Consider the following 72,089-nt stretch of genomic DNA (forward strand, 5'->3'; position numbering starts at 1 on the left):
TGGAGTTTATATTGTTATCATTTTTGTACTAAGTTAAGCCAACTAACTTCGCTATTGGGACAGTAAGTAAGTTATTATATTAAGTTAAGTACTTAGAACTGTAAGTTACTAACCTATTTCAACGTAGCAGTAGTAGCTTTGCTGTTCCGTGGTCTGTTCAAAGGCTGATACGCGGTGGGTAGAAATACGCATCCACAATCGCCCAAACAATTATTTTGTGCCTTCATTATCCTTTAGTAACAACCAACTACTCTATCTTAGCCTATGTACTAAGCTTAGCAACCTCTACAAAACCGAGTCCCACAATACAAAGCTCTATGTCGCTCAATATAACGAGTCAAAGCGCATCGATTCTTTGAACTGGCTGGGTGTCAAAGTCATTGGCAAACCGCTTTCCCATGATATTGCCCTGGAAATATCTTGATATTGCCCGGGCAATATGCGAGTTAAACACCAAGCGGCGCCTTTGAACGCTCACGCTAAAGTGGTATATATAGATATAAGTGTTGTAGTGAAGATATATTGAATTAATTGCATATAGCAGGGAAAACTTATAATGATTTCGCTGAATGTTCTATTAGAGTAGCTAGGTGACTGCTCTATTAGAGTATATCGATCTCGTGCACTCCCAGTACTGATTCATGCAGTGTTCCATGCTTGCATAACTTTTAGCACATCCCAGTAAATAAAGGCAAAGTAAGTTGGCTAATGACTAAAGTAGTTGCTTTACTTTGGCAACTGGGCATTGGAAAAAAGTGAGGTGGCACTGCCCCTCCACTTGTAAAAGTTGGCTGGCAGTTGCCCCTCCGCCCCTTCCCCCCCCCTCCCCCCCCCATTTCTCCGCCCTTGAGTGTGTCTGTAAAGCATTATATGAGCTAGTACATTATATACTTCACATTCAATACAATTACTGTAATTTCTTCTCTCGTTCGTCTAGAGCTCACAGCAGCTAGCGATTCTGCCACATTAGGGTTATCCACCGAAGGCTGCACAATTCATTGTGTAATAGATATTTAATACAAACCCAAGTTACCTTGTTTCTACATGGCTTCCGAGCGGTTCTACAACTGCAACTTTCGCAACAGTATAAGCCGCCCACTTTACAGAGGCAAGGGCAGGTGCTTTTGCAGTCACATCTCACCGCCATGTGCTCACTCGTCGAATTGCTAATCGCCTGTAAATACGCCCACTTATAAAGTCAAATTTTAAGTACCATCGATAATTATGATTGCAATGGCAGCAATGTATTGAAAGCATTTTAGGTCGTACCAGGAGCTTATGAGAGCCTGAAACTTACGTAGCCTGCTGGGTGCCATCAAAATCCAAATTCATTAGTGATTAGTTTCCATACAAGGAAAGTAAAATCTCATTAATCGACGCCGTATACTAATTGTGGCGACACTCGTAGCAATTTATTCAAAAAACGTGACGTAATTTGGATTGTGATGGAACTGAGTTTCAGGCTCCTTCGCCGCCTTCGGCGGCTCATAAGCTCCTGGTCGTACTCAATGCACTTTTGGGCTTGTTTAAATCTAACCACCAATACTGCCAAGGTGTCATGAAGGTATTGTGAGGCTGGTTTCTGGTCAATAGTTGTTTTTGTGGAAAAGTGCAAACCTAATATACAGTACTATACAAGGTTGGGAATGTTCCATCTGTGATCCTATAACCTACATCAGGAGTTTTATCATTTCAGCGTCATCTGTAACAGTATTCATTTCGTGAGCAATCTGGTAGAGTTCACCTGTCTTCTCCAGGTGCTCTTTGTGCACATGAAAATATTTGTGTGCAATTACATAACAGCTTTACGTAACAGATTGCATTATTGTAAAGATGCCTGAATGGCTTCATAAACATCGCATTGTCCCTTTTACTCATGCAATGTTGTGGTCTTCACTAAATCACTGGAATGCTGTGTTATTGTCTTATGCTTGAAAGGAAATGGATATTCTGAAAAATATATTCTATGGATAATGACTTCATCACTTTCTTCATTGGGAGCTTATAAGGACCAAAAGTGAAAATTTTTACACTTTGGACTAACACATAACTTGGAAATGTTCTAGCTGTGATCCTATAACCTACACCAGGAGCAGTGCCTTTGGCACTAACAAATTGGTTGTCCACTTGCTGCTAGCACTGACTGTCTCACATGCTGTCGCACACTAAATCTATCTATAACCAGTGAGAAGTTAGAGCAGTTGCATTGCAGATGCTTCTTACCAATTGCTTACAGCTACAAAATGCAGCCACCTCCTTAATAAGTTAGGAAAGAAAAATTGTCCCTACAGTAATGACCAGTTTTCACTGTACTATTAGTGAAGGATTAAATATCAAGATACTGACATATACATGCGCTACAAAGTCATCTCCAGACAACCTCCAAATATAGCAGTAAAATTTTCACCTTGGTCCAATGTCTACTAATAGTATGTGAAATTATGTTACGATAGAGATTCCACTATACAAAATACATGTTATCATGGTATGTACTAATTACGCCTTTTACAACTAAGTTTTACAACACAAATACATGTATTGCTAAAATCACCAATTGTGTCAATCTCATCAACACAAAGAGAACCTTCAGATGATGAGACAACAGCCTCAAGGTTCTCACAAAGATCACAGCCTATTCTGGTGTACTTAGTTATTAGTGATATAAATTTTAAAGGTGTTTATTAACAATAGGACATTACACCATAGATATTATATACTACTATGATTACATTCCCCTCTATTGTTTCTGGACATATTTGCCATTTCTCTACCATTCTCATTTCATTTCATAAGAGCTCTTACTGATATGGGTAGGGGTGTGGCTTCTCCACTTGAATTAGTAAGATTGAGACACTTTAATAGAGCAGTCTATCACTGTAATAGAACAGTCACCTTTCTACAAGTGCTATATTTTTATATTGTAAAGTCTGTAAGTAGCTAGTAATTTAACTACACAATGCAATGCTTTGCAGAAGTTGTACTATGCTGTAAGTTTAATTGCTGTATTAGAGCTGTCTTGTGACTGCTCTATTAGAGTGTCTTGATTGTTTTAATGCTGGGCAGACATGTGAGATGGAAGGGAAAGTGTTACTAAGGATTTACTAGTTAAAATGGATGTTATTTGACTTCAGTGCATGCCACTAAAATTACAGTTGTATTTTGATATTCTGTCACTAATCTAAATTAAAAGGAGTTTCTGTCAAAACCATGGAAACCCATCTACTGTTTTCAACAGTGAGAGTATGCTTATTCTAACAAAAAGGTTTGAAATTCCATCAAAAACAGCTTATAGCTGTAAAAAAGTGCACATCCAAATAAAGCAGAGTAAACTGTGACAAAAAGTGATGATATCATAGTTCGGCCATGTGTGAGGTATGCAAGTTGTAAATATTAATCAGATCATACAATGTTATTGTTAAACTATTAATAAGAATTATGTGATGCTGCCAGTCTTTAAGTGTATGAGCATCTTCATAAATGCCACTCAAATTTGATTCTCAAGAAAGCAAAGTGTATAGATTCTCTGATAGCAATAAATAGATTGAGTTTGGCTGCTATTTCCTGTATATGGCAATGAACAAGGGAAAAGCAGCCAAACTGAACAAGGGAAAGGCAGCCAAACTCAAATTATTTATTGCTATCAGAGTATCTACGCACTTTGCTTTCTTGAGAAGGCATTTATAGAGATGCTCACACACTTAAAGAATGGCAGCATCACATAATTCTTATTAATAGTTTAACAATAATATTGTATTATTTGATTAATATTTACAACTTGCATACCTCACACATGGCCATATTATGATATCATTACTTTTTGTAGCAGTTAACTCCGCTTTACTTGGACACACACTTTTTTTACAGCTATAAGCTGTTTTGTATGGGATATGAAATTGCAAATAGCAATACGAAATTACAAAAAGAAAAAAAAAGTATGTATATAGCCATCACTTATAACTAATGAAGTGATTTAATCAAATGAACTGATCCTACTCTCTGCACACAAGATCGAACTGTAGGCCTGCACCAATTATGCCAGTATAATTTGGGGTATAATAGGTAGCGAAAAGCATTGAGCCGAATGCTATCATAATAGGCACAATTTTTGTGCATTAGTTATCAGAGAAGCTGAAACTCTGCATATTTGCATAATGCAGAACGGGATAGTGTGAAAACTCGGTAAAAATAAGATTTACAGTTACACTGTGAAGAAAAGATTAGTTAAAGATTGATATACTCTCATAGAACAGTCACCTCATGTTGAAATTTTTAATACATCATTTACAGATGGATTAGACAGTCTAATATAGCAGTCAAGACACAATTTTATATAAGCATATATGGAGCATAATTGGACACAACTGAGCATAATTTGAGCATAATAGGGAAAATTTTGGAGCATTGCTCAAAAGCATAATAGGCTATTTCAAAAGCATAACAGACTCAGGCCTATCAAACTGAAATCTGAACTGATCCTACCCTGCTACCCTCTACACCCTTCCCCTCTTACCATCTGCTTACCCATTGCAATCAATGGCATATATGTACTTAAAATTTAGTTTTACACCATTATGCCAGGTTTTCACAGATCTGGTCACATAAGTTTACTCCATGAATCCATTACAATATACTCAATCTATCATGTGCCTATAATGAAACTATGCATCACAATGATAATTATTACAATCACTTCAAAAACGGCAATGTACAATCATTTGAACACCATCAAATGTGGAGACAAAAGCATAGGTAGCAGCTGGAGAAACAAACACAAAATCACATTTGTTATTACAGCTTTATAGTGGGAATATGGGAAACTTTAGTAGTATAATAAGGTCACAAAGCATCAAAATACCTTGTAATATTATGAAACTGCTGATGCAACACTTTATTATTTCTACAAAAGTACAGCAGCCCAATGTGCTGAAGCTATTAATCTTGTTTGTATATGGTCTAACAAAGCAACCATTACAATTCATACACTTGTTGTGTTTAATTTATTTACTACTGGAAAAGCTGCACTGCTGATGTTGCCCAGTGGACTAATTTGTCCCAGACAATTGCAAGGAAAATTTGAAAATCCAACTATTAGGGACGTACAATTTAATAAGTACAAATTAATTATATTAAGTACAAATTGATATTATAAAAATTGTTTTTTTTTGGTTATACAATCAAGTCATTGATGTTGATTCTATAACATGGGGGGTAGAGAATTCCATTCCCTATTCGCAGAAAAGCACTGTTCATGCAGACATCTGTTTAATATTGAAAATTCTGTGGCTTCTGGTGGTGAGTCCTCCTTGCTGTGTGAACACTTGCAATGTAGTTTGGAATTTCCATAGCTGTAAGTTTGTTAATAGATTTCTATAGAAAAAGGTTCATCATAATGAAACATGATGCACTACATCACAACTTGTAATGTTATAAATATTTTGAAGTTTACAATGAACAATACCTACTATCATACAAACAATGCCTACTAACAATACCTCTACCTTGATAGACTTTACAGGATTATTCACTTAATTAGCAGATAATGCATGTAATTTTGTAATGTAGTTTATGTTACAATGTATATGGTTGAAAAATACTAATAATCATTATTACACTGTTTTTAAATCTCTTTTAAAGCTTTGAAGACATTTATGCTTGCGTTGTTGATGATTGCTTTTAATTTTCAAACTACCAGTGGACAAGGATCATATGGTAAGTATTGTAATGGTATATAGTATGGATGAAAAAAGCCGAACTCTGAGAATAATAGTAATAAAAGAATATGGCTCCAAAAGTGTCGGGGTATAATATGTGAAGTCCTGCTGGCAGCCAAGAAATGGCTATGATAGTAGGTTAATTGCAAACATTTTAATAAAGACAAACCAGCTGAGTTTATGGTGCTTTCTCTATGATTTGGTACCAAATTCACTTAAATTATTCTTATTTGCCATTAACTAAGTAGCACAGCCATATCTTAGCTGCTACTTAGGATTGTGCATCTTTGGAGCTGCACTCTTTTTACAGCATGACTCTTGGTATAGGTATCATTTCTGTTTGTATTTGTACACACCCTGCACTTAAAAAATGGCCTATGGCCAGTTTTGGAGCTTTTAACTTATCATTTTTACTGTAGAAGGGAGGAAGAGATCAACAGCTGGATTCTTTGTGGATGTTTTCATTTTTGCATATTCTTTACATTAATACTGCATTAAAATATGAACTCTCTCATACAGGTTTGCTGGCTTACAGTGTTGAGCAAGTTACTTTGTAAAAGTAACTAGTTACATATTACTTGCAACTGAACTATTTAGTTACAGTTACATATTACCCATAAAATAAACTAACTATAATAATATTACATATTATATTACTTTGTGTCCACAACCTTAAGCTGTCATGTGTGAAACTACCACCTTATCACATGACATGATTGCATCATTGGACAATGTGCAAATCTTGGTTGTAAGTAAGAAGCTGGTGAATAAGCTTCATTCAGCAAGTTCCATTACTTCGTTGTGGGTAGACATTACTCAGAGGATAACTAACGAGATTAGTAACTTCGTTACTTGTAATAATAATCCACCCCAAAAACACCTTCGCTGTAAAAAAGGCACGCCCAAGAAACTACAAGGATCTGGAACCCAATGTAAAAAACAAAAAGAAAAATCAGCTTAGCTGAAGTGAAAAGTAACTGGTAACTTAAAGAGCTGATATCTGAAGCGGCCAAGAATACAATTACTAAAGTTTAATCCATGCAAGAACACCTTGGTTATAAAACAGGTGTATACATGAAAGTAACTGGCAACTGAAATGGCTGATATCTGAAGCGGCCAAGAATGAATGGTCATATACAACTATTTCAAAAATTTAACACTGAACCTTTATAATTCAGCTGTGTTCTATATTCACTCTTGCTGCATCGTAAAGTAATTTCTTTTAACTCTAATTGGTTGGTAATTTGGCCGCCTTTTTTTGCTCTATTATATTGACTATTAAAAAAGGCAGCCAAATTACCAGCCAATTAGAGTTAAAAGAAATTACTTTACGATGCAGCAAGAGTGAATATAGAACACAGCTGAATTATAAAGGTTCAGTGTTAAATTTTTGAAATAGTTGTAGATGACCATTCATTCTTGGCCGCTTCAGATATCAGCCATTTCAGTTGCCAGTTACTTTCATGTATACACCTGTTTTATAGCCAAGGTGTTCTTGCATGGATTAAACTTTAGTAATTGTATTCTTGGCTGCTTCAGATATCAGCTCTTTAAGTTACCAGTTACTTTTCACTTCAGCTAAGCTGATTTTTCTTTTTGTTTTTTACATTGGGTTCCAGGTACTTGTAGTTTCTTGGGCGTGCCTTTTTTACAGCGAAGGTGTTTTTGGGGTGGATATCACTCATTTTTGTCAGTGATAGACTCTACATTTGGTTTAAAAGGTAATTTTTTTGGAAATGAGCAATTAACATTAATGCAGAATATTATCTTGGAGAATCAGTAAAATCCATACATAATAATGACCGTAAATTCGGAAGTATGAATTTACAGTGTAGTATCACTGTTCTATTAGAGTAAATTTATCTTTACTGCCTGCACGTCATGAATATATCTCATATCTGTACATGTTAAATGTTTCAGACACCTAATTAAACTTGCAAGTGCCTAATTAGTTCACAGTTGCTACACAGCTATAAATACATTTGTAATTGTTATCATCATAATCATTTATCATGTTATAACCATTTTTTAATATTTTGGTCACAACTTCAGGATTAGAGCAGCAGAGAAAGGAATAGAGGACTCAACCATCAAGACTTGTATATGGGAGATGGAACAGTATTGCGATGGACAATGCTGGTACTAACCCCTCAAGGGTGTTGCAGTACAGTATAGATGCAAGACCAGAGCCTCGATCGTCACCTTTTGACTGTGGTCACAACTTCAGGATTGGAGCAGCAGAGAAAGGAATGGAGGACTCAATCATCAAGACTCGGGGAGATGGAATAGTATTGCCATGGACAATGCCAGCACTAACCCCTCAAGGATGTCACAGTGCAGTATCGATACAACCACTCCAACCAGTGCATAAGACCAGAGCTCGATCATCACCTATTGACTGAAATTTTTATACTTGATGAAGCAATTAAAAGAAAAAAAGTTGTAGTACTTGTACTTTCCTGAGGGAACATGTCCCCAGAGTCCCAGACTCCCTTACCTGTTCAGCAGAATAATAGATTGAGCCTTACTACCACTTTCACCTTTATTCTTGGCCTGAATGTACATATCAGCAACATAATACAGTAGTTGTAGATAATACTAGTTAATGCCCCTAGGCAGAGCTATAGGGGTGGGAATTTTCCCTACTATCATACTATCATAGTAGTACTTCTCGCAGTTCTTTGCCTGGCCATCATCAACTGCTGTCCATCAACTGCTACATTAGTCTCGTCCCCCAGACCCTTCCTCAAGCATGCATATCACACAAAAATAACTTAGTTTAGCAGTGCACAAACAATTATTCATTGACAGCTTATACTACACTTACCGCATTGTTGAACCATGTATACCACCAGAATCCCCCAGATTGACAACTAACACGTGATCTATTTAGGGGAATCTCGTGGAAAGTCCCTAATTACCTTAAGCGGACACTCATGATACGTAGTTTTAAATTGAATGGTTTAAGAAGGTAACTGGATGGTGAGGCGTACTTTAATCGGCTCGACTTTACTGAGAAACTCGAGCCCCTCGTGAGAAACTACATCGCTTGAGCAACGCTTGAAAAAGTAAGAGTCAAGAATACTGAGGGACTCTATGATATATGCCGGTCTTGAATGCTAACGAAACAAGGAGTGAAGTTTGTGCAACGTGTCACATCGCCACACACTGATTCACCGTGTTTGTGCGATAGGGTTTTTGGACCTGTCCACCAGATGTTGAAAGGAAATTCATTCCACCACATGTTGAAAGGAAATTCATTCCAACTTGTGAAGTTATTGGTATACTCATTGTTGGGGTCCATGGGGACATCGATGATCATTTACCAGTCAGCTGTAAGTAATGTCACAACAGAAGGAAAGGAACCATTTCCATACCCCTATGGCATACTGATTTTCCAGTTTATGTACACCCAACCACAGAAATGTAGAACTTTGGTTGCAGGTGGAAAATAAACACCTTTTTACTCAGTTACAAGAGATTCACCCAGCTGGGATAAAATGTTGAAGTGAATGTCATTAGTACCTACTTGCGGTTCATCAGGTATTGGACAATTCCAAGTGTCCAGATTATGCAGTTGTCCTCATGTTCAAGTTTATTCAAGTTTACACGTTTAGGCAAGTTCCACAACATCCTATAATCTATTACTATATCAGTGTGGAATAATGTTTATATAATATTTTTCATATTCCAGGCTTTAGGTATGTGTATTGTATTTAACATATGCTTGTTGGTTTCTGCAGGCCATCTGGTCATACTGGTTTATCGACTAGCAGTTAAATGTGATCATGGTACATATGTAAGTTGAGACCATGCAGGAACAAAGATACAGGTGTCATGAATTTCAGGTCAGTTGACATTCAGAGGAATTGTATTTTGTACTTTTTGTAGTTATCAATTATCAGTGACCAGTTTGTGATAGCGTACTTTTGTTTGACTAATGACCAATTGACAATTGTTCTGGTTTACATGCTTACCCAACAGTTATGTTACTCACTTAACCTGCATATGGGATATATATTTTTAGTTCATTTTGATTATTCATCCTTTATTGGTACAGCCTGGCATATTGATTTTTTGCACATTCTCTTTTTAATTCAGTGCCTGCTGGATTGTTTCGTCAGATATCGAAACAGATGTCTTTGGTGTTGTGACCGATGTTCCAGGTCAGTTTGCATGCGTGTTTAATTTAAGGTTGACTTCAGTGCCTGCTTATTCTTTTACAGGTCTCGGTATTGAGTGTCATGAATTTCAGGTAAGTTGACGTACAGAAGAATTGTATTATTGCAATTGTTGTTTTTGCAGTTATCAATTATCACTATACTAGTGATGTGAATTTGCAGGTCAGTCTACTCAGATGTATCAGGCATAGTGTTGATGGGTTCGAACAAGTATCCAGTGTAGACTCGCAAGAAAACTATGATGATGATAACGACTCCTAAAGATTTTTTAACACACAACGCAATACAAATCTACTGAGAGATGTTGCATAATTTAGGACTAATATTGTGAAACTGGCCTTACACGTAAATAACTCACAGTAGTGGCCGCACGTCTTTTAATTGGGCATGCACTTTGTAGTTTCTTGGCCACGCGACTCACTACCGTGAGTCTTGATATTACGTAATATTAGACTTCTTACAGTAACTATATTTCTTAGGTAACGCGTTACTTTTGTAAGTAAAGTAACTTGAGTTATATTACCCGTTTTTATAGTGTATTTCGTTATATTACTTATTTACCACAAAAGTAATAATATTACCTAATGCATTACTTATGTAACGTGTTACTCCCAACACTGCTGGCTTGCAGCAGAAATGTCTACAAGGAGACTTGTAAACTCTCCACATTTGATTTGTTTATAGCTGAACTCTCTACAGGGTGACATGTTTGTAGTTAGACTCTACTGAAAGGATAGATTGTGGCTGAACTCTACTGAGTGACTTGTCTGTAGCTGAACTCTCCACTAGAGAACTCACTACAGAGTGCCTTGTTTGTAGCTGAACTCTCACAGGGTATTTGTTTCAGCTGAACTCTCTACAGGGTGACTTGTTTGTAGTTAAACTGTATTGAAAGACTAGATTGTGGCTGAACTCTCTACTGAGTGACTTGTCTGTAGCTGAACTCTCCACTGAATTATTGTTTGTACAATAGTAGCTAAACTTGCTACAGAGTACCTTGTTTGTAACTGAACTGTCACAGGGTATCTTTTGCAGCTGAACTCTCTACATGATGACTGAGTAGTAAGTGATTTCTTACGAGGTGACATAACTTTACAGGATGAATTTTGCAACTGGACCCTCTACAGTGTGCTTATTGATAGGCTGAATTATCTGCAGGATCACTTGTTGTAAGCTGAGTTCTCTAGGCTGATTGTTGTTTAGCTGAACTCTCTACAGATGGCTTGTTAGTAGCTAATAAACTCTCTGCATAGTGTCTTGCAGTATATGTAGTTGAACTCTCTAAAGGATGACATGCTACTGATACATAGTGTATGTTCTAACAGGGGTTGGGGCAAACCATGGCAGAGTTAGAGGACTAGGACAGCAAAAATGAGGACCCGGAACTTTCCTGTAGAAAGACAGTTGGTCTTCGTGCTCAAGTGTAGTCTCATGTAGTCTGTCACAGAAAAATCAGTCCAGTTGGACTGATTTTAAAGCAATCAATGTGCCAATGCAAGGTAGGGTATACAAGGTATTAATATCCGTTGAGATCGCACACCTTCCGATATGCTCCCAGCATGCTGGAACCCCACTTCCTACCCACTGAAATACGTGAAAAATAGATGTTAAATACTGCAACCTGTAGATATGTCCACATACAAGAGTTCATAATAATTATTTATGTAAGGGAGAGTTCTAACTCGCAGTATGCTCAATACGAACAACCTGCGTAAAGTATTACCAGGATATTAGTATATATTCTCATAAAAATTTAGTACCTTGGTGCAGTGGCAGATTTAGGGGGTTTCAAGGTTTCAATGGAAACCCCATTTGAAAAATGATTACATAACAATTTAATGTTTAATTATTGTAGTGTGCACCTTGATTGAGATACTCTAATAGAGCAGTCACAGTAGCTATTGAAGCAGTGTGCAGCAAGTTATTTAAGGATTTTATGTACTTTATCAATAGGCTGTGACCTTTTTTCTTGGTCTCACCTTACCAAACTAGACAATGTAGTGCAGACTTTTGTGTATCTCATTTCAGTGTATATCTCCACCTTCTAAACTGGAAACCCCCTTTATAAATTCCTAGATCAGCCACTGCCTTGGTGACTTTACTGAACGTGTTGATGGGTGACAATAAGCTCATCTCTGCGCTTAGAAAATAATGAAATGGGACTGCACCTTTGTCTACACATAGATAATATTTAACCCCAAAAACACCTTTGCTGTAAAAAAAGGCGCGTCCATGAAACTACGAGTACTTGTAAAACAGCTCAGTAATTGTAGAGAAAGACCTCATGAGAGTAAAAACAACTGGCAATTCAAAGAGCTGATATCTGGAGTGACCAAGAATAAATCTTATCATACAACTAACTGCCATGCATTGGCTGTAAAATAGGTGCACCCATCAAAATGAAAAGTAACAGGCAACTGAAACAGCTGATATCTGAAGCAGCCAAGAATGAATGTTGACATACAATCAATTGCAATTAAAAAAATGGACATTAAACCTTTATCATTCAGCTGTGTTCTATATTCACTGGATATATAGCTGCATCCTAAATTAATTTCCTTTAGCTCTAATTGACTGGTAATTTGGCAGCCTTTTATAATAGTGTACAGAGCAAAAAAGGTGGCCAAATTACCAGCCAATTAGAGCTAAAACAAATTAATTTAGGATGCAGCTATATACAGTGAATATAGAACACAGCTGAATGATATAGGTTCAATGTTAAACTTTTGTTAATTGCAATTGATTGTATGTCAACATTCATTCTTGGCCGCTTCAGATATCAGCTGTTTCAGTTGCCAGTTACTTTCACTTTGATGGGTGCACCTATTTTACAGCCAATGCATGGCAGTTAGTTATATAAGATTTATTCTTGGCCGCTCCAGATAGCAGCTCTTTGAGTTGCCAGTTGTTTTTACTCTCATGAGGTCTTTCTCTACAATTACTGAGCTGTTTTACAAGTACTTGTAGTTTCATGGACGCTCCTTTCTTTACAGCAAAGGTGTTTTTGGGGTGGATATCACTCATTTTGTCAGTGATAGGCTCACTGAGGGAATAACAAATTGGTACAAATTGATATTTGGAAATGAGCAAGTAAAATGTATTTTAAAAAATATCTTGGGATACACCTGTTGATTATTTTCATCTTTTTTACAGCATTATAAAAGGCATGGATAACTATTAGCTGTTTTATTACAACAGAAGTATGAATTTGAATATTACTGACTTTTCTATTAGAGTAGATCTATTTTTATAATGTGATATTCTTTTACTACAGTATTTACAATATCTCATATCTGCGTGTGGTAAATGCTTCAGGCACCTTATGCTCAAATGTTTGTACGATTGTCAAGTGCCTAATCAAACAATTCAAGGTTACTACACAGCTACCTTTTGACTGCCCTATTAGAGTAGATTTATCTTTATTGTGACATTCAATACAGTGCCTCACATCTGTAGTAAATTAATCATACTTCAGGCACCTTATGCATGCTCAAAATTAAGCTAGCATAATTAGCAAGTCATGGGTGTCTAAATAGTTCATGGTGTTCTTATTTCGTGTTGCTGGATTCACAATTACTGAACTGAAGGCTTGTGGATTTTCTAGGTCACATTATAGAAGATGTAGAGGCTGAAAGTAAAGCAATAATGCATCAGATAATTCAGCAATAAAACTTAGCTATAGAGCTACCTCATGCACATTTCTCATAGTACTTGGATGTATATATCCAGCAAAGAAATGTAATAATATAGATTGCATGGATACACAACTTGAATGATAGCTAAAATAATATTTATCTTTACTATAGAGAGTCCTTAAATAATTAATTAATTATTTTCATATAACCATTTGTAACATTGCGGTCACAGCTTCAGGATTGGAGTAGCAGAGAAAGGATTAGAGGACTCATGATCAATCATCAAGACCTGGGGAGATGGAAACAGTACTCCACACCCAAAAGGATCAGAGTATAGTATATGCAACCAGTGCATGGGACCACAGCCTTGATCACCACTGAAATTAAACAAACTTTCAAACTAGCTTGATGTAGCAATCAACTTAAAACTAAAAGTTGCAGTACTTATGCTTAGGCTGAGGGAACATGCCCCCATGCAGACTCCCTTGCCCATTCAGCAGAATATTACGCCAACTTATCATCATTGCATGTTTATATTTATATCAAATACTGTACAAACCTCCCAAAATGGAGTATCTATATGCACAGATACAAACAATTACACAAAATGTATACAGCAGCTAGGTTACTTCTACATTTGTTGCTTCAATAATTGTAACTGGTAAACTGTTCCACATTTTAAGAGTTGAGGAGAAAAGGATAAACATCAAGGTGAGCTTGCAACAGGTGTGGTGGAGCAGGCCAAAGAGTGAAGGGGCCAGGCCAACTGTAAGTTCAAGACCAAAAAAAGACAAAAAGGTCACAACTTGCTGACAATAGCTGCTCTCCGCCAATTATATCTCCTTATTTATAACTACACATACACAGCTAAGTAGCTTGCTACACTACTTCTCCGGATGCTGTGACTGCTCTATTAGAGTATCCATTCCTGACTGTTCTATTAGAGTATTTTGATCTTTTCTTGCAAACAGTATCCCATAAAAGTGGGGGACCATGGCCCCCCTCCACCACCTATGCTTGCAATCAGCATTGGAATCTTTGTGAATGCAACTATCCTGGCCTGTACATCAGTAGGGACCTTAGCTACCACTTTTACCTTTGTTCTGGTGCCCCTGATGTATCATCAACATACAGTAGCTGTAAGATAAAGCTAGTTAATTCCCTTCTATATAGGCACAGCTAGGGTGGGATTTACTCCTACTGACTATCACAGTTCCTCTCGCATTCTTTGCCACACCATAACTGCTGTCAAACCATATGGTCAAACCACCACACAAATGATTTTAGCCAGCAGCACACAAACAATTCTTGACAGCTTATAATAATACTATTATTAAACTACACGTACTGCATTGTGACAATTCAAAGATCATGTGGTCTATTTAGGGGAAGTCTCTTGGAAAGTCCCTGTAGCACCTCAAGCGGAAACACATGATGCGCTGTTTAAAATTGAATGTTTAATCACGTCGAGACAGAGAAGTAAAGCCGTAGTACTAATAAGAAGCATTTTTTGGCATTGAACTGGATTTCAGTGGTGAGGCGTACTTTAGACTAATTGTAACATGACGCACACCGCTTGAAGGATAAGAGAACGGAATGAGGAATGAAGAAAGATAAAGTTGGCGTGTAAAGTGTCACATTGCCACACACTGAGTAACTGCATTTATGTGATAGGTTTTTTTAGAGGTGTGCAGTGCAAATTCACTGAAAAGTTCTAAGTAGCAGCAAAATCCTCATGGCGGGATTGTCGACAAGGAAACTTGTACCACTTGCCACTTACATCGTCAGAAGTCTGGGAACTTTGGCTGCAGGCGGAAGAAGTAGGCAAATGTAACATGTGTAATGTTTGTATGTACTCATTTACACTGCATACTGGTCTAACCTAAATTAATGTATAGTGAAACCTGTCTAATCAGGTCTCCATGTAGTCACCTGTTAAAACCAACCAACTTGTAAATCCCAAAAAGCATCATTAATTTTGTGCAAAAAGTGACAGATTTCAGGTGTAATGTATCCAATGCCCACCTGTTGGTTTTTACAGGTAAACTGGTTCTGGTCATAGCATGCAGTTCACCACTAGCAGTAGCAGTTAAAATACTTAGATGTGGTCATGGTACATACATAACTTGGAACCAGGCAGAAACTGAGTCAAGAATTGCAGGTCAGTTTACATAAAGAGGAATTGTAGTATCTTGTGTGTTCTTTTTATAGTTCTAAAATCAACAGTACATAGACTGTAGTGGCATCAAGGGTGTTATGAATTTCCAGGTCAGTCTACACACTAAGGAATGCAGTCATTTATTATCTCAGGTGTTTTCTGAATTTCCAGGATCACCCACTAGCAGTAATAGTAGTAGTTAAATGTGGTCATGGTGCGTACATAACTTGGGAACTAAGATCAAAAATTCAGGTCAGTTTACATACAAAGGAATTTTATTAGTGTTCCTTTTGTAGCTCTCAATTGTCAAGTGTACGTGGACTGTAGTGACATCAAGGATGTTGTGGGTTTCCAGTTGAGTCTGCTTAATTATCTGGACTTCTATTACCCAGAATGAAGTTTGGTTTAAATGAAACACAAGGAGAGAGCTTAAAAGTTGCTGTTTACCTATTTGGTGGCTTGTTTTCCTATTTTGTGGCTTGTTTTCCTATTTGGTGGCTTGTTTGTTCTACTAATAATAGCTAACACTTTGTTGCTAGGTAACAATGCATATTTACAGCCTAGGGGAGTGACCATGAGTGCTCTGTAGTGAATTCCTCCTCTGTCCACTAAACTACACCACTGATAGCAATCACATTACTTGTATGTAGTAGCATGCATTTCTTAATTACAGATATTTCTGAGATATGGATAGTAGTATGTACCAGACTTCCTGGATAAGAGAGGTTCTACTATACCCAGATTTTAGGTGCATTGTATTTAATGTCCGCTTGTCAATTTTACAGGCTATCTGGTCATAGCGGTTTACCCACTAGTAGTTCATGTTATGTAACTTGGAACCTGGCAGGAGCTAAGATCAGAGTGTTGAGAATTTCAGTTAACAGCAGAGTTGTGTGTTCTCTTCTGTGCTTCAGGGTATGTAACTCTAGTGATACCAGGTCAGTCTATGTACTAAGGGATATTGTATTATCTCATGTTTCCTGAATTTCCAGGAAAAGGCATACTGTTATGATGGGACCAAACTAATGCCCAGGTCAGTTAAAATGTTGTGTATTTTCATAGTATCCAGATTTTAGGGAATGCCCACCTAACAGTTTTTACAGACCATCTGGTTTACATGTTAGCAATCAGATATGGTCATGGTGTGTAATTTGGGAACAGACAGCAACTGAGATCAGGTGAATTTCTGGATTGTTGACAACATGTATGGATTGACCAAGTACCAAATAGCCATGGCTCTCTCATCATTTGCCACTTACATCATCATCATCATCACTTTTGGTGTTAACTATTTGATGTGATGTTATTAACTTTTTGTTACATGCTGTAATACCATTGTTATATATGTTTAGCTACTGTAAGGCAAAAATTTCATGGATTTCGCAGCCATCTTATCTGCAATTAGAATTGCTTCATTTTCTGTTTGTAGCTGTCACGGCAGTTTCACATGTCCATAGCAGTTTCACACTTCCGCAAAGCACTAATTAAGGTGGAACTTGTGTTGTGGCTTTCATTATGTATATACTGTACAGCAACACTTTTTTGTCTGAAATGTGGTTTGTGACTGTACATGAGGTTTGGTCATTCCACACAACTTGCAAAATTAGTAATTCTTGTATGGTGCATGGCACTAAATGGAGTCTAACTTATGACTTACACCTTCCCTAGTGTCTGTACATTCTCTACGCTTTCACACCTTGTTTATAAGACACCTGCCGATTATAAACGCTCGCAAGAGGCGTGGCACTGAATGGAGTCAAAGATTTCTGCTTAAAACGCCTTCCTAAAGTAACTAACGGCTCGGCATGCTTTCACAACTTATTTGTCAGACATTAGGGCTTGTGTTCACATCATGTCTTTAAAAGTTATTGTAGGAATTAGAGGTTTGAACAGAGAAAATACGCGTAGAGGCGATCCAGTACTAGATAATGTTAGTACCAGATGGATTGTAGAAACACGAGTGTATTGAGTGGTAGAATGTGACGATAGCTGAAATACATGGTGAGAAATTGAGTGAATTATATCTAAATATGTTTGTTAGAGGTTGCGCCAAGAAAGCAATGACACCAAGTTTTTTTAAAATCACAAAACACAGTATAAACCTATAGAGAAAGATTGTGCAATGCAGGGCTAATATTGCAAAACCATCCATACACGTAAATAACTCACAGTAGTGGCCGTGTGTTTTAATGGTGGCGTGCACTTTGTAGTTTCTTGGCCGTGCAATTCACTACCGTGAGTCTTGATCTATGGTCTACGCAATGCACTTGGGTTGAAATTGAAACATGATTCTCCGCGTGATTTCGATGTGCAAAAGAACTGAACCATGCACTCCATTCGCTTCAAAATGCAGAGGGAACCTGAGACTTCGGCAAGCAGTTGCGATGGGGAGGATTCACAAGTGGCCATAAGTGATTGTCGGGAGGATTCTGGGCAAATACAAGTTGACACCAGTGGGGACAATTGCAGACCGCAGTCTGCTTCATCGATTGAACAATGAAGAAACATAGATGTTATAAATGATGTTATGCAGAAAGGACAAAAATTGCATCCTGATCTCTGTTTTGTTAAAAGAATGGCAATGAATGTGAATTGTTGGAAGTAACACAATCATTTTCCTTGCAGCTTACACCAGCTAATTACGTTTTTATTGCAAGAGTTCTGTTTTATCCATCAAACGTGGAATCAATTCTTACTTACGATATCCAAATTCTATTTACGATTATACAAAGTGGAGAGGTTAATGATTCACAGCAGATAATTGAAGTTTGTTCTATGATTACTAGAAAGAGCGAGTTCAAGTTTTGTCTTGGTCGGAATGAAAAGCGGTATTATGATGATTATCACACTCCAATAGGGTATCATCTCAAAAATGTTCGGATTTGGGATAAACCCTTAAAAAGATTGATTCTTGTAATTTGTGACCTGATCTTGGAAACCTACCTTTTTGGCACATTGGTCAATTTTCTGTTTTATAGCTTAAATCAAGCACCGGGTGCTCATCTATCTTGTGTTAAAATTTCTGTTAAAATTTCAGCTTAATATCTTTAAGCATTCCTGAGATACTGCCAATTTTCTGTCCTGTACATTAACTAACTTTTATGGTAATGTATTGAGTTCTGTGAGTGATTAAGGGTGACAAATGGTGACAAATCACTTTGTTTACCAATAATTCCATTCTTACCATCTAAAATACTTTAAAAGACATTTCTGATAGTTTAATGAAGTCTTTTGGTACTTCTCTGTAATTAAATGGCATGTATCATTGTCTAAGACTAAGTTTTAGCCATTCCAGCACCTGAACAAATCACCCAATTTGTAAGTTAATTGCTATCCCACTCATGTGAATTTACTACATGATCTGATATAATCATCCATATCTCCTAGGAAACAGAAACTATGGGTGTGAAACTTCACAGCAAGAAGGTTAAATAGTTGCTTTATCCAAATGTGCAAAAAAAAATTTTTTTAATTTGTTGCAATTTTCATTTGAGTTTTCCCAAAAAGTTTGCTTGTGCCAAAAGGTAGGTTTTCCAAGATCCGGTCACATTTTGTTGCTGTTGTAAAGAGTGCATCTCAAGAAGAAAAGGTTGCACTTGTGGTGATATTTAAACTTTGTAAATGTGATTTGGACCATCAAAAATGTTGATCAGATGTAAGCCCATCAAAGAAAGCCAAAAGGCTTCTACCATCTTCACAATTTCCATTAATACATCTTTCACCACAAAAAAAAGTGCTGCAAAAAGAAAAAAGCGACACAATTGGAGAGATCATCTAACATAGCCAAGTTGACAAAGTTGGATGTCATCTTAGAGGATGATCATTCAGATGAACTTGGAGGTAATGAGGACAATTGAAGAAAATGTGCATGAAGAATTAGATGCTGTTTTTAGAGAGGCAAGTGACAGTTTCGTGTCTGTGGGTAAGACTGTGCGTGATGTATGGGAGGATGATAAGCAAAACTATAAAGCAGATTTTCAGAGATCAGCTGTGCAATGGTAAGTTTCTACAATAGATGTGTCTCTGTATACTACTTTCTTGATTTTAGATGGTGATAGCTGAGGAAACTGCTGGAGTTCAGTTACCATCAGATTAGGTAACTTATGCAAAACTTTGTGTTGTTCATCTTATAAATTCCTCCTTGTGTGTAGCATTGGCAGTGTATGTTCGAAGCCCTGCTGCATATGAAGAATTAAAAAGCTTCAACATAATGCGATTGCCATGGTGATTGACCCTGCAATCCTAGACATGTCCTTTTTTGCATGAAGCAGGTTCATCTGCTGAATCAATATCCAAGCAAGTTGAAAAATATAAATCTTTCCAAAAACAGTGCTTTACAGAAGGAATTGCAATGCCAAAGGCAGATGGTTCATTGATATTTTATGAAGTTAAAGTCATTTCTTCTTTAATGTGGAACTCAAGAAGTCACCATATCATTGGGCTTGCCATGACTTCAACTGACCAGGCTAGCTTGCATGACATCTTCCAGCTTGTTTAGACAGGCAATCAGACAAAGCAGACAAACTATGCTACAATTTTTGTGGAGAGATCTCACATAGTCATTTGACATTGTTGGACCATACTATACAAGTGATAATCCAATGATTGCCAAGTTTATCTTGTCTTGTGTGCTAGAAACTGTGAAAATTTTTCAGGTATTGCATTCTGTTTTAATGATACTTCATTTACTGTTTTCAATCTGCAGCTTAATGGTTTGAAAACTAGTTTATTGATATGCGATGGTGGAGCTCTAAACTTGGCTGCATTAAAATCAACACATGGAGTGTTAGAGCATATGGAATCAATCCACAATTGTCTCAAGCAGACCAGTGTTTAATCAAACCATGGTTTATTAACCCCTTCAGTCTACCCCACCGTATATTTTGGTTAATTTCTCCTAGTCACCAGGTATATAATTGTTACAAATCAGCAACTACAGTGCAGTATCTGTTTATGTGTGGTACCATTATTTATTTGCTCACAAGGTATGTATTTTACAGCTGAAAAAACATGATCAATGTACTGTTTGCATCAACGGAAGGGGGGGAGTAGGAATTTTCAAAAAGCTGATGGAATATCATTTGGTTGGAAAGTGATTGTTGATCTATATACTAGGGAGTGCCACAGACGGAACAGTGGGCAAGCCATAATGGTTCCCAAGCTATGTGAAATGCATATTTTGAGAGACTCATGGATGAAATTGAAGGTTGCCCCTGCCAAGATCATGCAAGTATGTTCATCTATCCAATTATTTTAGTTATGTGTTCACTTTTGTAGCAAGGAATGCTGTTGATTGAGTTGTACATATATATATATATATGCTTCAAGTGACCCCATTCCTAGTGATGCAGCAAATGTGCGGTGCATGTTGGAGTATCTGGAAGCCTGTAGCCAGCTCTTTGAAAAAGTGTTTTTGAGTCAAAAAAACTGTGTGATTTGCAGTGTGATGTCTTGAAGTCCATCCAAAAAGGATACTCTTACTTTGAGAAATGGAGGAATGGACTGTATGGTTAATTTGCAAAAGTAACAGGGAAGCTTGGTATGTGAGTTTGCTAAATTTTCTATAGGTACCCAGGATAATAGATTTATTAGCTGGCAGAGTAAGTCATGTCGAGCTCATAATATTCATATATGAACTCTTGGTCATAGCTTGCATAGAAAATATAGTCATCCTCCAAACATTCCAACCATGCAATTTAGAGCAATAATCTTCAGTACCTCTTGAACAAGAGTTGATTATGAACTCTTGTCTTTAATCATGTTGAACTTCCACAGCATGCATGACTTTGAGGAACATAAATTCAACGAGTTAGCAGGGTAATTGTCGATAATTAACTCACAGACTGAACTCTTATGTTAGCTAGTTCTTTGGCTGTAATAGGTTTAGGCATATTTTCGTTCTTGTAGTTGTATTATGTTGTATTGTGGGTTTGGGGCACTTGGGCCACGTGAGAATTAAGATTGTTACACGTGTTGTGTAGTCTGTCGGCTCCTCCGTCTCCCATCTACCGAGTAACGTGAAACGCTCCGCCTCGCTTCCCTACATGGTGCTGTGACCAGGATTCGCTTGTGAAGCGACCCGAAATTCTTAACCCGTTGTGAAAACGTCGTGGTACCGTGGCAACCCCCCCTTTAACGATACCCAAGAAGGCAAGCATTTCACCCCAGTAAACACTTGTTTGCGTGTTTTATCATAGAAGTTCGAGACAACTGTGACAGGAGATGGAAGAGATTCAACATGTGAAGGGCTCACGTGCTGCGTACCGCTCCCATGTGACTCGAACTATTAAGAAAGCAAAGGAAATTTTAGTGACAGAAGGTGATCTAGCAGACTCTCAAGTTGCCAAGTTGACCAGCATAATGGAACAGTTAACACAAAAGAGTGGTGTTTTAAAGCAGCTCAATGCACAAGTGCTGGAAGCAATACAATCACCAGATGATCTAGAAGCAGAAATTTTAGAAGCTGAAGAAATCCAAGACACTATCCATGAATATGTAACTGTGATCAAACGTCGTATAGAACCGAGGCGTACAACTATAGAGGCATCCCACTCCCTTAGTGCTACAGCTCCAGCATTTGTTCCCACACTCTCACCAGTGACACCTGCAGCAAGAGAGCCTGTAAGTCAGCTTCCAAAACTGACGTTACCAGTTTTTTCAGGAGACCCCCTAAAGTGGCAGCCATTCCGTGATTCATTTGACTCAGCTGTACACAACTGCCCTACCCTCAGCAAGGTACAGAAATTTAATTACTTAAGAGCTCAACTGCAAGGGGATGCAGCCAGAGCCATTGCTGGCCTGCCATTAACAGAGGACAACTATGACCAGGCAATTGAACTATTAACCACTAGGTATGGTCAGTCACACAAGATCATAGAGGCACACTTACAAGCCCTATGGGAGATCAGCACCCCTACTAACACCCTGTCAAGTCTGCAGTTGTATTATGATACCATTGAATCTCACATAAGAGGATTGGCAGCACTAGGAAAGAGTGAGGATACATTCAGCACAATGCTTGTCCCTGTCATGCTTGGAAAGCTACCCATTGATATACGTAGAAATCTCGCTCGTGAGCATGGCAACAAGGAGTGGACATTGTCAGAGGTCAAGGAAGCTATCCTCAAAGAGATATCGGTGTTGGAATGTACTTGGTCATCTCCAAAGGGGTTCGGATCTCAGCCATCCATGACTACTACCTTACACACTGGTGCGGGTGGACGTAACTTATCACCCCAAGCTCAAGGTATGAATAAAAGTACATGTGTGTTTTGTAAGGGGCCTCACTTTTCTGCACGTTGTGAGACTGTAAAGGATCCACAGAAGCGACTAGATATGGTGAAGAAGGGGAAACATTGTTTTAATTGTTTGGGCCACCATAGGGTATCACAATGCCCCTCCAAATTGTGTTGTAAGGCTTGCCGTCAGAAGCATCACACCAGCCTCTGCGGAGCTGAATTCGGTACTAAACAACCTGAGACAGCCCCCATACCACCAGTTACAGCTCAGACTGTCACAACCCAGAATACAATTATTGATACCCCAGAATCAACGGTAACAAATCCTACAACAGTCACTGCAGCTATTGTTCCACCTAAATCAGTAGCCATGCCAACCACTACTTCTCTTTGTTTGTTAAAAACAGCAATCGCCCAAGTTAATGTTGGTGGAATACATGCTGAAGCCAATATCCTCTTTGATGAAGGGGCTCAACGATCATTTATGACTAAGAAGTTAGCGAAAGCTCTAAAAATCTCACCTCATGACACTGAACATGTCAATATATCGGCCTTTGGAGCTGAGCTATCCTCCACTTTGCAACTGGGCGTCGCAACAATCAATGTTATAACACTGACCAATGAACAGGTACCTATGTCAGTGTTGGTGGTACCAGTAATTGCAGCTCCCTTACACAATACCTACCACCACCACCTGAGGCACATGAAACACTTACAAGGGCTCAGATTGGCTAACCCAGTTACAAGGAACAATACCTTTGACATCACGCTGTTAATTGGGGCTGACTATTATTGGCAGTTTGTAGGTGATCACATAGTCCGTGGTGATGGACCTACGGCAATGCAATCCAAACTCGGCTAACTCCTATCTGGACCACTTACAATGTCCATTGCCTCACATGTTCAGACTAACGTATTCCATGTTGGATTACAACCAGTAGAAGGCAGCACATGCTCAGAAATTTGGAGTATTGAGTCAACTGATGCTACTCAGCAGCAAGGAGCAGACACAGAATTTCTCAATCAATATCAACAATCTTGCATTAGACGTGAAAATGATGGTGCCTACTGTGTTAAGTTTCCATGGAAACAAGAGCACCCACCCCTTCCAACTAATTACATGATTTGTAAGAGCATCACACGTTCATTAGCGCATAGACTCGGTCAGAACCCAGAACTGTTACACCATTACGGAAAGATCATCTCAGACCAAGAACAGAAAGGCTTCATTGAGCGAGTAGCAGAACCAGACACTGCAGCCACAAACAATGTGCACTATATACCACGCCACCCGGTAAAGAAGGCTTCGTCAACAACACCAGTTAGGATTGTCTACAACTGTAGCTGTCGCCAATCAACGCATCCCAGTTTGAATGATTGTCTGATGACGGGGCCTTCCTTTCTAGCTGACTTATGTGGCATTCTCCTGCGCTTCCGCTCATACAGATTTGCAATCTCTACTGACCTAGAAAAAGCCTTCTTACATGTTCGACTTGATGAGGGGGACCAAGACTGTACACGTTTTTTGTGGCTATCTATACCATCCGATCCAGACAGTAAGCTTGTAACTTATCGATTCAAAACTGTCTTGTTTGGCTCCACCAGCTCACCTTTCATGCTAAATGCTACATTGCAATGTCATCTCAACACCTTTAATACACCAATAGCACATGATATGAAGAGAAACCTTTACGTGGATAACATCATCTCAGGGTGTGATACTGAAGAACAAGTTATTCATTACTACAAGGAAGCCAGAGCAATAATGAACCAAGCAAAGTTCAATCTACGCTCTTGGGCTTCCAACAGTCATCAACTACAGTCTTTGGCTCGATCAGAAGGCACGGCTGACAAGGATCCAGCTGTGAGCCTACTGGGTTTACTTTGGTCCACACCTACTGACACTATTACCTTTCCACCAAAACAGTTCTTAATTTCAACAGAAGAGCACTCAGTAACCAAGAGAATTGTCTTACAAATGGTATCAAAGATCTACGATCCACTCGGGTACTTATCACCAATTACCATTCGAGCTAGAATCCTCATACAGGAACTGTGGCAATCTGGTGTGGACTGGGATGAACCTATACACCAGAATCATCATAAGACCTGGATTCAGATAGCTACAGATCTACAAGAAACCTCCAACTTGACTGTCCAAAGGTGCTATTTCATCCAGACTAGTAATGAACCAGCAGAGCTACACGTATTTTCTGATGCTAGCATGAAAGCATACGGAGCCGTAGCCTTCCTTAGAACTGGAAATCAAACCAGCTTTGTTCTTGCAAGATCGCGTGTCGTACCACTCAAGGGTCACACACTCCCCAGACTAGAACTCATGGGTGCTGTCGTTGCCTCTCGACTTGCTCATTTCATTGTTTCAGCTCTTCAGTACACATCACTTCAGACTACCTCAGTCACACTGTGGAGCGACAGTCAGATTGTCCTTCATTGGTTGCACAGCTCAAAACGCCTCAAGCAGTTCATATCCAATAGAGTGCAAGAGATTAATGACACATTTCCTGACATACCTTGGCGTTACTGCCCCACTGATCACAATCCAGCAGATCTATTGACCAGAGGCCTAACAACTGGCCAACTTGCCTCGTCACGGTTATGGCAACATGGTCCACAGTGGCTTACCAATAAGACGCAACAACCTGTATGGAACCACAGTGAGATACTACATTTACAAGTGGAAGAAGGTACTGTAGAAGATCTCTTTGAAGATAACCCACTCACCATGGCGACACAAGGCATTCACAATATCATTCAGATATCGAACTACAGCACACTGCACCGACTTCTACGTGTATCAGGCTATGTACTTCGTTTTATACACAACACCAAACAAGGCACTTCCAGAAAGACAGGACCATTATCTACAAATGAGATCAACAGATCCCTTTCCTTGTGGATTCACAGTTGTCAACAAACATCATTTTCTAAGGAAATACACAGTCTTCAATCTCAAACTAAGAAGAAACGATTACCTCTTGTAAGACAATTGCGTTTATTTTTGGACACTTTAGGCTACATACGCTGCGGAGGAAGGATCCACAATGCTCCAGTAGAGGAAGACACAAAATTCCCCTTCCTGTTACCCAGGAAGCACCACTTGACCAAGTTGATAGTATTCTCTGTTCATATTCAGCAGTTGCATGCAGGTGTTAACAGTACAGTAACCACCTTGAGACAGCGATACTGGATCCCCTCAGCCCGACAACTAGTCAGAGGATTATTACACAAGTGTGTACCATGTCGCAAGACCATTGGCAAGCCCTATCCCATCCCTGAATCACCACCACTTCCTCATGCTAGAACCAAAGATGGAAAACCATTCGAAGTAACTGGAGTGGATTTCACGGGAGCCCTCTATGTAAGAGAACATGGTACCGAGATTAAAGCCTACATATGTTTGTTTACATGTGGGTTGTCCAGAGCAGTTCATCTGGAGGTAGTAAAAGACCTCAGTGTGGACACATTCCTACAAGCCTTCCGTAGATTTGTAGCACGGAAGTCATTGCCACAACTCCTACTATCAGACAATGCATCAACGTACGTGTCTGCTGCCAAGGAACTGGAACAGCTCTTTACCTCAAACCAGCTAGAGGAATCTCTGAGTGTCAGTGGAGTACAGTGGAAGTTTATACCGAAAAGAGCCCCGTGGTACGGTGGCTTCTGGGAGCGCCTCATCGGTATGACTAAGAATGTAATGAAGAAGGTGCTTGGAAGGTCGTTCATTTCATTTGAAGCTCTTCAGACATTAGCTGTTGAAATTGAAGCAGTCTTAAATGACCGCCCTTTAACTTACTTGTCTGCAGACGTCAACGACCCTGACCCCCTTACACCATCTCACTTATTGTACGGGCGACGTATTGTGTCACTACCGCATGCAATTGTTGAAGAGGATGAAATCAATGATCCTACCTTCTTGACAAGTTCTATACTCCAGGAGAAAGCCAAGAGACAAGTGCAGATCCTACAACATTTCCAACAACGGTGGAAGAGAGAGTACCTAACCTCACTCAGAGACACTCATGGAGGTACAGATCCCTGCAAGCTAACAATCAAGGTTGGCGATATTGTGCTCGTGCATGATGACGTACCAAGATCCCGTTGGCAACTAGCTGTAATAGAAGAATTAATTGAGGGACTTGATGGAGGTATAAGAGCTGCCAAAATCAGAACAACTACAGGAAGAACCAACAGGCCAGTGGCGAAACTGTTTCCACTTGAAGTGAATGCTATGAGTGAGGCAAATGCCACTACTGGAAGTGAGGCCAATGCTCAACCCTCTAATAATGCCCTAGATGGATCTGTTACCACTAGCAATACTGTTGGTAATCGTTTTACAAGGAATGCTGCTATTAGGGCTTGTAACCATATCAAGGGATGGACAGATCTGCTATCCGTGGCCCCGGAGGATGTCGATAATTAACTCACAGACTGAACTCTTATGTTAGCTAGTTCTTTGATTGTAATAGGTTTAGGCATATTTTCGTTCTTGTAGTTGTATTATGTTGTATTGTGGGTTTGGGGCACTTGGGTCACGTGAGAATTAAGATTGTTACACGTGTTGTGTAGTCTGTCGGCTCCTCCGTCTCCCATCTACCGAGTAACGTGAAACGCTCCGCCTCGCTTCCCTACAGTAATGAATATCTGAAAACCATTTTGAAACTTGCAGCATTTATGATCCCCGACATTGATCTCTCTAATATAGCGCATGCATACACTAAGTTAAGTACTTAGGACTGTAAGTTACTAACATATTTCTATGTAGTAGTAGTAGCTTTGGTATTCCGTGGTCTGTTCAAAGGCTGAAGTGATACGCGGTGGGTAGAAATACGCATCCACGATCGCCCAATCAATTATTTTGTGTCTTCATTATCCTTTAGTAACAACCAACTAGTCTGTCTTATAACAAATATACTCAGCTTAGCAATCACTACAAAAATGAGTCCCACAATACAAGCTCTATGCCACTCAATATAACGAGTCAAAGCACATGGTTTTTTTTATTGTATTATTTTTTGCAAGAACGATCTTTAATTTAAATTAACAAACTAAGACAACTACTATATACAACTACACAACAACTACATAACCAACCACTACTACTACTACTACTACAACTACTAAAAGGGGAATACAAATAACTAAGGGGATTGCTATCGTCATCACTGTCCTGAAGGGCGCAATATCTTATAATCATTTGTGACTGTCTCTGGGAAAACCGGTCTTATCGCCCACTTAAAAGTATCGAGAAACATCGGTTTTAAATATTCAGTGTGTTGTAGCTGGCCAATGGTGGTAGCTACGCATACCAAATTTTCACACGTTTCACAGCAATTTCTTACCTTCCTGATCATCCACTGAAGAAGTAGCCAACAGCTAAGTTTCCCGCCATTTTAGATAGTTTTAAACCGAGGTTGTCTGTATCAGGTGAGCTTCAGAAGGGTGAGAGGCGCGGGCCCTGAAAGGCGGGAAAGATGGTGTTCAAAAATTGAAAAGAAACGTGTTGGGACAAGTTATGGGCCATTCAGACCTCAGAACTGGCTAAAATGAAAGGAAATTTACAGCACAGGTCATTGTCCAGCACCACGGAACTGTACAACCACACACAGCAATCTCCTGGTTGGCCAGGATTCCATCAAGACCCCAGACCACTCCTACAGCTCGCCACTGTCCTTTTAAAAAGTAGCCAGCAAAAACAAACCACTTTACTCTGGTCGACTGTGGCAGTGAAACTTGATAGTACATTCATTAAACTTTGTTTGTGAGAAAAAATCAAACTTCCTGTCTTGGGCGATAAGAATGGTTTTCGTAGATCCAGTCACATTTTAGCATTACTTTGCCACAGTGCAACAGGAAGTTGTTGTAGTAAATTCTTTCCTGACAAATTGGGAGGAACACCGTTTCTAGGAGTGGTACAGTAAGCAATAACTTTTAACATTTTCAGGGCAAAAGGGGTCCACACTCCAAAGCACTCCTCTACCAAAGGAACAAAATCAGAACCAGTTTTCTCTGCATCTACCAAATGCTTCTCATCCTTGGCCACCTCTCCAGCTGAAGCAGCTACCCCAGCACATGAAGCAGAAGAGGAAATGAAAGCAGGCTGAATAGTGCTAATAGTGCTGTAAAAAACTGATTGCTTATGTAAACAGTGAAAAGGATTGTTGTCACTGATGTCATTGATTTACAATCTAATGTGCTGTACCACATTGACACATGAGTACTTTACATATGAAGTGTGTTGCTTCCACTAACAGGTGTATAATCATACAATACGGCTGAATAGGAAAATTTTTGCACAAAAATAAAGTGAATTACGGTAGCTATAATGTAGAACAATTGTGAAAACTAGTTAGCAGAATTAGTATAATCACTCCCAACATTGTTTCACAGTAGAATCTTACCAATCCCCTTTGCAGAAAGTTTAGAAGGAAAACATCACGTGTACTCATTAAACGATAATTATTTTTAGAGACGCTTAATGCACTTAGATGCCATAATGGCATTTCAGTGATTTCAAAGGCAAAAATATGAAGTGTGGCCAGTCGAAAAATCCCAATATAACACACTATGTATAACTCTTGATGACTTTATCACCCGCACAAATCGTAAGTAAATTTGGGGTGGCCGCACTATTTTTTTAGAGGGGGTTTAAGCTGAAACCATTGCAACCCGCTACTGGAATGACTTAAATCTCCTTCAAAACTCTGGCAATGGGCCTTATCCAAAAGGGTTTTGTTACTTTCACATCGTTGGATGCCCCCTACGTAAAAATACTTAACAACATTGCGTTAGAGGCGCTTTAATAAAATAATTATTAAGTACTGACTGAGACACGCTTTATCAAACCCGATCAAACTCGATACATAGAATCAAATGGGGGGAGGTGATAGCAGCCAGTGTTCTGTGACTAAGGGGTCTGCCAGAATAACGGAGGTAAGTAATGTATGCAGCAGTATGTATCACATCACCACCAAGATCACCACTGTTACTTTATGCCTTGTTGTAATGTTTGATGCTACAGTACCAGTATTAATGCTATGAACAGAACTCTTAACACAAACATGGTAACAATTTCCTTCAGTCCAGATATATTTCAACCTGCCTTGTTTAATTATAGTAGGGGCAGAGGCTTAGATTGTCCCATGCAGTTGCAGTTGTGTTGATGGTTTTGCAGCAGTGTTTGTAGTTGAAGTATTCTTAACTAGAAGAATAGCATAACTATGTAGCTAATGGATAATACTGTAGCCTCCTTCCCAGGGGTCTGAAACTAACATAATATCTTACAATTTCTGAAACAGTTTTTGTTATTTTCGCATCATTTGATGCACCCCTACTCAAGGGCAGATCCAGGAGCTAGCAAGGGGAGGAGCACAACAGGCTAAGTTGTAAGTGGTTGTGGAGAGCCAGATTCTCTGGTCCAGTGCTGCATTTTTGAAGTAGCAAATAATCACCTCTTAGTAGTGTCTCACTGGTGATTTTTGCCATTTTGGTCTTTTATTTTTAGAGGCGCTTAGTACTCTCACGGAGGGACTGGGTGAGAATCTCACAGTTAATTTAACTTTGGTTCATTTGGTTTCAGGTGAATTTGTAAATGTGCATATTTTCATGAGTTTCTTGGCCTGACAAAGTTTAGTAGCTATTTTAATCAGAAGTACATATGGCTGGCTCCTCCACAAGGTGAGGGGGGTGGGGCATTTGCCCCAAATGTTCCATCCTGGATCTGCCATTGCCTACATACAATTATGTAACAACACTACATTATAGGCACATCGATAAAGCACTGAGACACATCAAACTCAATACTGGGGATAAGTGACAGCAGCCAGTCTTGTGATGACTGAAGATGATGTGCGACTAATTGGTCTGTCAGGATAACAGAGGTATGTATGCGTTATGTATCACATCTAGGCACCGGCCTATTATGCCTGAAATTTTACCTATTATGCTTTTGAACATTGCTCAAAAATTAAGCCTATCATGCTCAAAATTATGCTTTCAAAATCAAGATTATGCTCTAGAAGTGACTGTTTTATTAGAGCATATCAGCCTTTCCTGACTGCTCTATTAGAGTAAGTGACTGCTCTATTAGAGTAAGTGACTGCTCTATTAGAGTAAGTGACTGCTCTATTAGAGTATCTCGATCTTATTTCTGCGAAGTGTGAATAACCAACAAAGAAACGGTTTAATAAGTTGTATTACATGTTTTTGATTATAAAATGCACTAATAATACTATTGGCTGTGAATATTTGCTTTCTTTCAGGTGCACGTATTGCGCATTTAATTAATTTTTCAAACATCGTCCCTATTATGCTGGCATTATGCTTGATGCTTTTGGCCACCTATTATGCTTTAAATTATGCCGGCATAATTGGCCGGTGCCTAATCACATCACCACTGTTACCTTCCATTATCCTTGAGTGTACTGTTTTAAAAATACTATGAACAGAATTATTAGCACAAGCATGGTGATAATTTACTTTAGGGATATTTCAACCTACTGTTGACCATCTTTTAATAGGGACCTTGTGTACGTTTGTTTCACTGGGGTGTCACACAAGCACTCACTATTGGATGATCTGCATCAAAGACAAAAGCCTTTGGCTTACAGCTTTTGACCTGACTTGAATGCACCTTCCTGAAATTTTGTCCGCTGCTTTAGGCTTAATTGTTAGGTTTTCATCCCTGGCCACATCCAATGTGACCATTTAGCAATTTTAAAAGTTAGTATAACTAGCTATAGTAAACCAAGAAAGCTGCTGTCTGGGCCATGTGAGCCAGCTAGATATAAATCTGTACAACTTCATTGTTACTGTAAGTGTTGAAACTATTTAGGTTTATTATATCCATTTACCAATACACACCAGTCCTGTGCTTCCAACAGTCTATGGGAATTTCTTAATACATGCTACCTATATAATAACCAGGGTATGTATCAAGCCCCTTCCTCTACAATACCACGTGAATGTGTAAAAATGTTGCACAAGTACTTAAAGTATTTCATGTGAACTGAATAGACCCTGTACAAAAAGTAGAGGAAGGGACTTGATACATATTTTGCTCTATTTAGTTTGTTGCTTGCAATGGTGTGATTCATGATTGGAAAGATGCTGCTGTTATGGAAAGGGGTAAAGGGGGCTAGTTGTGGCCAAAAAGCTAGTTGTAAATGACTTTTGGCTAGTTGCAAATGTTGATTGGGCTAGTTCTAAAATTAAGACAAAATAGCCAGGTTTACCACAGGAAAGTATACTTACGTACTTTACCTCTTAACTATTTTACAATTTACCACAGGGATTTGACTAAAAGTCTAAAGATGCATCTTGAGATAGCCATTTTCAAAAATTTTCTATTTCATGGTCTACTGAAATTACCTTACTAGTTTTAATTTCTTTCTTACAGTTCACTATAAACTGAAAATCAATGCATTCATCAAATCAATGCTTTCATGCACATAGCTAATTATATATGCAGTTATTTTGTCCCTTCAGCTTGCTAATTATTTCCAGATCTCAATCATTCTCTAAAATCATTTCCAGGTTCAATCTTGGCACACGTTTTAAAATTTTCCTTGGGGTGTATGCCCAGACCCCTAGAAATCCCTCTTTACTGCCACTTTGTCTCATGACTCACATCAACAGTAACAGTAGGCATCAATGATTACAATGCAATCATTGTTGTATGATCTATTACTTTCAACAGGTAGTATGACTACGGTTTAATAAAATATTTTTGTTAGTGCTTTGTAGTGCACATGACTTTGTCCTACCCCCTGACCTACAGCTGTGAAAGATACATCATTGAAATCACAGTGAAATTGTTACAGAGCTTTGAAACTTTTTAAGTTTTTCTATCTCGTAAGTTTTAATATTTATTTATAGGTAACTGTGAGTTTTAACACTTCTTCCCATCTCCCACTGTAGTGATATTTTGTAGTCTTGACTGTTCACTATGAGTTTGACCACAATCACAAATTGAGATTGACTTAGTAAGTGAGGTGTGATGCCCCTAGTGTTTTGTTTTATAAGCCTAGCACTACAATTAAACAGGTGATTCTGAAGTCACAGTCTAACCCCCTCCAACATACTCCAAATAACCCACACCCTGTTTGCCCATTGTAATCTATAACATCTGGGTTTTGCACCACTAGCAATTGTAGCATGCTATCTGTCATTGTTACCAAACAACCAACAACATACTTAGTAACCATAGATACAAGACAATAACCATACGTAAGTCCAGGAGCACTACCACCTGAAAACTTACATTCATAAGTGAATAGAATATAATGAAAGACTAAATACAACAATGGAGAGTGAGGGCTAGCAACAAAAAATCAAAACATAAAAATTTTGAACCATCCAGCCCCAAGATGATTCAGGGAAAACCCAATGGGTTTTACCCACATACGCATGTTACGCACATCAGTAATGTCATCAGTAATGACTGAGTTTCTTTCTGTAGCTATGTATGTGTTCACTTCTTCATTTTGATGACAGTAGTGACTTTCCATGTAGAATTCTGCGTTCTCCTAACACAAATGTCATTTTGCAAAGTTTTTTTTAGACATACTCTGTAAATTGAAATACAATAGTAAGTATTTTGTTTGTTCTTGCTAATGCAGGTAGCAATGATGTCATCATCTAATTGTGGGTCAGTCGTGACTACTCGCACAGCAGGTGAAATTGGCCGGTATCTCCTCATATTGTACATAGAACCCTATCATCAAGAGTGACTTTTTTTTGCTGAAGAGCTGCAGCATTTGCAATAATGTGAAGCTAGACTGTGGTACCTCGTTAAATAACTTTTTGTTCCAATTTTTATGTACATGCTGTAACTGATCATGTTATTGTTGTTTAAATATCACATCTTTTTATTTACAAATAACTAACCCTTTGTTATCACGTCTTTATAGTAGATCCGATATTACCGTAACTTCTTTCTGTAACAGAACATGTATGTTACCTCTATTACATTCAGATGGTAGCCCTAATAATTTATGAATGGAATGTGGCTTATTCGTAGTAATGCTTGACCCGCTAAAACACCCTGAAGCTTTTATTTCAAATGTCCTATGTGGTCCGACAATTTCACTGCTTTATATGTACTAGGAAACACACCATTTGGTCTCCTTTTCTGAATTTGGAACCAAATCATTATGTCTTTATTTATTTATTATACTGGATAGTCAGTAATTATTTATGCATCCAGTGGGGGGAGGAGGAATGCATAATCAATATAGACACTAACAATAATGTTCATGTAAGTTTAGACAGTTCAAAAGTGTAATTATCTACAACTCAGACTCTATTTAGGCTGTTTTGGGTGGGTAATAAATGTGTTCAGTGTAGGGAGTAACGCGTTACTTAATATTATTACTTTAGTGGTAACTAACTAATATAACGAAATACGCTATGAAAACAGGTAATATAACTCAAGTTAGTTTACTTACAAAATTTAATGCGTTACCTAAGTAATATAGTTACTGTAACAAATCTAATATTACTTAATATTATTACTACAAGTAACGAAGTTACTAATCTCGTTAGTAATCCACTGAGTAACGCCTAGCCACAACGAAGTAATGAAGCCTACTGAATGAAGCTTATTCACCAGCTTCTTACTTATAATCAAGATTTGCACATTGTCCAACAATGCAATCATGTCACGTGATAAGGTGGTAGTTTCACACGTTACAGCTTAAGGCTGTGGGCACAAAGTAATATAATATGTAATATTATTATAGATACTTTATTTTATGGGTAATATGTAACTGTAACTAAATAGTTCAGTTGCATGTAATATGTAACTAGTTACTTTTAAAAAGTAACTTGCCCAACACTGGAGGGTGTTAGAGCTGAGGTTGGAGCTCTGATGTTGGGAGCTGAAAGAAGTATTATACTCTGAATTTATTTGAAACACTTTAGGAAATGGTAACCGAGTTATAAGAAAGGTCAGATTGTTCCATGCATGCATGGTAGCTACCAAGGGGGTGGATTGTTTTGTCCTAAACTATTAGGACAGTTAGCTAGCTAGCTGCTCGTATGTGACAGCTGGTATGAGCAAGTATAGCACAAAGAACTTCTAGTTTCCTAGCGATTATGTAGTGAAGTGTATTTAACAGTAGTTTAGCTTAGTTAGATTGTTCTAGAGTGAATATCTTTGAACATATCCTATTTAAAGATAGGGTCCGCAACGCGAAAAATCGATATCCTCCAATCAGCTACCTAACTATTGTCATGTGTTAGGCTAAGTGTAACTTGAGTAACACCAGCGTGGCAACCAAGTTTGTCACTTCCTTCTGGTAGAAAACGATACAAATGTCTTAAAATCGCGTGATTTTTCGTTGCAGCAGTTTGTAGGGTTCTTCGTATGCCACAATATTCACAGTCAACATTGTTCAAGTAGTCTATCATCAGCTCAAAGTATTGGTGGTTTGATTTTATTGGTCAGTTTCCGGTGGCAGCACGATCTGTGCAGCTTTTTGGCGACAGACAAAATGTTTCTTGCTCTGGAGCACAGGACAAGCAGAGCAGCAACTGCGCCGTGGGTCAGCAATGACCAGTACTAGGTAAAGTACCTGTATGCGGAGTATGGTTATAATTGAAGCTTGTTAGCCATCTGGCTGAGCCATCTATACGCCGAAATTCGGCCAAAATTACGCGATTTTTGCAAACAAATACCAGAATGGTTGATACATCAGTGAGACAGTCTCCAACAGCAAGGGTACGAAGCTTATAAACACCTAACAATACGGCTATCTCGCCCAGTAAACGCATAGAGCAATCCAATGCACTCACGTGATCGATATTCAAATCTCGGAAAATACAACCATGATCAATTCCAATGACCTTAAAATCACTTGGAATCAAATGGCAATCAGTTTGTGTGCATTAGGTCCAGCATCTCGATTAGCCCAGCAGTCTCAGACTCTCCCTATGATGCCATCACAGCATAAAACACACCTGCACTGGCCCAGACCACGCCTGAGTGAACAAATAACACAAATATTTTTTCCAAATTAGCACACTGCATGGTTCCTATTCAGAAATGAAAGCGATTTCATGGGTATTCCGCGATTTGAATTTCGATCACGTGAGTGCCTATTTCATGCATTGGATTGCTCTATGCGTTTACTGGGCGAGATAGCCGTATTGTTAGGTGTTTATAAGCTTCGTACCCTTGCTGTTGGAGACTATCTCACTGATGTATCAACCATTCTGGTATTTGTTTGCAAAAATCGCGTAATTTTGGCCGAACTTCGGCATATAGATGGCTCAGCCAGATGGCTCAGCCAGATGGCTCAGCCAGATGGCTAACAAGCTTCAATTATAACCATACTCCGCATACAGGTACTTGACCTAGTACTGGTCATTGCTGACCCACTGCGCAGTTGCTAATCTGCTTGTCCTGTGCTCCAGAGCAAGAAACATTTTGTCTGTCGCCAAAAAGCTGCACAGATCATGCTGCTACCGGAAACTGACCAATAAAATCAAACCACCAATACTTTGAGTTGATGATAGACTACTTGAACAATGTTGAGTGTGAATATTGTGGCATACGAAGAACCCTACGAACTGCTGCAACGAAAAATCACGTGATTTTAAGACATTTGTATCGTTCTCTACCAGAAGAAAGTGACAAACTTGGCTGCCACGCTAGTGTTATTCAAGTTACACTTAGCCTAACACATGACAATGGTTCAGTAGTTGATTGGAGGATGTCGATTTTTCGCGTTGCGGACCCTATTAAAGATCGCCCCGAGGATCGGTGCCATCGTGATAGCATTCTCTACGAGGTGAGGTATATATATTCAAACGTTATAGAGGCTATAAACAATAACAAAATATTCAAAATGTGATTTTCGCTTATTCCGTTATTCTGCTATTGTGTTAATCCACTATTCCGTGTTCCGCGGAATACAGGCTCCCTTTTACTTTTGTCAAATTTTTCCTGTTGTAAATTTGCAGTTAATATTGTGTCAGAAATTGTAGTACAGTATTATCCATTAGCTACGTAGTTATGCTCACAGGCAATTCTAAGGGGAAGGGGGGGCATTCTATAGGTCTAGTTCAACTACCAACACCACTGCAAAACCATCAACACCACTGCAACTGCATGGGACTATCTAAGCCTCTGCCCCTCTACTATAATTGACCAAGGCAAGTAAAAATATATCTGGACTGAAGGAAATTATCACCATGTCTATGTTAAGAATTCTGTTCATAGCATTGTAGCATAAAACATTACAACCAGGCAAACAGTGGCAATCTTGGTGGTGATGTGATACATACTGATGCATACATAACTCACCTCTGTTATCCTGGCAGACCCCTTAGTAGCACGTCATCACAGGCCACTGGCTGCTGTCACCTCTCCCCAGAATCGAGGTTTGATAAAGCGTGTCAGTGTGCTTAATAATTATTTTGTAACAGCGCCTATAGTAGTCTCGTGCCCAGACCGCTTTTTTTCTTTTTGTGTGGGGACGGAGAAAAAAGGGTCTGGTGGATCTCCAATACATTTTTTGTGCAGCCGGATCTACAACTTTTGGGGATCGTTGATTAGTGGTGATGAATAGCAAAGGCTTGTTAACGAAGCAACAATAGGAAACACGGCGCGCGTTTGCTTGGCAAGGCTGCATCCTTGTGTACGCGCGCCGTGTTTCCTATTGTCGCTTCGTTAACAAGCCTTTGCTATTCATCACCACTAATCAACGATCCCCAAAAGTTGTAGATCCCGCTGCACAAAAATGTATTGGAGATCCACCAGACCCTTTTTTCCGCCCCCACACAAAAAGAAAAAAAGCGGTCTGGGCACGAGACTACGCCTATAGTGCAGTGTTGTTACGTAATTTTACGTAGGGGCATCAAACGATGTGAAAGTAACGAAACCATTATCCAAAACTACGAAAAGCCATACAAGTACCGTATATTATCCGTTTTACGAACGCTATACTTTCGTTTCATTACTGTGTCGCATCCGTGATATTTTAACTGGGGGTGTAGTTTGTACAGGAGCCTGATTATGATTATGATTATTATTATATTATTATATTTATTATATTTATTACTGTGCAGCAATCAAAAGATTATAACGCACAGGTGTGATCATAAAAGTTACTTAAGTTATTACAAAACTCATTAGGGGTAGAGGAATTAATTACATCAGCAGGGAGTTGGTTCCATAATTTGATGGTTGATGGGAAAAAGGAAAATTTGTATGCATCAATTAGAGTCATTGGTTGGTGATAGTAGCCACTCCTTAAACTTGAAAGTTTAGGGGTAAGATCATCTGTAGGCACAATCAAATATCCGTTAATTATTTTGTAAAAAGTACTTAATTTAGCTTGGGTTCTTCTTGCCTGTAACAATGGTAGATTAAGAGAAGACAACATGTTAGTAACACTTGAATATCTTGAAAAGTCATTAAAGCAAAATCTAGCAGCAGTTCTCTTGATTGATTCTAGCTTGTTTATATTCAACAAGGTGTGGGGATCCCAAGCAGACGCAGCATATTCAATGATTGGACGAATCATAATCTTGAAACAATTACATTTAATGTGAATAGGACATTCGCGTAAGTTACGATACAAAAAGTTGTTTACTTGTTTGGCCTTGTTGTTAATCTTTTGGACATGCTCATTCCATAAAAGGTTGCTTGAAATTGTTACGCCAAGGTATTTGGTATGAGCAACTTGGGCAATAGGTACAGCTTCAATGCAGTAATTAAAGACAATGGGGTTTTTCTTATTGGTAACTCTCAAGAATTCACATTTGCTGGGATTAAAGTACCGGTAAAGGCACAGCCTGTATACCAGATATGCACACAATAGTACAATTAATCATTATACAAAAGTAAATCTCGAGTCAAATAAGTGATTATGTAATAAGGATTTAAAATTATTTACAGAACTTACGCTAACTACAACTGCAGGCAAAGCGTTCCAATAATTAACATATTAAAAAAAATAATTATTTTGATCGACAGTTTAATCTTGAGTGACATTTGAAAAGCTTAACCTATGGGAGAATTTTAAGTTCAGCCTGTAAGAGTAGCCCTAACTATACGAGACACAAGCATGTTGTTTATTCTTTAAAATAATTATGGCATTCTAAGATGGCAAAATCCAGGAATGATGCCTCAAAGCAGGTTTATTTCACCGCATGCGCTAATTAGAGACTTTCATAGATTTGTTTAATGTACTATAAAATGGCAGTTTGCCAATAGCAGAGGCAATAAAAAAGCACATAGGCTAATTGAAACAATACTGAATGCTAGGTTGAACGCAATAACATGTCCTTTGTGCCAACTCCATTTAGCACACGTTATTAAAAACCCAACTTCTAATCTTTATTCCTGTGTTTTGCCATCTTAGACCGCAGTATTTTCAATGGCAAAACTACATACTTATGTCTCACAAAGCTAGAGCTACTCTTATATGTTCAACTCACCATTCTCCAATACGCTCCTGTTGAAACTACATTCCCAGCTAAAATATCACGGTTTGAAACGCGGAAATGAAACGAAAGTACAGGGGCGGATCTAGGATTTCAGAAGGGGGGTGCTAACATGAACATTTATATAATATGTAGCAAGATAGTTGATACAACTAGTGTGAGAAATACACTCAGCATGCAGAGCATGCTCTATCTAGGGAGTCTGGGGGCATGCCCCAACAGGAAAATTATGCAAATTTTGCCTATTGAGGTTGAATTTGGTAGTAATTTTGAGTGAAAAATGATGTCACTTTGTTTATGTGATACCATTATTCCCCTACAGCTTGTCAATATAACTAAAGGGCACAGCCATGTAGCTAAAATTCAATTTTAGACTAACATCTTAAAGAACTAGTAGTGGAAACATGGGTATCAGCTGCACATGATCAAATTTAGTGTTTTGAAGTATAGCATTATTTACAGTCTCATGGCTCAAACTACACTATATAGCTGTCCAAACAGTAGAGAGGGTAAGTGGGAGTGGAGAGAGCAAGTAGACTGACTCACCAGTGTATGGAGTGCATGTGCACTCAGCTGTATATAATTCTCCAGCTAGGGGGATCTAGATCTGGTAGCATATATACTCCCAGACCCCCTGGAAATTTTTGTAAAATGGCTATCACAAGATTGAATCAAGAAGCTATTTTTAACCAAATCTGGGTACAAGATAAATGAATTCAGGTGGAAGTAATTTTAATTTGAATGAGTTCAGTTGGAAGTAATTTTAATTAAAAATCAGAACTATACACTGTTTCTTGTTATTGGATTTTACTTAAATGTACAATAGTGGCTTGTCAAAGAGAATAAAGAGTGTATAGTTAATTGAATGTAAGGTCAAGAAGAACATTTAAAACACAGGATTGGATCTATATACTTCATATGTAGCCACTGTTCTGCAGTGCAGGTTGCTATTTCAATCTAACTCTTAAAATGATGGATCCATCCATCATTATGATTGTTTTACAACTATATAGTCTACAAATGCAACTAGTTTTTGGCCACAACTAACCCCTTTTTAGCACGCAATGATCATGATAACATAAACGCTGCAGTATCATTTAAGCTTAAAGTTGAGCTTCAAGGGATTTGATAGTGCAAACTCCAAAGCTGCTAGATTTATACAAATGTAGTATGGGATTTGATCAAGCAAGGGAAACAAAAACGAACAGTTCTCAGATGTTGCAGCCTTGTGAACTTTATAAAAGCTAATAAATTCACTATTATATAAGACTAACGTTTTACTTGCAAGAGAAGCATTTCAACTCAAGAATCAAGTTTGTAGCAGAGCCTAAAAAAACTTATTATTTGACAGAAAAGGTTATTTTCAGAATAGATTTTCAATTAATGATGTTTTATACAATTTATAGTACATTAAAGGTATAAATCTTTAACCTGAAGTGATTGGTATATGGCAGGATGTTTGGTACATTGGTGAGGGTAGCAGTACACAGGTCTAGAAGAATAGATTTAATTTCAGCTTACACTCTGGTAACTTCTTGAAATTATGGTTTTAATGTTGGGTGTTCTATTAGAGTAGTTGACTGTTCTATTAGAGTATTTCGGATTTAGCAACTTCTAAGGTAAGACTTACTCCAAAAGTATAATTTTGAACCCCTCATAGTAATTCTTGGATAAGATTAGCTATTCCCCTTGCTCTTTCCATCTTTTCATTGCCCATACATGTGTATGAAATGCAACTGCACCTGTACTACAGCTTCTAGAAGCTTCCTAGCTTGCTCATGGTAAAATTTTGGAGGGGGGTGCTTCAGCGCCCCAAGCACCTCCCTATATCCGCCCTTGAAGTATATATAGCATTCATAAAACGGATAGTACAAGACACTTATATGGCTTCACGTAGTTTTGGATAAGATCCATTAAAATTTAACATCTCCAAAATTAATATAGGCAGCTTCATTTTGGCCCAGTGCACCATCATGACTTCAATTATCTTAATGGAATTCCGATTGACACAGTTACATCCCACAATGACCTCAAAATTCTCTTTGATGACAACCTTAAGTTACATGATCGTACCACAAAAGTTACAACCAATGCTAATCAAATACTTGGCATGATCAAGAAATCCTTTGGATATCTTGAATTAGTATTTCCTTTGGATATCTTGACTTTGATATGTTGTCTAAGTTGTTTACCACACTAGTTCGACCCATCTTGAAATACAACAATGCCATTTTGGGACTATTATTTACCCTTGAATGGACTTGATTAGAAAAAGGTTGAAAGGATATAGTGCACCAAGCCATAAATTTCCAAAAATTCTAGTAACCATAAATTTATAACAAATCACTTTACAATATAGCAAAAATAGAAAAATGTTCAGTAGAGTTAGGCAAACCTTTTTTGAATTCACTTTATTTGGACAATTTCATACGTGTTGCTATGTTTTAAACAATGAAATTGCACATTGTTGCTCTAATTGATGCATCATTTGTTACTGTTCTATGTGTTTCACCCTATATTTCTTATTTTTTTACTCAAATATACCATCAGTAAGGTAAGTTATACAATGCGCCAAGGAAAAATATTTAAAAAAAATTAAAACTGTAACTTCTTACCACCTCACACACTTTTTGTGTTGCATTTTATGAACTGCTGAATACAATTTAGGCAGATTATGACATATTTTAAATTGATTTACAAAATATTAAAGTGAAAATTTCTACACATCTGCAAAGATTGAGCAATATTTACCCAACCAAATAAGCTATGCTAAAATGGCTCTATAACTTGTATAAATATAATATATGTTCTATTCTGTGAAAAGAATTTGGATTCCTGCAAGTATGCAGTAGTCGATGCATTTAAAAGTTTTTCAGTTATTTGCTTGTATAACTCATTCTAAAGCAGCAATCAAGAAATTACTCTGTAACTTTTTCACAGTACCATAGGTGAACACATCAAATGTAAACTGTCACTGACTTGGAAAAATCAGGATTTATGAAGTGATAGGTCTGTAAAAGAAATGCTAATTTGAAACAACCTGAAAATTGGCTCAAATTGTATATAGGTGCCTAATTGTGTATAACTGTTACAAATTTTATGGTAATAGCACCTTCCATTACAGAGTTACAGGATTTTGAAAATTGTGGCTAAATTTTAGAAGTTTATGCCTTGGTGAACTATACAATGTAGAACTTCCATCATTGCATGACAAATCCTATGCTGAGAGGCTTTCACTACTATCCTTACCATCACTGTTGTTTAGACACCAGAGGGGTTATCTAATTTTTCTTTTCAAGATTCTTAACGACTACTTTAGATGTGACTTTACTAATCTACGCACCTACTCAACTACTATTACAAGGGGGCACCAGTTTAAATTGCTTAGGTAAAATTAGAGATTATTATGCAGATCAAATTACTTTATGAATAGAGTGATTAATGATTAGAAATTTGTAACACTTTTCCTACCACTGTTGTAGAAAATACTTCAAATAACACTTTTAAATCACAATTATTTATATACTAGATTTTTAAATTTAGTTTTGTATGATGTTAATGCATTGATCAGGTATACAAGCTTTGCCTTAATTAACCTGTATTTAATCATAATCATAATCAAATCAATGTTAATTTATCTTAATTTACCTTCCCTGACAACCAGAAGAATCAGAGTGAAGTTTGAAATGATGCATAAAATAAATGATAATCTTGTTAGTGTATCACATGATCACCTGATCCATATCCCACCCTTCCTGAGAACAGGCTACTTCAACAAACTGGACACTAACTTTATTGACAGTTTTAAATTTTCTTTTTTCCATGGAACTCAATCTTCCTTATAAAGTTAACTCCCCACACAATCAATTTTGTACCCTCTAGATAATTATCATAATCACACCTGTGCATTATAATCACTTTGGAATCCTGCAACATTACAAGTATATATGTACAAGATGATAGAGCCTGGCTGATGTGACCATTCATGGACAAAAGTGAATATTGTATAGAACAGTTTATTTCCCTACCAAACGCAGGAGCAGATAAAGGAACTGGCAAGGGGAGGGGCATAAACAGGCTAAGTTGTAGGTGGTTGGGATGAGCCAGATTTGTCTCACTGTTGAATTTTGCCATTTTAACCTTTGCAAATGGCTGTAAACCTGTTTAAAAGCTATTAATGCATTTAAAAGCAAAAACATGATAATTATTTTTAGAGGCACTTAGTGCCCATGAAGGTGCTAGGTGACAATTTTAGCTAGCTTGACTGGTTTTAGGTGAATTTATAATTATAAATAGTGCATAATGTTTTCATGAGTTATAAACAGATTTTGGCCTGACATAAAGTTTAGCATTTGTGACTGCGCTTGCAACAATAGGCCATGTGGGCACAAACTACACCCTGTCACACAACACTTTATATCTCAGTATTGGAACAGAATATCTGCATTCTGTAACTTGAATCATAAAGCCAATTAATTGCTTACCAAACGCTGAAAATTACATTGGAATAGCATAATGCTTTAAAAAGTTATGAGAGGTGAAAGCTTGAAAAGTAGGCAAAAATTGTGTCCCCACATGCCCTATTATCACAGGCCCAGTCACATTTATCAAAAGTAGTAGCTAGCTATAGCCACTCCTCAAGGGTGGGGATATTTGCCCCAAATGCCCCATCCTGGATCCACCATTGAAGCGATAATATGAACTGCCGGGGAGACATCTACAAGTAAAACTGTACAACAAATTTTAATAGTATTACCTTTACTTTGCTCACAATTATCTGTTAGAGAATCAGTGCTAGTTAGCCATTTTGTGGTATGATGCAATAAAATACAAGTCAGGGGCAGATACAGGGCGTCAAAGGGGGCTCTTGACCCTCCTCCAAAAATTTTTAGTATACCAAGATCGAGATACTCTAATAGAGCAGTCACTGTACTAAAACAGTCACAGTATTGGGACAGTGTGTAGTGAGCTATTAAGGATTTTTATGTACTATAAATGCGTGGTTGGTGAGGTGGGCAGCTATTGTCAGCTGGCTGTGACCTTTTTTTTAGTCTCACCTTTTCAAACCAGAGACAATGTAGTGCTTCGGTTAGTTTTTTACTCCCCCTTTCCATAAGTCTGAATCCGCCCTTGCAAGTTATTACATTATGAACATATCATTGACACTTTGTATGGCTTGACAAACTGTACCTTTAAGAGTAAGAGTACATTGGATTCTCTGCTAACAGACTTTTGCATGACACGTGAAGGTGTGTAGTTAAAGAAGAAGCAATGACACTCTATTTATCTACCTCGAAGGTTTTTCTGATAGTACATTTGCTTTGTAGCTTTTAAATAAAATGTTCAACTGCCGAGTTATAATTTGGCTTATGTTAATTTATGTTTTTGTTTGTTTTAGGTTAATTTATGTCTGTGTAGATTATTTATAGGTGTATATAATATATCAAGTGAACTCTCTATATCACCACACAATAATAATACTATTATCAAATTCTTCACAATTTATATTTTCACAGCATTTCAACAAAGAGCTGTTGGTCCATCTTATGTGTGTGAAAACAAAAGTTTCTTTCTTCAATGCATTGTTGGGTTTCTGTTTGATGACGGACAATTTGCTGTAGTAGATGCAGTTTGGAAAAGAGATGGAGAGATTATTGATGATACAACTCCTGGTATTATTCTTATTCGAAATTTCATGTCACCACCAAAAGTAGTTGGTGTTAAAATAAAACATTTTAATGGTCCACATAAATACACCTGCACAGTGAACAGTGCTACTCAATATGTTGACTCTTCAGTGTATGTAAGGAGAAAAAGTATGTTTTAATGTTTATTTATTTGTTTGTTATTTGGTGTGATTCTAGCAAACATAGTACTTTACTACAATAACCTATGTAATTAATAATCAATTTAGTTTTGTTGCTTTACTTTCATCAGTAAAAACAGTGTGTATGTCCATATCATACAGTATGGTCAGGTGTGAATAAAGGAGGCCAGGGAAACAGTGCCCCCTTCAGAATTTTTATAGTGTTGTTCATTGAACATAAGCACCTTAACATAATAAATCAAATAATTTAAATGTAGTTCATGATTATATATAATAATCTAATCAAAAACAGCCAAACTGTAAAAAAAGGTGCGGCCCCCATAAAGGCCATGGTGAAAAAAGATGTGAAATCCAAGGTGGCGGCCAAGAAATGGCTGTGATGGTAGGTTAATGGTTACATTTTAATAACAACAATTCAGGTGAATTTGGTGCCAAGACCAAGTGGCACAAAATTCACCTGAATTGCCGTTATTAAAATGTAACCATTAACCTACCATCACAGCCATTTCTTGGCCGCCACCTTGGATTTCACATCTTTTTTCACCATGGCCGTTATGGGGGCCGCACCTTTTTTTACAGCTTGGCTGTTTTTGATTAGATATCACTTCTTTTTGTATTTGTATACTGCAAAGCCGGCCTATGGCTGGCTTTGGGGCTTTTTTAACACATGTGCTTTTTTCTTTACCACAGGAAGAAGAAAAGAACTTAAAGAAGAATTTTAGTACTTCAATTATTTTTGATTTTATTAGTAATTATACAAATTATATACATATATTTATTACATGCTCATTATTCCCCACAGGATGGTTTCTTTGTAGCTGAACTCTCTACAGGTGATTTGTTTGCAGCTAAACTCTCTACATGGTGGTGTCTTTATAGCCGAACTCTCTACATGATGGTTTCTTTGTAGCTGAACTCTCTATAAGGTGACTTCGTCTAGCTGAACTCTCTACAGGGTGATTTTTTTGTAGCTGAACTCTCTGCAGGGTGATTTGTTTGCAGCTGAACTCTCTATATGATGGTTTCTTTGTAGCTGAACTCTCTACAAGGTGACTTCGTCCAGCTGATCTCTCCACGGGGTGATTTGTTTCTAGCTGAACTCTCTACAGGTGAATTGTTTGCAGCTAAACTCTCTACATGGTGGTTTCTTTGTAGCTGAACTCTCTACAAGGTAACTTCTTCTCTACAGGGTGATTTGTTGTAGTTGAATTCTCTACAAGGTGGTTTGTATGAGGCTGAACTCTCTACATGGCGGTTTCTTTGTAGCTGAACTCTCTACAGAGTGATTTGTTTGCAGCTGAACTCTCTACATGATGGTTTCTTTGTAGCTGAACTCTCTATAAGGTGACTTCGTCTAGCTGAACTCTCTACAGGGTGATTTTTTTGTAGCTGAACTCTCTGCAGGGTGATTTGTTTGCAGCTGAACTCTCTATATGATGGTTTCTTTGTAGCTGAACTCTCTACAAGGTGACTTCGTCCAGCTGATCTCTCCACGGGGTGATTTGTTTCTAGCTGAACTCTCTACAGGTGAATTGTTTGCAGCTAAACTCTCTACATGGTGGTTTCTTTGTAGCTGAACTCTCTACAAGGTAACTTCTTCTCTACAGGGTGATTTGTTGTAGTTGAATTCTCTACAAGGTGGTTTGTATGAGGCTGAACTCTCTACATGGCGGTTTCTTTGTAGCTGAACTCTCTACAGAGTGATTTGTTTGCAGCTGAACTCTCTACATGATGGTTTCTTTGTAACTGAACACTCTACAAGGTGACTTCTTCTAGCTGATCTTTCTACTGGGTGAATTGTTGTAGCTGAACTATCTACAAGGTAACTTCTTCTAGCTGATCTCTATACAGGGTGATTTGTTTGTAGTTGAATTCTGTACAGGTGGTTTCTTTGTAGCTGAACTCTGTACATGATGGTTTCTTTGTAGCTAAACTCTTTACAAGGTGACTTCTTCTAGCTGAACTCTCTACGGGGTAATTTCTTTGTAGCTGAACTCTCTATATGATGGTTTCTTTGTAAAAGAACTCTCTACAAGGTAACTTCTTCTAGCTGATCTTTCTAGTGGGTGATTTGTTTGCAGCTGAACTCTCTACATGGTGGTTTCTTTGTTGCTGAACTCTCTACAAGGTGAATTCTTCTACCTGATCTCTCTACAGGGTGATTTGTTTGTAACTGAACTCTGTACAAGTGCGTTTTTGTGGGTGATCTCACTGCAGGTTGATTTGTTTGTAGCTGAACCCACTAAAGGGTGATTTTGCTTGTAGCTGAACTCATTGCATTGTATCTAGTTTCTAGCTGATCTCTCTACAGGGTGATTTGTTTGTAGCTGATCTCTCTACAAGTTGATTTGTGTGTAGCTGATCTCTCTGCAGGTTGATTAATTTGCAGCCGATCTCTCTACAAGGTAATTTATTTATAGCTGAACTGTCTATAAAGTGATTTATTTGTAGCTGATCTCTCTGCAGGTTGATTTGTTTTAGCTGAACTCCCTACAGGGTGATTTACTTGTAGCTGAACTCCTTACATTGTGTGTAGTTTCTAGCTGATCTCTCTACATGGTGATTTGTTTGTAGCTGATCTCTCTACAAGTTGATTTGTGTGTAGCTGATCTTTCTACTGGTTGATTTGTTTGTAGCCGATCTCTCTACAGGGTAATGTGTTTGTAGCTGAACTCTGTACAAGGTGCTTTTTTGTAGGTGATCTCACTGCAGGTTGATTTGTTTGTAGCTGAACTCACTAAAGGGTGATTTGCTTGTAGCTGAACTCCTTACATTGTGTCCAGTTTCTAGCTGATCTCTCTACAGAGTGATTTGTTTGTAGCTGAACTCTCTATAAGGTGATTTATTTGTAGCTGAACTCCTTACATTGTGTGTAGTTTCTAGCTGATCTCTCTACAGGGTGATTTGTTTGTAATTGATCTCTCTACAAGTTGATTTGTGTGTAGCTGATCTCTCTGCAGATTGATTTGTTTGTAGCCAATCTCTCTATTAGGTAATTTGTTTGTAGCTGAACTCTCTATAAGGTGATTTGTTTGTAGTTGATCTCTCTGCAGGTTGATTTGTTTTAGCTGAACTCTCTACAGGCTGATTTGTTTGTAGCCGATCTCTCTACAGGGTGATTTTTGTAGTTGACCTCTCTTCAGGGTGATTTGTTTCTAACTGATCTCTCTACAGGTTGATTTGTTTGTAGATGAAATCTCTACAGGGTAATTTGCTTGTAGCTGAACTCCTTACTTTGTGTCTAGTTTGTAGCTGATCTCTCTACAGGGTGATTTGTTTGTAGCTGAACTCCTTACATTGTGTGTAGTTTCTAGCTGATCTCTCTACAGGGTGATTTGTTTGTAGCTGATCTCTCTACAAGTTGATTTGTGTGTATATAGCTGATCTCTCTGCAGGTTGATTTGTTTGTAGCCGATCTCTCTACAGGTAATCTGTTTGTAGCTGAACTCTCTATAAGGTGATTTGTTTGTAGCTGATCTCTCTGCAGGTTGATTTGTTTTAGCTGAACTCTCTACAGGGTGATTGCTTGTAGCTGAACTCCTTACATTGTGTCTAGTTTCTAGCTGATGTCTCTACAGGGTGATTTTTTGTAGCTGAACTCTCTTCAGAGTGGTTTGTTTCTAGCTGATCTCTCTACAGGTAGATTTGTGTGTAGCTGATCTCTCTGCAGGTTGATTTGTTTGTAGCCGATCTCTCTACAGGGCAATTTGTTTGTAGCTGATCTCTATACAGGGTGATTTTTTTGTAGCTGACCTCTCTTCAGGGTGATTTGTTTCTAGCTGATCTCTCTACAGGGTGATTATTTGTAGCTGACCTCTCTTCAGGGTGATTTGTTTCTAGCTGATTGCTATACAGGTTGATTTGTTTGTAGATGAAATCTCTACAGGGTAATTTGCTTGTAGCTGAACTCCTTACTTTGTGTCTAGTTTGTAGCTGATCTCTCTACAGGGTGATTTGTTTGTAGCTGAGCTCCTTACATTGTGCGTAGTTTCTAGCTGATCTCTCTACAGGGTGATTTGTTTGTAGCTGATCTCTCTACAAGTTGATTTGTGTGTATATAGCTGATCTCTCTGCAGGTTGATTTGTTTGTAGCCGATCTCTCTACAGGTAATCTGTTTGTAGCTGAACTCTCTATAAGGTGATTTGTTTGTAGCTGATCTCTCTGCAGGTTGATTTGTTTTAGCTGAACTCTCTACAGGGTGATTGCTTGTAGCTGAACTCCTTACATTGTGTCTAGTTTCTAGCTGATGTCTCTACAGGGTGATTTTTTGTAGCTGAACTCTCTTCAGAGTGGTTTGTTTCTAGCTGATCTCTCTACAGGTAGATTTGTGTTGATTTGTTCATTGCTGATCGCTCTAAAGGTAATTGATTTGTTGCAGTTGAACACCCTGCAAAGTGATTTGTTTGTAGCTGATCACTCTAAAGGGTAATTTGTTTGTAGCTGAACTCTCTCCACAGTGACTTGTGTGTAGCAGAATTCTGTGTAACTGAATGCTCTAGAGAGTGACTTAATTGTAGCTGAATTCTCTACACAGTGCATGACTTGTTTATAGCTGAACTTTCTTCAGTGTGACTTGTAATGTTCTGAATCTCTATAGTGGTATATTTGCTTAACTCTCCACATGGTGACTGTCTTCTTGCTGAACTGTCTATAAGATTAACTGTTTGCAGCTGAACTCCCTACAGAATAACTTGTGATGTAATAAAATTCTATAATGGAGTAAATAAATTAGTCGAATGCTCTATTAGGGTGACTGTTCTATTAGAATATCTCGATCTCGCATTTGCTACACGGAGTTGGGTTTCGAATCATAACTCAGTGGTTTGTAATCCGATTCTTCTGTACTACTGCAAGGACTTTCTATGAAGATTATTCCAGCTATACACCCATTTTCAGCTCATTGCTCTAAGCGGTTTGCCTAGTAGGCGTGAAAATTAATACTTTTTTATTCATAAAAATCTATCGCGTAATTGTGACACAGGTTGGGTTTTGTGTCATATCTCCGTGGTCTTTATCTCGATTCCTTTCAAACCACCAAAAGGCACTCCTACGATGGTTACTCCATCTACATAGCAATTTTCAACTCATTCCATAAAGCGGTTCACCCTGTAGGCGTGACAAAAAATCGATCTTGTTTTACGCGAATAATCGGTCATAACTTCTGAACCATTCATCGGATTTGTACCAAATTTGATGCTAGGATTCGCCTTTGGACTCCCTTTCTGTGTGCCAAGTTTCAAGGCGATCAGAGTACGCGTTTTGCTTGTTATAGCAATTTTTGCAAGTGTGCGAAAAGAAGAAGAAAAAACAAAACTTTGGCAGCTCGTATCTCGGAAATGGCTTGAGCGATTTACTTCAAATTTGAAATGTAGACTCCCTTGGCTGGCGGGCAACTGTGTAGCAAATTTGGTCCCATTCCGATAAGTGAACACCGAGATACAAAGGTGTGAAAATGACGTTTTCGTTCTTCCTGTCAATAATATACTCACGGTGTGGCGCGCCGGCTTCTTGGGCCGCACGACACACTACCGTGTGTCTTGATATAATAAATCTGTCTATAGCAAATTTCTACCCATATCAAGACACACGATAGTGTGTCGTGCGGCCCAAGAAGCCGGCGCGCCACACTGTGAGTATACTAACAGGAAGAAAAAAATGCAATTTTCGCACCTATGTAACTCTGTGATCCCTTATCCGATTGGAACCAAATTTGCTGGATACGTGTCGCCCAGTTAGGGTAGTCTACATACCAAATTTAAAGAAAATCGCTCCAGACATTTCCGAGATACGAGTGAACAAAATTTCGTTTTAATTTCTTCGTTTTTTTCTTCATCTTCTTCATTTCACACACTTCCCAAAATTTGCCATAAAACACGAATGCGTGCTCGGATTTGGCTGAAATTTGGTACAATTAAAGGGCTCATTAAGGCGGATCTCCGTACCAACTTTGGTAGGAATCCGATGAACATTAACGGAGTTATGACCGATTATTTGCGTAAAATAAGGTCGAAGGTCTGTCACGCCTACAGGGTAAACGCCTTAGAGGAATCAGTTGAAAATTGATATGGATATGGAGCAACCTTTGTAGGAGTGCCTTTTTGTGGTTTGAAACGAATCGGGATAAAGACCACGGAGATATGACACGAAACCCAACTTGTGTCAAAATTACGCGATCGATTTTTATGAATAAAAAACTATTAGTTTTCCTGTCTACCAGGCAAACCGCTTAGAGCAACGAGCTGAAAATCAGTATGTAGCTGGAATAATCATCATAGAAAGTCTTTGCAGTAGTACAGAAGAATCAGATTACAAATAACTGAGTTATGATTCGAAAGGCAACTAGGTGCAGCAAATGCGAGATCGAGATGCTCTAATAGAGCAGTCAACCTAATAAAGCATTCAGCTGCATTTATAATTTACTCAGTTATATTACATTGTAAGTTATTCTGTAGGGAATTCAGCTACAAACAAGTCATCCTGTAGTCAGATCAGCTAGAAGAAGGTACCTAATAGAGAGTTCAGCTACAAATAAGCCATCATGTAGAGAGTTCAGCTCAAATAAATCACCCTGTAGAGAATTCAGCTACAAACAAATTGCCCTGTAGAGAGATCAGCTAGAAGAAGTTACCTTGTAGAGAGTTCAGTTACAAAGAAACAATCATGCAAAGAGTTTAGCTACAAACAAATCACCCAGTAAAAAGTGGTGGGGACTATTCTACGGAACGGAACGGAACGGAACGGAACGGAACGGAACGGAATGATGGACTAAACCACGGAACGGAACGCTTTCTAAAATTGAAGCTTGCAACTTACCATTGCTGAAACTTCCCTTATAAGTTAGCAGTGGCATCTCCAGTGGGTGATTAAACATAAGATAAAAAGAATTAACGGATCGATTGTGGGTTTTTGTTGGTTGTCATTAGTAACGAAGTATTATTGTGGGATGAGCTGTATCAGTGATGTTCATCCATACCATAGATAATAGACACTATTATCTATGTCCATACGGAAGGGAACTTTATGTGAGCTGTTTTTCTTATTTAGACTTTAGAAAACAGTCTGGGCTGGTCTTTCAAGTCATAAGTCAGTGTATAAATAAAGCAAGCAGGAAGATACTGGTAAGTGCCCGTAACAGGAAAGAGCCAGCTGAATTAAAACTTGAAGAATTTTGTGCAGTGTGTGAGGAGCAAATATTTTGGCAGACCGCAAGGAGGGTATATTCTGCAAACATCACTGAAGTGTATGCATGGAGTTATTTATATATTAACAGCTGGTGCAGTGGACTAATGCCGTATTCAATAGTGAGCTGATTTTATCTGTTGCACAATTCAAGGATGTGTCTGACTGCTAGCCTTGAATCAGGCTAAATGCCAAAACTCCAAGATCAGCCAAATCTCTATTATAAGCCGCATGTGAAACCATGCCCGTAGCCACCAGGCAAACGTGATTTGGACCAGGATGTGTGTGTAATTTCAATGTATCTAGTCAGACCTGAAATGGAACACTCACATTAATTACATACCACCTAAGAATCCTAGGATTTCTTAAGTGTAACATTTCACATGCTTCACTTCAAACAAAACAGGTTAAATTTGTTCGTCTATTTTTCAAGTGTTTCCCAGTCCAGCTGGTCCATGAAATTACAATGGGATCACATGTATTTGTTACAGTGCGGGCTGTCCTGTGTTGGATCTACTCTAGAGTTGAGATTTCAAGGTAGACTCACTGCCAATGTACTGATACTAGTACTGTTGTAGCATGTTTAAGTGGAGGACAAATGAAATAGTAATGCTAGATTATTTATGAATACAAATTTTTCATAATGAAATTGATATCCCATTTTGATTTGTACTTCCACTTTGCAACATATTCAAGAACAAGAAGCTACCACACTTAATCTCCAACCACTGTCATTAATTAACCAAGATCTCACTAGTCTGTAATTCACCTTACTGTAGTGATTTTATTGATTCATCTGTATGTTTTCTTCATTTTCCTTTGAAGTTGTACCAAGAGTTCATAAGGTGGAGAGTGTCTAACTTGAACGCATTCACCAAACACCCTGCTTAAAGTAACACCTCGGCCTTATTTCAGAACAAAGGCTTTACCTTCTTCAGCAACACTAATCAACAGTTTTCTATCCCCCATGCCAGTAAAGGTGTTGATTTGATGAAAGGTGAACTTTACGCAGGGTGTTTGTACAGGCCATACTGAGAGTTAGACACTCTCCCCCATACAAATTAGTATTACGAACTCTTGGTTGTACAGTATAGGTAAACAAAGATAAGTTTCTCTCCCATCTTATTCTAGGATTTCTATTGACAAGGAAAATTCAATTATTTGTATACAGGCTCAAAATTGAGAAAATATAAAGAAAGTGAATTAATATTATACAGTTAGTTTGCTTTTGGATATTTAATGTCTCCAACCACAACAAAAATTCGATGAATCCATGCATCTCATCACTGGTCGTCTGAACATTCTGAAAGTAATACCTCACTCAATCAACCATATATTCTGTTTATTAGACTGAATAAAGTCATGATTACCTAAACAATCAATTAATTAATGTTTTATAATTATCCTATTCCATTTTCCTGGAGGTTCCACTGATAAAATGCAATTTCAGCAATGATAGCAGCTAGCCAAGCTGCAAGTTGATTCAGAAAGCATTCCATTCTGTAAAATAGACCCCATCCAGAATTCAACTCAGTACTCAGGCTGAGATATCTGACAATAGTCCACTACTCTGTTAATGAATTATTGATATTCACACAATATAGCCTCCTTGAGGTATCTGAATGTTTGCTCCTCACACACTGCACAAACTTCCTTTATATTCTGCTTAGACTGAGTTGATTCAGCTTGTCACCATACTTGTTTCCTTTGTAGTGTAGCTATACACATACTGATTTATGCCGATTAGAAAGGCTGGGCCTCAGACTGTACATTCTAAAGTCAAGTAAGTAAAAATAACTCACATACTAGTAAAAACAAGTCATGCATTAGTTCTCTATTTGATATATCCGAAGATGAACACACTGAGTCAGCTATTCCCACAATTAGTACTTAGTTACTAATGACAACCAACAAGAACCCACAATCGATCCTTAAATTCGTTTTATCTTTCTTGGGGTAACGTTTGATTACCTGCTGGAAGTGCCACTGATAACTTGTACAGCAATGGTAAGCTGCAAGCTTCAATCTGAGAAAGCATTCCGTTCCGCTATTTAGTCCATCATTCCGTTCCGTTCCGTTCCGTAGAATAGTCCCCACCGTAAAAAGTTCCGCTATGAACAGATCACACTATAGAGAGTTCAGTTAGAAACAAGTCATCCTGTAGAGAGATCAGCTAGAAGAAGTCACCTTGTAGAGAGTTCAGTTACAAAGAAACGATCATGCAAAGAGTTCAGCTGCAAACAAATCACCCAGTAGAAAGTTCCGCTATTAACAGATCACACTGTAGAGAGTTCAGTTAGAAACAAGTCATCCTGTAAATGTGACCAGATTTTACAGAACCGATCCAAATCGCACATCAGGCAAAATCAAACTAACACCACCAGTGGATAGCTACACTATCGTACTACAAGTTTTGACCCTCAGCACTACTCAAACTACACGAGGCTGGCTTTTACACACGTCTCTTCTGAGTGGTGTGGAGTGCTCAAATGGCGGTTTCAGGCCTTGTGAAGGACCTGGCTTGGCAAGAGTCAGTGGTTTACTGGTGGACAGCCTTATAATGTTGGCCAGACGTGTTCTCTGCTGATTTTGCTACATATCAGCCACTAAGGAGCCAGCACAGCCCTGTAATCTGGTGTCTGGACTCCAATCGTGGTCTGCCTCCATTTTGAGGTCTATCTTTTGCCATCCCAGCCACCCCCCAGCCTCCACCCCTTTGTGAGCACTCGTGATACTACTTCGCTCGTCCAACTGCTCAGATTTTCTATCTTATTTGGCGGGAAACTGTACAAGCAGCTACAAGTACTGGAAGTGGCTTGAAAGGTAACAGATTGATGCATCTTTTGTGTAAATTTCATATGCGTGCTTGCTATCCTTGGAGAGTTATGCTGGCTTCAATTCTTTAAAACCGTCTATCTCGGAACTTCTAATGTGCGATTTGGATCGTTTTTCCAAAATCCAGTCACAAATAGATCAGCTAGAAGAAGTCACTTTGTAGAGAGTTCAGCTACAAAGAAACCACCATGTAAAAGAGTTCAGCTGCAAACAAATCACCTGTAGAGAATTCAACTACAAACACATCACCCTGTAAAATGATCAGCTAGAAGAAGTTACACTGTAGAGAGTTCGGCTACAAAGAAACTACCATGTAGAGAGTTCAGCTGCAAACAAATTGCCCTGTAGAGAATTCAGCTACAAACAAATCACCCTGTAGAAAGATCAGCTAGAAGAAGTTACCTTGTAGAGAGTTCAGCTACAAACAAATCACCCTGTAGAGAGTTCAGCTACAAACAAGTCACCTTGTAGAGAGATCAGCTAGAAACAAGTCATCCTGTAGAGAGTTCAGCTAGAAGAAGTTACAGTGTAGAGAGTTCAGCTACAAATAAACTACCATGTAGAGAGTTTAGCTGCAAACAAATCGCCCTGTAGAGAATTCAGCTACAAACAAATCACCCTGTAGAAAGATCAGCTAGAAGAAGTTACCTTGTAGAGAGTTCAGCTACAAACAAATCACCCTGTAGAGAGTTCAGCTACAAACAAGTCATCCAGTAGAGGGATCAGCTAGAAGGATCACTTTGCAGAGAAGTCAGTTACAAAGAAATCACCCTGCTTCATCTTTTCTTCTTCCTGTAGTAAAGAAAAAAATGACAGGTTAAAAAGCCCTAAAGCCGGCCATAGGCTGGCTTTGGGGTATACAAATACAAAAAGAAGTGAAATCTAATCCAAAACAGCCAAGCTGTAAAAAAAGAGTGCGGCCCTGAGAAAGGCTATGGTGAAAAAAGATGTGAAATCCAAGGTGGCGGCCAAGAAATGGCTGTAATGGTAGGTTAATGGTAAAAATTTAACAATGACAATTCAAGTGAATTTTGCGCCAAGACCAAGCGGCACCAAATTCACTGAATTGTTGTTATTAAAATTTTTACCATTAACCTACCATCACAGCCATTTCTTGGCCGCCACCTTGGATTTCACATCTTTTTTCACCATAGCCTTTCTCAGGGCCGCACTCTTTTTTTACAGCTTGGCTGTTTTGGATTAGATAGACATAACAAAGTGGAACTAGGTGGTTTAGAATCCCCTCTACATTTAGACATTGAGATAGTTCAATATCACAGTCATTTACTCTAATAATACAGTTAGGAGTAGCAAAATTATAAAACTAGTGTTAAAATAATTTTAAAATTAAAACATGGGAATAAAGATTGCTGAAAAAGAAAAGAAACTAGAATCAGACAAGCCAGCTTGTTAAACACAAAGAGATCTCTGTTTGGACTCAATGCATATGGCAGAAACTGAGGAAAAAACAATAGTTTCTCCATAAATCAGGGGCAGATAAGTACTGAGAATGCTTCTAAATAAATGTTTATTTGAGTTCCCTGTCAGTGATCTCTGTGTGTTTAACATACTGGCTTGTATGACTCTTGTTTCATTACCTTTTACAGTGATCTCTATTCTCATGTTTTAATTTTTATAACTGTTATTACACTAGTTTGTTTACTTTTTATAAATCCATTTATGGATAGCTAACATGATAAAAAGAGTTGCTAATAATTATTCCACAGTACTAAACATGTATCAAGTTAGTCATCATGTATGGTAGCTGTTAAGTAGTCACCTAATATTATCAGAATTAGCAAATACCAGTGTACTGTTTTATTATTATTTATTATTACTAGGCCCGGGGCAAATATAACCAAGTACAATTACCAACGGGACAACCTACCAATAAGGCAGTGCATGACCACTACAGTGTGTGCACGTTGGCATATAAATACAATTATAGTCAGATGTTATACATATATAGCAGGCCTTGAGAATTCATACTCACCAACGAACGCTTAATTAAGTCTAGGATAATAATTTATGTATCTGTACACAATTTGTGCCCTCCTCATGTGATACCAGTTGTTTAAATAAGGATGGATCATGGTGATGGATTAAAACATGGCTGGAGTTGCCAAAAGGTAGACCACAGTGATTTCTGGGACAAAAGAAGCCAAGTATTTCCACTATGTGTCACGCACAACCATTATCTGACTCATCCACTGAGTTACATGTTTAAGTATGAGATGGGCTGATATGTCAATAATGGTCAGATGGTGTCTTGGATACACTGCAAGATGAAATAAAATGCACAGCAGATCATTGTGAAAGGTGGCAGTGCCTTCTCATGGATATGGCACATCAGTGGTGTGCAGACACTGAATGGCAGGTACAGTAGTGATTGGCACTTCACAGCAACAAGAGATAATATTTACTGGGTAGTTAAATACAAACATAGTACAAACAAACAATGCAAACAGCATTACAACATGAAAACAGAGTCAAGTCTACCTCTTAATAATCCACCTGAACGCATGTACTGACAGCTGGCATGGCGACTTGGGACGGCTTACAGCAGCAACTGGCACTTGTTTGAACGAAAAACTGGCCACAGACAATTAGTAGACAAGTTAGTAGTAGACCTGTGGATGGTCTCTCCTGGTCGCTAATTTTCTCCCGCCTTTAGAGTGGTTCTGGGCGTTATATAGAATTACACGTTCGTTCAAGTCATCAGCATGAACAGGCGTAATCATTAAATGTTTGTGCCTTTGTTCACTGGCGAGTAGAACTCCGGTTAGTGCAAGTTCACAGGCCTTGTAGTTTTTCCAAACATCGATTATTTATTTAATTATTTACTTATTTATTTAATTAATTATTATTATTTATGATGTAATTTTAACTGCATTTCGTATTGTTCTTAGTACTTGGTTGTATAATTATTAATTGTTAATTAGTACAAGGAAGACAAACTCTTATAAAAACCAATCTCAAATACATCTAAATAAAATCAAACCGACGGTCATATAAAAATACATCTAATTTAGTCTGAAAGATTAGTACATTAGGTGCAGATACAATTTTATGGGGTAAGGTGTTCCAATCATTGACGATTCTCTGTGAAAAACAATGACCTCTAATAGCAGTGTTAAAGCGATTTTTGTAAAGTTTGAGTCCATTTGATCGGGTGGGGTTGGTATTAACAGTAAAAAATAGTCTTTGTCCACAGATAATAAATTGTTCAGGATTTTGTAAGTCATAATCAGATCCATTCTGGTTCGACGGTAAAGTAAGCTGGGTAAATTAAGTTCTTGGAGTCTTTCAGTGTATGTCAAATTATAGAAGGAGGGTATAAGTTACGATTGAATGTACTTGTACGATACAGCTTTGACATATCAGGCTATAGGCAGTGTATAGCATGCTGTGGTCGGCAATAGTATGGCTTTTGATTTGTGCAGCTATGTGATCACATGCAATAAGTCAAGTACCCAGTGGAACACAACAACAACATTGTTGCTCTGGTATGAACTTAATATAGTGTGGTTAAATCTAGGTATTGATATAAAGTTTCCAAATGAACTTGTTAACATAAATAGATTGGATCAAGACACAAGATAGTGTATCGTGCGGCCAAAGAAGAAGGCGCGCCACACCGTTGGTATATTGACAGGAAGAAAGAAAATGCCATATTTACACCTTTGTAACTCGGTGATACCTTATCCGATTGGAATAAAATCTGCTACAGTGCTGCCTGCCATCTAGAGGAGTCTACATTTGAAGCTTGCAGGAAATCGCTCCGGCCATTTCTGAGATACGAGCTACCAAAATTTCGTTTTTACTTCAACATTTTTTCTTCGTCATTTCGCACACTTGCAAAAATTAAAAATTACTATGAAATGCAAGCGCATACTCCGATCACCAAGAAATTTGACACACAGTCGAATCATAGTATCAAATTTGGTACAAATCCGATCAATGGTTCGGGATTTATGACCGATTATTCGCGTAAAACAAGATCAATTTGTTGTCATGCCTACAGAGTAAACCGCTGTCACAGTGATATGTGTTTCCCCGAGTTTTGTGTTCCCCGCACACATATCACTTGGGATCCGTGTTTCCCCGCACACGTATCACTAACTGGCTAGCAATCTTCAAGTCACAGTGATATATGTTTCCCCGGGTATTATGTTCCCCAGGTAAAGCGTTCCCCGCACACATATCCCTTGGGATTCGTGTTTCCCTGACGTTCAGTTTCGAAGTGCATGTATACGTACATAGGCGGCGGAAAGGGGGGCTAGGGGACCTCAGAATGGTACCACGCCGAAGTTATTCTTCTTGGAGTGGGGCTGAAAACCGCGATAAAGATCGAGATACTCTAATAAAGTAGTCACAGTATTAGAACAGTGTGTAGCGAGCCATGTAAGGGTTTATTATGTAGTTTATCAGCTATGAATGCGTAGCTGGTGAGGTGGGCAGCTATTGTCAGCTGGTTGTGACCTTTTTTTTGGTATCACCATACTAAACCAGAGACTAAGTCTGGGTCAGCCCAGCCCCCCTCATATCAACTACTTCCTCCGTCCCTGTGTACGTATACGTACCGTTTTTGCTTTGCTGCTTCTACTACTGCATGCTACTAGCCACTGCTGCCCCTTTTCCTGCTGCTATACTACTTGTCAACTAGCTGCACCAGCTACAGTTAGCAGGATCTGAGCTCCTTTTGCTGCTCTACTTAGACTACTGCTTGTTGCTGCTACTGCTTCTACTATACCACTACAGCTATACTACTTGCCACTATACTGCCAGCTACTAATCGCTGCTAGCTATACTATGCTTGGTGCTACTATAGCTAACACTTGCTAGTACAACTATACTATACTTGCTATTACTTGTTGCTACTAGTACTGAAGTGAAGACAAATATGTATGAGGATGGATTGGAAGTGGAGAACTAACACACATACAATAATAAAAAAAATTAAGTTTGCTACTATACTGTCTAATGTTTTCTGCAAATAGTTTGATGGAATTCTATAAATAGTATATAGAATTTGGCTTCAGCCATTTCCAAATAGCATGTGTGTCCATTTGTCACATTTCACCTGTGAAGAGAAAACAAGAACAACGTAGCAAAACCCAACACTCACATTATGCTGACATACCAGTATGGATGGCTTAAACTTTCATCTCCCAATGCTTGAAGGTTCTTAGTTTACTAATTTGTTAAGATGCCTTACTGTAGTTATACTGATAGTAAAGTGTTAGTAAACTTAAGTATATGGAACATAATTATTTTACTATGTTTTAAACTCTCAGTAAAACATCAGTGAATGCGGGTTTACTAAAATAACAAACAATTAACTGTTCCATATACTGGGGATATACCACTGTAGTAAACTAAGATACTTCAAGCAGTGTCCTGCATGCTCTGCACATAATATTTTCTTGTCCATGCAGATGTCTTGCAATGGATTCATACCTGTACAGTAAAGTGACTTTGGAAGTACATAACTGACTGGAAAATCTGTAAAACAAAATATGAGATCTCTCAGATATAAAATCTTTCTAGTAGTCTAAAGCTCTCAGGTGAAAGTCTCTCAGGTAGTCACATAACTTTTAAGTAAAAATTCTCAAGTACTGAAATATCTCTATAAAATAGAATTTCTCAAGTGGTCAAAAGCTTCTCAAGTGAAAAGCTCTCAAACATAGTCTAAAATCTGTTCATCTTATTGGCTGTGTTATAAGTATGTCAAAGTCTACGTGCTTTAGCTCAAAGCTAGGCTGCAGCTGCAATAGACACTGGAAGAATACTAAAATTTCCTGGATCAGGAAATATGCAGTACAGGGCAGAATTTCCTATAGACTTTCCTGGTTTTTCAGGAAATTCTATAGGAAATTCTGCCCTGTACTGCATGTTTCCTGATCCCAGGAAATTTTAGAATTCTTCCAGTGAGATGCTGTCAGATCTTCAAGTATAGTAGCAGTAGCATGCAGCTATAGCAACAGTAGTCATAATGGTCATAATACAATGTTTGTACCACTGGACTTCACACTGGTTGCCCAAAAATTGTGCCATTCCAGGACAACAGCATAATATTATGAAACAAATAGTTACTACAACACAGAAGGCTTACTGTTGCACTGTCTACACTGATATACCATAATTTAAAAACATAACAGGTGGGCATTAAATACAATACACTTAATATCTGGGTACTAGGAAAAAATCACTAACATCACAACATGTAACTGACCTGGAAATTAACACCCTTGATGCCACTACAGTCTACACTGGATACTTGTTCGAACCCATCAACACTATGCCTGATACATCTGAGTAGACTGACCTGCAAATTCACATCACTAGTATACAGTGATAATTGATAACTGCAAAAATAACAATTGCAATAATACAATTTTTCTGCACGTCTGAAATTCATGACACTCAATACCGAGACCTGTAAAAGAATAAGCAGGCACTGAAGTCAACCTTAAATTAAACACGCATGCAAACTGACCTGGAACATCGGTCGTAACACTAAAGACATCTGTTTTGATATCTGACGAAACAATCCAGCAGGCACTGAATTAAAAAGAGAATGTGTAAAAAATCAATATGCCAGGCTGTACCAATAAAGGATGGATAATCAAAATGAACTAAAAATATATATATATCCCATATGCAGTTTAAGTGAGTAACATAACTGTTGGGTAAGCATGAAAACCCATTAGGTCATTGGTCAAACAAAAGTACGCTATCACAAACTGGTCACTGATAATTGATAACTACAAAAAGAACAATTGCAATAATACAATTCCTCTGAATGTTAACTGACCTGAAATTCATGACACCTGTATCTTTGTTCTTGCATGGTCTCAACTTACATATGTACCATGATCACATTCAACTGCTAGTGGATAAACCAGTATGACCAGATGGCCTGCAAAAACCAACAAGCATATGTTAAATACAATACACCTAAAGCCTGGAATATGAAAAATATTATATGTGATCGGATTTGCGAAAAGGTACCTTTTCCACACATTTGACATACCAGCAAACTAAATGATTTAACATTTAACTCCTCATACACTGTTAAAAAAGGTTCTTTATTAAACTCCCCTTGGGGGTGTTTTATCTACAATTGTTGTCAGGCTCCCCCTTAGGGTGTCCCAGTAAACCCTTAAAGGAGTTTCAGTAACACTCACCAATGGTGTTCCAATAAACTTTAAGGTGGTATACAGAACACCCCTATGTGTTTCAATAACGTCTTTAGCAGTGTTCAGTAGTCTTACAATTTTATTAGGGTGATATTAAAAGTACAAGCATTGAAAACTGATATACATAATGTATAAACTTAATTTCATAAGAGTTTACTGTTCTATACACATTTTCTCCAGATTGGAATAACAGTCTCCAGTTGCAACAGCCACTCATCTTTGAGATTAAACACTTAGTGCTGGAATGGAACTAGCGACGGAAGACTCAGCTAGCCTCATCTTCAGGATCGCGTCTGGTAATAACCAGAAATGGTTCTGACTGACAATTCAAAACTGCACAGAGTCTACATCGACATCACGTCACTGCAAATGAAAGAATAAAAATATATGTGACCAGATTTTACAGAACCGAACCAAATCGCACATCAGGCAAAATCAAACTAACACCACCAGTGGACAGCTACACTATCGTACTACAAGTTATGACCCTCAGCACTACTCAAACTACACGAGGCTGGTTTTAATAGACGTCTTTTCTGGGTGGTGTGTAGTGCCCAAATGGCGGTTTCAGGCCTTGTGAAGGACCTGGCTTGGCAAGAATCGGTGGTTTACTGGTGGACAGCCTTATAATGTTGGCCAGATGTGTTCTCTGTAGATTTTGCTACATATCAGCCACTAAGGAGCCAGCACGGCCCTGTAATCTCGTGTCTGGATTCCAATCGTGGTCTGCCTCCATTTTGAGGCCCATCTTTTGCCCTCCCCGCCACCCCCCAGCCTCCACCCTTTTGTGAGCACTCATGATACTACTTCGCTCATCCAACTGCTCAGATTTTCTATCTTATTTGGCGGGAAACTGTACAAGCAGTTACAAGTACTGGAAGTGGCTTGAAAGGTAACAGATTGATGCATCTTTTGTGTAAATTTCATACGCGTGCTTGCTATCCTTGGAGAGTTATGCTGCCTTCAATTCTTTAAAACCGTTTATCTCGAAACTTCTAATGTGCGATTTGGATCATTTTTCCAAAATCCAGTCACATATAACATATAACAAGCATGACAATAGGTACATATTTCAAGGAACTATAGTCTTGGCCATATACCACACAATACAAAATTTTGGTGATTTTACTCGAGAAGGAATTTGGTGGATAATATATTGGCGAATAGTTGTGTCGTATTGCATTTTTGGCGAATCAAAATCATTTTGCCAAATTAGCCAAAATTTTCTCCCACCGTACAGTAAGTAGTACTGGACTATTATTGATTTTGGATGCCAAGAAGCACTACAGCCTATCTAGAGTTGTGAATTTATATGCTAATACGTAATTAATGCTTCATGCAGTGAAACTATTAGAGGTTTTATATGTCAACCAAACATAACTTTGTGAATGTACACTACAGGTAAACATACCTCAAAATTCTTAAGTAAACACTATCCTTGCAAACCATCTTGGATGTAACAGATGACAAATCAGCTTCCAAGTACACAATCAGTAACACCTGAGAAAAATAAGACCTTGTTACATACATTCAGTATTCTTAATTGTTACTTACCATCTGGGTGGACAAAAATCATTAGCTACATTCACCAAGAAGTCCCAATAGCTTCTTAAATTATGGCCTGATCTTACACTAAAATGTTGACAGCAATTTCGTTCTCCACATAGGCCAGTTGATAAAAATGAAGTCCTTTATATTGTCGTCAATTGGAACAGTTGCTTTAAACTTGTTTTGTATCTATATACCAAAAGAAAACATAATTTTCAAACTATAACAAACTATTATGGTATACTTACCCAAGTACTTGAGTGCAAAGAGGGGAATTTTGATCAACGACCTCTGACAAAAGTGGACATTCATTCACTATTAAAGCCAGGCATTCAGTAGGGTTAAATCCACTTATCTTCAAATTGTACAGTTTCTTTGCCACCCTCTTTTAATAGTCACCCTTCATGGACTGAATAGTGTCATCATACTCAGCCATCAGAAATTTCCAATCCATTCTCAAGTTTTTTAGTTGGTTCACTACTGATACTTTGATCAATTTGTTTGCTACACCCTCCTCTGAATTCTTAATTTCTAAAATAAACCAGTATATCAAGGTTTTACACTTAACAACATACTGACACAAGTCCACTGTCCATTGTCATCCAGAACCTAGCAGGGTTCCGCTTTTTAACCAGCTTCTGGCACACCACATTGTAAGCCTCTGACTTTGGATGTGCAATGATGCATGTTCTTGGCATCTGAGCTATCTCCTGTCTGCCCTGCCAGTTGTCAAACCAGTAGAAATGGCCTCTAATATTGTCACGAGAATGTATAAAGTTCTACTGAAGATACCAGCCTCATTACGCTGTTCAGAAGTGAACACTTCTAGTCATCGCCAGTTCTTTCTTCACAACTATAGATGATGTATTATTCACGTCAGAGTTGCCAGGCCGTTACTCACCTTTTCCCACTCTAGGCGCCCAAGCACTGACAGCCGCTGCAGCTGGGTACAAATCGTCTTCCACAGTCCCGCCGTCAATGCTGTTAAATTTTGGTACATTTCTTTACTATCGAAAGCTGCTCGCACGTTATCGTCTCAACTGCTTCTTTCGGTGGCCATATTACTGATATTGTGCACCTGGTCTCGCACCTGGTACACGCTATATAGTGCGCACTGCAGTTAAAAAGCTGGGCATTCAATGGAATACAATTGGATCGTCAAGTCATCACCTATTTCTTGGTATATTTTGACGTTCTGGAAGGTATGCGTGTATATAAATGCCAACACACGGGCCTAGGACTGCAGGGAGCGTAGCTCAGTATCCACTTGAATTGTCTATTGGCCTTGTCACAATCAACTTTCATTAGTGAACATGCGTTGACATCCATCCAATCTACATTTTTGACTACAATAAGGGAGACTACGATGGCCTGACTAACTTTCTGTGCAATACTGATTTTTCTGGTTGTTTCCAGTCTAACAATGTTGAATTTATCTGGTTATATATAAAATCCTCCTTATGCGATGCCATGGCAAAATTTATTCCAAAGATCAAGCTCAATTGTACTCATCAGCCCAAATATTTCACTCCAGCAATCAGACATCAGATTAACTGTATCAGGTCTCTTAAACAAAGACTTTGCAGATCTCCCTCCTCCAGTATCAGGAATCGTTTACACACTGCTGAACAGTCACTGTCTGATGAAATCCATAAAACCAGGTCAGAGTTTGAAAGAAAGTTAATAATTAACTTTGCACCAAATAATAACTCCATGGTCTACAAATATATAAGACGTGTCAAAAAATCCAGCTCTTTACCATCCTCTGTCCTTTACAACGGTGCTCCTGCCACTGACAGTGCTGATAAAGCCTCTCTTTTTAATGAATATTTCTTCTCTGTGTTTACCACCTCAGACTTCGTACTCCCACCCTACCCTGACAAAATTGACCCATCTGTCAGATGTCATTTAGTATCAATCCAAATATCTGAACAGGAAGTATACGAAGCACTCGTCTCACTCCATACTGACAAGGCCACTGGTATTGATGGTATTGGCCCAAGGATTCTCAAACAATATGCTAACATTCTTGCTAAGCCATTGCACCATTTGTTTACAATCAGTTTAAAATGTTGCTCCATACCTTATGAATGGCGCATACACACGATTGTTCCTGTACATAAATCTGGTGACAAGACTCAAGTTACTCACTATCGTCCAATTTCTCTACTCTATATAACATCTAAGGTATTAGAACAACTAGTTTACAACAAAACCATTTCTTACATTTCACGTTTTCTCTCACCTCAGCAGTTTGGCTTCTTAAAAAATCGATCCACAGTGCAACAGTTGCTTCTCATGTTGAACACCATACATAGTACTAATGACCAAACTGATGTAGTCTATCTTGACTTCAAAAAGGCTTTTGACAGTGTCCCCCACAAGGAACTGTTATTCAAACTTCGATCACTTGGAATTTCTGGCAAGCTTCGGTCATGGTTTGAATCATATCTACTTAATCGTTATCAGTATGTGAAGATTAACAACTCTTTGTCTCACCTTCTCCCAGTTCTATCCGGAATCCCACAGGGAAGTATACTTGGCCCACTTCTATTTCTCATATATGTTAATGATATTCCGGACATCATTAAATTTTGTCTATTGTTTCTATTTGCAGACGACACCAAATGCATCAAAACTATCTCCTCACCACTAGATTCACTTAAACTTCAAGAAGACTTAAATAATTTAAACTTTTGGAGTACCCACTGGAATCTTCTATTCGGTCTATCAAAAATCTTTCTGCTATCTTTTAAAAGGAAATCTCCAACATCTTACAATATCGGCAACTCCCAGATTTCTTGTGTTGATACATACAAAAATCTAGGAATTATGTTATCAAGCGACCTGTCATGGGATGCTCACTATAACAACATTATCTCCAAATCCTATCAGGTACTTGGACTTCTAAGAAGATCTTTCTCCCTACAAAATTATGTCCAAGCCAAATCTCGACTATATACCTCTCTTGTTAGATCCCAGTTTTTCTACTGCTCGGTCATCTGGAAACCCCACCTAATTAAGCACATTCAGCAACTCGAACGTGTTCAGAGGTGTGCAACTAAATACATTCTAAATGATTACTCTACTGACTACAAGTCTCGTCTTATAAATCTCCATATGCTACCCCTGATGTACATTCTTGATGTAAATGATGTGATGTTCTTTCTTAAAAATCTCCACAACCCCCACAATGGATTTGACATCAATAATTTCATTAAATTTGCAACTGGTCACACACGTCTAGCTTCTGGAAACAAGCTACTCCAAACAAGATCATCTGACAATTCCACCAGTAACTTTTATTTTAACCGGCTTCCTCGCATCTGGAATTCCCTTCCCGTTATTAGGCATGAGGCTATTATGCTCCAAAAATTGAGCATTATGCTTTTGAGCAGTGCTAAAAAAATCACCTATTATTCTTTTGAGAATTGCCCATTATTCCCAAAATTATGTCACCGTAATTGGTTGATAATGCCAGTTTATTGCTGTATCATACCATTTTCGTTGATATTTAAGCTTCAAATAGTCTTGAATTCTTTAGCTGATTGCTGTATTAGAGTATTTCATTTTAATGTGACTGCTTTATTAGAGTAAATAATAGTTAGTGACTGTTCTATTAGAGTTTGTGACTGCTCTATTAGAGTATCTCGATCTTTTTTTAACGGAATTGTGCAATCTGCAGATTTTCCTGCTGTTAAAGCTATATAATCACCTTAAAATGCTAGCATAATTCCTTATTTCCACACATACCTATTATGCCCGAAATTATGCTGGCATAATCGCCGCATCCCTACCCGTTATCAACTACCAGGACAACCCACTCAAGATAAAGACCAAACTTTTAGATTATCTGTGGAATTATTTCACTGCCAATTTCACCTCCTACAACACCTGCTCTTTTTCATTTCTATGTCCATGCTCAAAGTGTTCAAAGATCCCTCACCAACCTAACTTCAACTCCCTTTAACTGTTAATTCCCCCCTCTTTTAAGTAATCTTAGACTAGTAAGTAAACTTTGTAGCTAATCACTCTACAATTTAGCTTCTGGCCACTGACACAGGATGTCAGTCCCAATTCTATCATACCAACATCTGCAACTTGTATGTATGTAGGTATATGTACACTGTAAAGTTAATTATTATTATTATTATTATTATTATTATTATTATCATTAGTTCTTGCAATTTTAAAGGTCGGATCAAGTGTATGAAAAATCTTGATAGCTAAGCTTGATGTATAAATCGGACTCACAAACTGGCATTTTGAATCACGTCACAGTGTATGATGATGACCACAAGGCTACCCACTGGCATCACAAAGGAAAATTGCCTTCCATTTTTAACATGATATGGAGTCTCTTAATGATATTATTACATGACCAGCTGACGACTGGAGTGATTGGATTAGGAAGTAGCATTTAATGTGTAGCCTTGTATCAACACTGACATTACCATGCTTATATAATGGATTGCAATCCTATGGCTGACAAATTAGTATGGCACACAGAATTATTTACTTTATCAACTGCACGTACATTCATGCTCATACCTGTGACCTCTGCCTTTTGCACAGTGTACAATTTATATTTTAGATGTCTATAATTGTACGGAATTGAATTATTATTAATGCATACTAAAATCAAATATACAGAATGTACAAACACTATTAGTACTTGTAAAAGCAGTTATTGACATGTGCAATCTAGCAAGCTACAGTACGTTGATGGATTGAGTGTGGATATATTTTGAGATTCCGTTTGCTAGAACAGATCATTATAAATTCAGCTATTACCCCAAATCTATCCGCGATTGGAACAATTTACCAACTGACACAATAGAATCCCAATCTCTACAAGTATTTTTAGATAAATTATAACTGACTCTCATCTATGTGATTTGTAATGTGTTTTCCTTACCTGAACATATCAGTTTGTAACTGTGTTTTCAGTAATCATAATCATAATCATAGTATTGCTGATCTGTTCGTCTGCATGTTGAACTCAGTGTAACATTGTTTGGGCTTCACTATTGCACTCAACTAAATCAGCAACACTGCATGAGCGTATAATCCTATAGCATCACTGCATGGTGTTTAGACTCATTCCTACATAAAAAGAAGTTCATTTCAAATGTATCAGTATAGAGTGTACAATAACACCTTTAATACACCCCAAAGGTGCTTCACTATACCTATTACAATCCAATAACATTATAGGCATAATATAACACCCCTGGGTGTATATGTACACTTTTAAAGGTGTAGGTGTTCCATAAACACCTTTGTCAGGGTGTAACTGAACACCTCTGTTTTAACAGTGTACCGATTAACTTGCTTTTAGTATCAAAATGTAGCCAAATACTGTAGTTACATTCATTGAAAATTTCAAGCAATTATATGCCATGATCAAAAATTATGAAGCTTTAAAGTCCAAAAAAATGGGTCAAATTTTGTGTGTGAAAAGGTACCCTTTCACAAATCAAGTCACATAATAATAAGCATTATTCCACACTGATATAGTAATAGATTATAGGACGTTGTGGAACTTGCCTAAACATGTAAACTCGAACATGAGGACAACTGCATAATCTGGACACTTGGAATTGTCCAATACCTGATGAACAAGTTAGTACTAATGACATTCACTTCAACATTTTATCCCAGCTGGGTGAATCTCTTGTAACTGAGTAAAAGGTGTTTATTTTCCACCTGCAACCAAAGTTCTACATTTCGATCTGTGGTCGAGTGTACATAAATTGACCAGGAAAATCAGTATGCCATAGCCGGGGTATGGAAATGGTTCCTTTCCTTCTGTTGTGACATTACTTACAGCTGACTGGTAAATGATCATCGATGTCCCCGTGGACCCCAACAATGAGTATATCAATAACTTCACAAGTTGGAATCAATTTCCTTTCAACATGTGGTGGAATGAATTTCCTTTCAGCATCTGGTGGACAGGTCCATAAACCCTATCGCACAAACACGGTGAATCAGTGGGTGGCGATGTGACACGTTACACAAACTTCACTCTTCGTTTCGTTAGCGTTCAAGACGGGCATATATCATAGAGTACCTCGATCAGTATTCTTGACTCTTACTTCTTCAAGCGTTGCTCAAGCGATGTAGTTTCTCACGAGGGGCTCGAGTTTCTCATTAAAGTCGAGCCGATTAAAGTACGCCTCACCATCTAGTTACATTGTTAAACCATTCAATTTAAAACCACGTATCACGAGTGTCCGCTTAAGGTAATTAGGGACTTTCCACGAGATTTCCCCTAAATAGATCACGTGTTAGTTGTCAATCCGGTGGATTCTGGTGGTATACATGGTTCAAAAATGCGGTAAGTGTACATATGCTGTCAATAATTGTTTGTGCACTGCTAAACTAAGTTATTTTTGTGTGATAAGCATGCTTGAGGAAGGGTCTGGGGGACGACGCTAATGTTTTGACAGCAGTTGATGATGGCCAGGCAAAGAACTGCGAGAAGAACTACTGTGATAGTGTGATAGTAGGGAAAAATTCCCACCCCTATAGCTCTGCCTAGGGGCGTTATCTACAGCTACTGTATTATGTTGCCGATTTGTACATCCAGGCCAAGAATAAAGGTGAAAGTGGTAGTAAGGCTCAATCCGTTTATTCTGCTGAACAAGCAAGGGAGTCTGGGACTCTGGGGGCATGCTCCCTCAGGAAAGTATAAGTACTACAACTTTTTTGGTTAAATTGCTTCATCAAGTATAAAAATTTCAGTGAAAAGGTGATGATCGAGGCTCTGGTCTTATGCACTGGTTGGAGTGGTTGTATCGATACTGCACTGTGGCAAGCTTGAGGGGTTAGTGCTGGCATTATCCTTGGCAATACTTTTCCATATCCCCGAGTCTTGATGATTGAGTCCTCCATTCCTTTCTCTGCTGCTCCAATCCTGAAGTTGTGACCACAGTCAAAAGGTGACGATCGAGGCTCTGGTCTTGCATCTATACTGTACTGCAACACCCTTGAGGGGTTAGTACCGGCATTGTACATCGCAATACTGTTCCATCTCCCATATACAAGTCTTGATGGTTGAGTCCTCTATTCCTTTCTCTGCTGCTCTAATCCTGAAGTTGTGACCAAAATAATAAAAAATGGTTATAACATGATAAATGATTATGGTGATAACAATTACAAATGTATTTATAGCTGTGTAGCAACTGTAAACTAATTAGTCACTTGCAAGTTTAATTAGGTGTCTGAAGCATTTAACATGCACAGATATGAGATATATTCTCACATGCAGGCAGTAAAGATAGATTTACTCTAATAGAACAGTCATACTACACCATAAATTCATACTTCCGAATTTACGGTGTTATGAAACAATCATTACTATGTATGGATTTTACTGACTGTCCAAGATAATATTCTGCATTAATGTTAATTGCTCATTTCCAAAAAAAATACCTTTTAAACTAAATGTAGAGTCTATCACTGACAAAAATGAGTGATATCCACCCCAAAAATACCTTTGCTGTAAAAAGACGTGCCCAAGAAACTACAAGTACCTGGAACCCAATGTAAAAAAACAAAAAGAAAACAGCTCAGCTGAAGTGAAAAGTAACTGGTAACTTAAAGAGCTGATATCTGAAGCGGTCAAGAATACATTTACTAAAGTTTAATCCATGCAAGAACACCTTGGCTATAAAACAGGTGTGTACATGAAAGTAACTGGCAACTGAAATGGCTGATATCTGAAGCAGCCAAGAATGAATGGTGGTATACAACTAATTCAAAAATTTAACACTGAACCTTTATAATTCAGCTGTGTTCTATATTCACTCTTGCTGCATCGTAAAGTAATTTCTTTTAACTCTAATTGGCTGGTAATTTGGCTGCCTTTTTTTGCTCTATTATACTGACTATTAAAAAAGGCGGCCAAATTACCAGCCAATTAGAGTTAAAAGAAATTACTTTACGATGCAGCAAGAGTGACTATGGAACACAGCGGAATTATAAAGGTTCATTGTTAAATTTTTGAATTAGTTGTATACGACCATTCATTCTTGGCCGCTTCAGATATCAGCCATTTCAGTTGCCAGTTACTTTCATGTACACACCTGTTTTATAG

General features: G+C 38.2%; 2 protein-coding genes and 3 long non-coding RNA genes across 6 annotated transcripts; 3 read left to right on the top strand and 2 right to left on the bottom strand.

Annotated features, from left to right (window-relative positions):
* Positions 1-9,674: 9,674 nt before the first annotated feature.
* LOC136243709 (uncharacterized) lies at positions 9,675-10,126 on the top strand. 2 transcript variants are annotated; one of them, XR_010694965.1, is made up of 3 exons: positions 9,675-9,877; positions 9,938-9,966; positions 10,017-10,126. It is a non-coding gene; the product is annotated as an uncharacterized lncRNA (long non-coding RNA). The 2 variants fall into 2 exon arrangements; XR_010694966.1 differs by having other exon boundaries at positions 10,055-10,110.
* Positions 10,127-21,907: 11,781 nt separating this feature from the next.
* On the top strand, positions 21,908-23,785 carry LOC136247938 (uncharacterized). Its single transcript, XM_066039757.1, has one exon. The coding sequence runs from the start codon at positions 21,908-21,910 to the stop codon at positions 23,783-23,785; it is 1,878 nt and encodes a 625-aa protein (XP_065895829.1).
* A 21-nt stretch (positions 23,786-23,806) lies between these two features.
* Positions 23,807-27,364, top strand: LOC136247939 (uncharacterized). Its single transcript, XM_066039758.1, has one exon. It carries the CDS (start codon positions 23,807-23,809, stop codon positions 27,362-27,364), a length of 3,558 nt encoding a protein of 1,185 aa, XP_065895830.1.
* A 35,141-nt stretch (positions 27,365-62,505) lies between these two features.
* Positions 62,506-65,169, bottom strand: LOC136246886 (uncharacterized). The gene is made up of 4 exons (XR_010696893.1): positions 64,234-65,169; positions 63,992-64,174; positions 63,849-63,937; positions 62,506-62,800 (listed from the first exon to the last, which is right to left on the bottom strand). It is a non-coding gene; the product is annotated as an uncharacterized lncRNA (long non-coding RNA).
* Positions 65,170-69,542: 4,373 nt separating this feature from the next.
* Positions 69,543-70,300, bottom strand: LOC136246887 (uncharacterized). The gene is made up of 3 exons (XR_010696894.1): positions 70,062-70,300; positions 69,747-69,957; positions 69,543-69,694 (listed from the first exon to the last, which is right to left on the bottom strand). It is a non-coding gene; the product is annotated as an uncharacterized lncRNA (long non-coding RNA).
* Between the last annotated feature and the right edge of the window lie 1,789 nt (positions 70,301-72,089).

The sequence above is a fragment of the Dysidea avara genome, chromosome 2, assembly GCF_963678975.1.
Source record: "Dysidea avara chromosome 2, odDysAvar1.4, whole genome shotgun sequence".
Lineage (NCBI taxonomy): Eukaryota > Metazoa > Porifera > Demospongiae > Dictyoceratida > Dysideidae > Dysidea > Dysidea avara.

Coding starts and splice junctions, on each gene's coding strand:
- LOC136247938 (XM_066039757.1), top strand. CDS start 21,908: ATGGAAGAGATTCAACATGTGAAGGGCTCACGTGCTGCGTACCGCTCC.
- LOC136247939 (XM_066039758.1), top strand. CDS start 23,807: ATGTCCATTGCCTCACATGTTCAGACTAACGTATTCCATGTTGGATTA.